This window comes from Passer montanus, unplaced genomic scaffold (genome assembly GCF_014805655.1).
Source record: "Passer montanus isolate IOZ18808 unplaced genomic scaffold, ASM1480565v1 scaffold112, whole genome shotgun sequence".
Classification (NCBI taxonomy): domain Eukaryota; kingdom Metazoa; phylum Chordata; class Aves; order Passeriformes; family Passeridae; genus Passer; species Passer montanus.
This window is the reverse complement of record NW_024357836.1, coordinates 740109-807139: the sequence shown is the minus strand read 5'-3', so window position 1 is coordinate 807139 and position 67031 is coordinate 740109. Positions and strand designations below refer to the sequence as shown.

Here is a 67031-nt window from a genome sequence, read left to right as displayed (position 1 = left end):
TTGGTGTGTAAATATGAGAGGATACCAGAAGGAAATGAAGTTGGATTGTTGGAGAGTGTGCTCATTCCTTTGGCAGCAGGCTGCATGGGAAGCTTGTCACAGCAGGCATCTGAGCAGACTGGGGGTGGTCGGACCTGTGGCCTGAAGTCTGGCAGGTCTCAACATTTTCTCTGCTGTCAATCCCTACTCCTTGTTTGTGACCCAGCAGTTAGCTGAGACCCACAACATGGCCCATCTCTCTAGCTGGGAAAAACAGACACTTTATATTCCCCAGTTTCTCCTGCAGCTCCTTCTCTGCTCCAAACTTTGGTCATGAAAGATCTCCTTCATCTCTCTCACACTGATTGAGCTCCAGCTCCTCATATACAAAGCTGCATGTATCAAGGCTAGAAGCAATTTAAAGCAGAAGAAAGAAGCTGTTGTCAACCCTTTACCAAATTCCTTCATTTTACTAACATAAGTTTCTCCCAACAATCCACTCTCTTGTAAATTTTCTGTTGTAGAAACTATACAATATGGTGTATCAGTAGAAAAGACTGAACATCAAACTCGTCTCTTCCTGACATTTCCTTTTAAATGACAAGATGTGTAAACCCTCACATCTCAGTGAGTTTTTGGCTCTGTGGGTTCTCCCTCCACCCTTCTCAGTGTGTGTGCCAGTACCAACCTGAAGCACATTCTCATTAAGTATCCATTACTGACCACAGATGAACACTGGGCTGAGCGTGGTGAAAATAGTAGATCTGCTTTTCCTGTGCCTCAATCCAAGGGAAATCTACCTCTTTTCTTTAATAATCCCAGTTACCTGCATTTCCCAGCAGGATCTTGGAACACCTGAGATAATGAATTTTACATTTTTTGAATAGGGATGGTAGAATTCACTCCATACCTGAAATACACACCTGCTTGGGAAGCCTGCATTAGAAGAACAGGGTACAGCAGAAGAAAGCAAATTCCACCCTGAATCCATGCTAATATTTCTGGCTAATACAAAATGGAGAGGATCCTAGAAAAGAAGGAATCGGCAGCCTCTACCAGAAGATTTTGGCTGCCCTGCTTTTCTCTGGACTGCTCTTCATCGCTGAGACCTTCCAGCTGCAGAGGCAGGGTTTGCATTTAGAGCGCAGGACTATCCCTGTGGGCCATCTCCTCCTCGTTTTTTACTGTTCCAGCCCCTTTCTGGTCCCCAGCCAATGCTCCAAGCTCTGCCTTGCCGTTAGATGGCAATGCAGATCCACAGATTCCCTCTCTTCCTTGAGCCTCTGGAAAATGATGGTGCTGCAGCTGGAATGGCTCATAGAGCCTCAAATCTTCTATTTCCGCCCATCTCACTTTTGGACACTGAGGCACCTGAGTTTGTTTTGCCAGAAAGAAAAGGAGCTGGCTGCCTGGGATGGCAGCTCCTCCGAGACCTCAGTGGCACAAGCATTCTCTCTCTCTCCATCCAGGCCCTCCATTGTGTGCAGAGCTTTGGAGGTTTTTTTTGCTCTTCCATCAGTTAACTCGTTTGTCTTTTGTTTTGCTGTTTCCACCACCATTTTGTTGTCTTGCTTTTTTCTCAGCTTATAGCCAACCCTCTGGGAGTGAGTCATGGGCTGCCTCAGGCCAAAGCCCAAGGATACAGACTTCTTCTGAGGGTCATGGATCTCCCATCTGGGAAGTTATAAAGAACTGAACTGAGAAATAGCTACCACCATAAAATGCTTTCCTTCATATCCATTTTTTCAGCTTTTCCATTGTCTGCACTTGACTGGTTCATTTAACATGTGCATTACCAGGGTTTTTTCCCTTCACATTGCCTTTTCCACCAGAAAATGTCACCAACACACATCCAACTTCTGCTCAGAAAACTTGCAGGTTCATTTGTGTTCCAAACCCAGGCAGGTTTTCTCCTTCAAAACTAAATATAAATACTTGTTTTTGGTTTGTTTTTTGTTTTTTTTTTTTTTTTTTTTTTCCTGGGGCCTGTTTGAAGTTCAAGTCCATGCCAAACAGTACACCAGCTCCCAGTAGTGCAATATTTTTGCTGGGCAGCTGGCCAGAGCAGTTGTGGGGCCTTTTGGAATCTGATTTGAATACTTGCAGCAGAATCTGCTTTACTTGGTGACTTCAGTTACTGGCAGAAACCCTCATTTGTAGCAGAAAGAATGGCAGTACCATCTTTTTGAAAAAAAAAATCGATTATCCTGGTGGAGCAGATGGAGAGCTCCTGAGTGTGGCTTAGAACCGGGCAGGAAGATGTTGACACTTTCCCCCGTGCCAGGCCAGGAAGGGAGGCTGGGGCTCTGCTTGACAGTCATACCTCACACATTAAAGCAAGCACCTTCCAGCTTTTCTGGATTTAAAATGTCTAAACAAAGAGGATTTTGTCTTAATCCCCAGGAGAAGTGCTCCTCTATCACAGAAAGGCTCTTTGCACAGAAGTTCCCAGTGTTCCTAAGCCCTCTTGCAGATGTGAGCAGTGTGCTGCAGATAATTTGTATCAGGAGGAAGCCTTATCACTCGGGCTTACATATTTTGTCCTTATCCGTTGGACTCTTAAAAAGCTGTTGCATTTAATTACTCATTTCTCAAAGCATTTATTAATCATTTATTATCTCTTTGTTCGTTTGCTGGAGATGGAACTTGACGTATAAAGTGAGCCCAGTCATTTCATAACCGAGCACATCTCAGGAGGATGGAAGCACTGAGTGGTAGGAAGGGCCTTACTCATCGTGGCACGTGGTGGTACAGCTCTAGCTGGGGCCTCTGGTACTTCAGAAATAGAAATACCACTGCCTTAAGCTGCCCCATCACCTGAGATATCTGAGGCACTGAATAATTAGGTGACAGCTGCATATTGGATTGAAGATTATAGCCTTGTTTTGGCACTGTTAAGCGCCTTACTCATCGTGGCACGTGGTGGTACAGCTCTAGCTGGGGCCTCTGGTACTTCAGAAATAGAAATACCACTGCCTTAAGCTGCCCCATCACCTGAGATATCTGAGGCACTGAATAATTAGGTGACAGCTGCATATTGGATTGAAGATTATAGCCTTGTTTTGGCAGTGTTAAGCCTGCTCAGCTGTTCACTATGAATGAACCTTTCCCAGCACCTGGTTTGGGTGTCAGAGCTCACAGTGCTGCAGCCTTCCCTCTGCACCTTTGGTTAACAGAGCAGGAGAACAGCTTTTGGGTTGAGAATGTTGAGAACTGAGTCTTTTTGGGAATCTGACAAAAATCTCCTCTTTAGTACCCGGTGTTGTAGAACTGCAGGTAAAGTCTGGTCAGCCTGAGCACGGTGGTCACTCTCATGCTTCATCCCCTGCTCTCTGTCTGCTTTCAACACAAAGTGTCCCCAAAGAGGCATCAGAGGAAATCCTCAGCGTTCAGCACTACTGGCCACAAGTCCTGGCATCAGAGGGCTCAGGGAACAGCACAGGGTCTGCCTTGGCAGAACGACAGCACTGGCTGAGTGATTTCCTCAAAGACTTACAGGTTCTGCCAGGGGAGTCAGCATCAGATTTCTCCCAGATGTTTCAGTTTCCTTGTGACTGCTACCAGAAGATAAAGAAACCTTTATTTCCTGGTAGCAAGAAAACTTCATTTCCATATTGAAACCTTTATTTCCTTATCAAAACCTTTATTTTGTTATTGAGCAGCATCCCACTTCTCTATTGCATTTCTCAAGGAGAGCAGTACAGCAAACAGCAAAACAGCCACTGTCAAGCAACCAACCTCACCAAAACCCCACCTGCCTAAGGAATGAATGTCTCTATTCTGTCATTATGAGAAGAAGTCATAAGGCCCAAGATCATCCCAACCATCTTGAGATATCTTAACAAAGCACCTGATTCAGGCAGGTGTTTCTCTTTTGCTCCAGTCAATGGAGTAAGGAAGCTCTGAGAACAGAAGAGGAGACATCTTATAAATGCTGTTGCTTTATTTCTTCTGTCCGTGAAAAAATCACAGCCCACCTGGGTTTTAAATTGCTTTTCAGGCTTTCCTAATGAATGTCTCTGAATATTTGCACGTCTTTTGTTTGCCCTCAATATGGGGAAAAGCTTAAGTCAACAAGTTTTTATTTGATTTGTAAATAATGCCAGAGTGACACTTTATTACGGATTCCCAGAACTCCGACTCCATGTCTTATCCTTCAGATATGACATACCAGAGACATCACCAGAGACAGGCTGCCAGGTGCAGAGTAGGGGACAAAAATTAAAATAATTTTGAGGAAAGACCATCTAGAACTTTACCCTATACCTCTGTGTAGCCTACAAACCATCAGGAGCTGGTGAAATAATTGCTTTGGACAGATAATAAAACATCCTCAAGCAAAACTAAGGTATTTAATATACTGCTCAAGTCAATTTCCCTTATTTCTGCTGTCCTTTTGCTTTTAATAGTGGTTTAATGAAAAATCCAGAATTAATTGAAACTGGCATTAGGCATTCATGTGTTCCGTGAGGATTTCATTGCTTCAATATTTCATAAGCTGACTTCACTGCTATGCTTCTCCTTATCCTGCTTTCATAGGCCAGGATATCATCCCTTTTCATAAAATGAAGGGTCCCAGTGTGGACAGATGGGGGTACGTGAGGAAAGTCTGCAACCACATCATAAGCAAAGAAATAAAAATAATAGCTGCTTTCTTCCTGCCACCATCCCCCCTTTCTCTGTAATGATTTGCATCTGAGCCTTGATGGGAAAGAGCTGTCCTAAAAATAAACAGGATCTGTCTGAAAGGTGTCTGAGGGAGGTATTTGGCAACTGTCAGGCTGTCACGTATGCTGGAGGGATGGAGCTGATGGACTCGCTGACACCAGACAGGCTCTGCTGAAGTGAGAATGCCTTATGCTCCCCTTGGCACTCACTGGGCAGAGTCTGCTGGCCAGAGCTGTCACACCACGGTGTGTCTGGGGCCTGTTCCAGGTCTGGCTGCCCTCAATGAGAGGCTGCCCTTGCATGGCTCTGGGAATTGGATCAGACCCTTGCTTTACCCCTGAGACTCTGGCTTTACTCCAGGGATGAAGTTTGGCTCCCTAAGGGAATGTCACCCCAGTGGGGAAGGAATCACCAGCCCTGGGCTTGAGGCTTTCTGCAGGTCTCTGAAAATGAGACCCCTCACTGAGGTACCTGGATATGGGGACCAGAGCCTGACCTTTTGCCTTTTCTGGGCTTTAACAGCTTTATCCCTCATTTTCTCCATCTCTAATAGGGGTAGAGTTGTTCTGTCTTCAAGGTTATTGGCATATTTGTAAATGCAGGCATCCTTAACTGCTCCCAAAGCATGACTGTGCTGAACGCAGTTCCTGTTTCCCACAAGGTGCTTGGAGAACATGTGTTACACCATACTGCAGTCATGAGGTGAGCAAACACAAACACCAAGACTGGCATGACTCATCTCACGCCTTTGCAGCAGCTCAGTGGCAGAGCAAGGACCCGAGAATCCCAGACCCCACCAAAACAATCATACCTTGGGAGTGACCCAAGCTGAAAGGAAATGCTGCAATTTCAGCAGCAGCATGAAGCTTCAGTTCTTCTCAGCTGCACAGGGAAATCTCCACTGCCCGTGGTTGTGGTGCAAGGGAAGATATTTTCTGCTGTTCTTGGCAGAGATAATGTGCTGGGGAGGGAAAAGGGAGGTGTGGAGGAAAGGTGGAAACCTCCTTGTTCCCCCACCATGGGAGTGGACACTTCTCTTATTCTCAATGGCAGCTGACTGCTGCCTTATCTGAAAATCAGACTGTTTTGTTATCTGCTGGGAAAGAGCAGCTCCTCTTTAGTTAAGAGCAGACCCTGAACTCAACAGTCTTGCAGTACTTTGAAAATACTGGTCTATGTTAAGAAGAATGGACGAGGGAATTAAAGTCTGTAATATGGGCTGCAGAAAAGTTACCTACAAGATAAGAGGGTGACTTGATCTTTTTGAGAAAAAGGGCAAAAAAGGCTTCCTTATCTTCGTGGTGTTTGCTCTGAAGTATCATCTTGTGACTGCCAGAGTCTGCCTTGCAGGATCAGTCAATTACAGCCTGTGGATGACATCAATTCCTTCCTTTCAGAGGTGGCATTGCATTTCCCAAAGTGTGGCTGGTTCCTCTCGGCACTTCAAGGCCTCTGTGCCACCTGTTTGTGCCTGCAGCCCTGTGGTTGAGGTATGGGGCTCCCTCTGACGTGCTGCACAGGATACCCAGCCCTGCAATTAGACAGGGTCTGAAAGGAAGAGCAAATCAAGACAACGAACCATGGAGGATTCCTGTGAGTCAGTGTCAGATGTGTGGGGGTAGGATGAGGAGTGAGTGAGTCCTACCCCTTCTGGAGGGTCCCGGATTGTTTGTGAGCAGTAACAGGGCAGATCTCCTGGGGGAATCTGCGCTGCAGTGATGAGAGTTGTTCACACAGCCAGGCTCTAGCTCATCAGGGTGGTGCGGCTCTCCTCCGTGAGGAATTTGTCACTATGCAGCTGTACTTCTCTTCATTAAAGTGGCCATGTGAAATAGCTGTGAGGTTGCTAAATGCCTGCTTTGCTAACTGATCTTCTCCCCAGCTGGCAGCTTTTTAGAGCAGGAGACATGAGGTTGCTAAACCCATTCATTTCTCACATGCACCCACGTTTCTAATGTCTGTGGAGATCTGGCTTTAAAAGTCCTCTGCCAGCCATTGGAATGAAGAGCACTTTGTGAAGACGCTGTAATTATGATGGGATTTAGGGGTGTGTGGAAATGATTCATGGAGACATTTCCCAGCCAGCAGGCTCATGGAGCCAGGTGAGCTCTTCCCTGGAATGTGAAGCACGCAGCGTGGCAACTGGGAGAAACAGGTTTGGCAGGACGTTTTTAAGCTGTTTGCAGCAGCCAGCCTCTTCAGAGCCACGTCCCTGCCTCGCTGCTCTCCCAGCTGGATGCTCTGCTCTGCCACGCCGGCCCTGCTGAGCTGGAGGGGATGGACACGCTGCGCAGGAGCCTGTCTCGGTGGAAGAGGTACCACATCAAGGTGCACCTGGCCGATGAGGACCTGATGATGCCCCTGACAGTCAGGCCCAGGGACACGGTGATGGACCTGAGGGCTCTCTTGGTCCGGGAGGGCATCACCTCCTGGAAGAAGACGTTTTATTACAACTCCAGGCAGCTCGAGGAGCATGAGACGCTCAAAGAAGCCAATATCCAGAATGGTTCTGTCCTCCTCCTTGTCAGCAATAAAAGGTAGGCAAGGAGCTCGTCTGCCGTGGGGGTGGTGCAGAGGAAGGGGAATACTCTGCTCCCTGTGTCTCAGCCCCTTGGGACACTTTCTTCTCGGGGTTTCTTGGAAGGCAGAGCAGGAACTCAAATCCTGCCATTTCCAGCAGGACTGAGGCTCTAGGCTCTTCAAATCCAGGCATGTGCTGTGAAATAAGCAGCTCAGAGGAGGTTGCTGGTTGCTGCTGCCTGTCTGTCTCTGGTCAGGTCTTGTTTTCCTGGTTATGTGGCCAAGCACAGAGAGAGAAACACGACAAGAAAAAGGGCAGAGGAGACTGTGCGACATGGGAGTGTTCTGGGAGCCTCTCTCTTGTCCTCTTGTGCCTGTCTCTCCCTGGTTCTTTGTGGTAAACACTTTCTGCAGGTATTTGGGGGTGGCACAGTCCTTGTGACACGAGAAGTGCTGCCAGCTTACAGCAGAGCACGAGCAGTGTGGACAGGGATGGCAGGAGGCTGCAGCTGCCCAAAACGTGTCTGAATCACAGCAGAAAGTACAGTGAGACTAGAGACTCCCAGGAGACCAGGGCACAGGAGATCAATCACGGCGAGCACTGTGTTCTGGTGGGGATGAAAGCTGAGATAATGGACCTTGGACTCACTGGCCCACAGGACAGTTTTGATTCAGTGTGCTGAATTTATGCCCACCTGCACTGTCTTTCCTAATGCCAGGTTGTTGCTGCCAGCATGATTAATTCTGTGAAGTGTTTTGGGGATACTGGGTAGAAGAGGTATGTTGTGGGTATGTGGTGTCTAATTCATCTTTCTAAATCCTGAGCCCTCTGAGTTATGTGTCTATGCTGATCAGAGTTTCCTCTGCAGAAAAGCCTGCACTAAAGACTTCAGTTCCTGATTATATCCCCCATACTGGAATGGTCCTATTTTCCAGTCCAGAGGCAGCTTGAAATCTCACACAAAGAAGATTTAATAAAGCGTTTCCTTTCAGAGCTCAGCCAGACACAGGAGATTTCACATCACTCAGCTAACTGCAAACCCCAAGTCACCCACGGCCCTTTTCTCCAACATCTCATTTCAGTTCTCTGATTAACTTGGCTCAGCTCCTCCTTTTCACCTGGTTTTTAATGGCAGAAGCACTTCTATTTGTTCTTGTTTCCAGTATTTATTTTTCCTAATTTTTACAGTCTGAATTTTTGAAGGTCAAAAAGGATTTGGAGGGTCTGAGTTGATGGAGTGCTGATGCTTGTTTGGCACATGCCTGGTTTCCATAGTGTGCTCTGCACCTTCCCACACGCTGCAGAAGCAGGGTGTAACTGCAGCAATGCAAAACTCACCAGGAGATCCTGCCCTGGTGTGCTGAGTTCAGAGGGCCCAGCTGAACTCACTGGCCATTTTTGAAAATCTAGAGCCTGTTGCTCAAAGTCCCAGCTCAGTTTTTGTGAGTACATTAAAAACGAAGTGGTATTTCTAATATTTTTCTCCATGGTTTTCCTGCAAACCTCCCTGGTTCCTAGACTAGCACCCTTGGCCAATCTCCTATTGCTTTTTCCAGGCCTGGGTGCAATGTGGGCAGTGCCCAGTCTCTACCTGAAGTCACGTCTCCTTGATTTTCTTTTGACATGAAGGATTATTGGGTTGTGCCTCACCCACTCCCAAAGGCATTTTTGTAAATGCCCAGATACTGGGGACACATTTCTCTGAAGGTTGATGGGGTGACTGAGCTATGGTCGGAGAGTTCCCTTAGATATTTCTGAGATGTGTGGCTTGGCAGTCCTGGGCTGAGGGCAGCTTGTGACTCAGCACCTTGCCAGGCCTTCAGCACAGAGAGCTTTTAGAGGATTTTAGATGCTTGTCTCTCGCTGCCACTGGGAGTTAGGAAATGTAGAGTGGGAGAAGGCTGCATTGTAGCTGAGATTACAGTACAATTTGAGTCTTAAGATCACTCAGGCAGATCTTTAGGTACTACAAATCCGTGTTGTAGCAGTAGAGTCTTTGGAAATACGCTGGTGTGTATCAGTTGGGCAACAGTGAATAACCATGGGGACTGTAAGAAGAGTAGCCCATGCACTTTTGGGACTGTCTGGGAGCCACAGGAGCAGAGAGAAAAGTGGAAACATGGTGCTGCATTTGGCCAGTAGTCCTGAGGATTTAACAGTTGGTTTTAGTGTTTTTTAGTGTTTTTTAGTGTTTCACTCACTTCAACTCAGTGAAGTATGGAGCCCACCCCATGCACTTCCTCAGTTCTCCCTGAAAATCTTAAAGTCTCCTACTTGCTCTTGTGTACTGAGGTACCAGCCAAACTATTAATTAATTAATTATTAGAGCACTATTAATTCCAAAAGTGGAGTTGCTGTGATTGCCAGGGTCTGCAGCTCAGTGTTGTGCCTGTAAATATTAATGGTCACTCTGCATGCTGTGTGTTCCTACAGTGGGCTCACGGGACAGTTTGCTTTGAACCAGAGAAAACATGAAAATGACCCTCTTTTTCATCCTCCCCTCCCCGCCTAATGCCTTTGTAGATAATTGGCATTTAGCAAAGGCCAAGTCAGCATTTCCACTTCTTGCTCGTACTTTCTGGGGTTTGTAACTTAGTCATAAAAATTCACTTAAGGCGGCAGCTTGGCAGGAAAGGGATCAGCATACCAGCTAATGCTGAAAATTTTTTTAGACCTTAATGTTTAAAAGTTCGAGCAAGCCATTTAGAGATCAGTCAACATGACCTCTCACCCTGGGAAAACACATGGGCTGGCCAGAGCTGCAAATATCACATCCACCTAGGATGCAATTCCCCTTTGTGCAGAGCCTGTTAATCACATCGCTGCTGTGCCGACTGAAATTGCAGCCCTGTTGCAGTAGAGGCTGAGAAAAGAACTTGCTCCAAACCAGTTTCTGCCCTAGAGAGTGACATCTTACAGCGACGTGGTTTGCCAGTGGGTAAAACAAGCAGAGCAAGAGCTGAGATGGGAATGAAGAAGCAGAGAAATGCCCCAGCTCAGTGGCCATGTGGTGCTGAAGCCATCAGTGCCTAACAGGAGACCAGCAGTGGGTCTTGGCATGGACAAACCACCCAGCGTGGATGCAAAAACATCCATGGGCATGCAATGGGCTGTCCCACAGGCCCAAGGCATGAGCAGTGCTGGGCCACACCACGGCAGAACCCGTTTGGCTCGCTCGGGAGGCAGAGCCAGGAGCTGCTCAGCTGGTCTGGCCCTGACGTGGGAGTTCTGAGACTGCCACGACTCCTCCTGAGTTTTGTCTGCTGCCTGGGGGTAGTGCCCCCTCATGACAGAGTGGCAAAACTGTCTTTTGTCCCCCAGAAAAGGAAAGAAGCCCAGAAGTTTCTCTCAACAATTAGGTGAAAAGCCACCTCATGGGACTGCAGGGACTTCACCAAAAACTTGAGGACAGCTAATTGCATAGAAGCCAAAAAGTCCCACCTGAACCATCAGGTAGAAAAAGAAGAGAACAAAAGAGCTAAGAGCTTTTGTGAGGTGTTTTTACCAGGAGCAGACCTCTGCACCTGGCTCGAGTTTTTCTGTTTGTTATTTTGCCTTTTATTAAACCTTTTTGTTTCTAACACTGCAGCAGAAGCCATCCTGCTTATTTTATGCCCCCAAAATAACAGCTGAGCTATCCTTGGGTGTATTATATTTCTTTTGAGAGCTTATGAGACATGGCTCAAGAAAAAGAAATCTAATACCTGGGAGCTCCCTGCTGGCTGCATTGGAGCACCAGTGAACAGGGCCACCCCTGGGATGTGGATGCAGCAGCCTGGTCAGAGAGAGAGAAAGCCAGATAAAGTTTTCCCAAGAATCAGCCTGGGAGACTTTAGGGAGCTGGAGAGAAAGAATTCTAAACAATCTGCACCTGGTGTTTTGTAATAAGCTGTTTTGCCCAAAAGGTTGTTTACAAATGGTGTCTTATTAATTAGCCAATCATGTGAAATGTATTGATTAAATGACCAGGCAGGTCCACCTGCGTTGACCAGGGTATAAAAGAAGCAGTTTCAGTAAAGTCAGGGCTTTGAGCCTCTCAGCCTTCTGGTCTGGAATCTGTGATAAGGGACACAGTCTGACCTGGGCAGTGGCACGTGGAATTAGCTGCTCCTTGCTGATCATTTTTTGGCTGTGTTTGGGTGTTCAGTGGGAGGTGGAGGAATATTGCCTTGACCTGGTGACTCCTCTGCTTAACCCATGGGCTGTTTCAAACAGAGGATGTCAGTGGCTGATCCAGAGTGATCCCCAGACATGCCCAGTGTGCCTGTCACTGCCTGTTCCTCGGGATGTGCAGCTCCAGCTGGATCTGTATGTGGTATAAGCACCAGCACACTGCCAGAGCCTTTGCTCTTGGTTCCAGGCTCCTCTCCTGCAGTCACCCAGGCAAGGTCTGTGCTGATAAATCAAGCAGTGCCTGGACTTGTCTCTGTTACAATGATGGAGTATTGCACTGTGAATTTTGGCTCAGTCCAGGTGCATTTCAGGAGCCAGCATGGGCCAGGCTCCTTATGGGATGCCTGGATTTATCCACACAGGTTTGGAGAGTGAGAATTCAATAGGAAAACCTTGGCCATTCTGTGCCAGCTGTCCTCTAAATGCAGGAGAATGTCCCAGGCACATCTGATTTACTGGCACAGACTCAGCCACAGGACATGGGTCCCCTCAGCCTTTTGGGAGCTGGGGCTCATTGAGGCCAGGCAGCTTTTCTCAGCATGTATGGCTTGCCTGGAGAATGGAGTTCAGGAAGTCATTGGTGAATAGGTTAAATAAAGTAGACGCCAGCACTGAGTTCAGCAGAAGTCTATTATCTGGAATCTATTGGTGTTGATTTTCTGGCCTGGAGCCACCTGAAGGCATCTATCTCAGGGCATTAGCTCAGTTACCATAACAACTCATCCAGGAAAAACTCCTGGCAGCTCCAAGAGCAGACCAAGGTCCCGTGTTGTATATCACAGCCACTCTTAGGTCAAAATAAGCATGTCCAGGTTCCTCCCTCTCCTGCAACCCAGCCTCAGTGTCCCCTGTGAGTGCCAGCCCTTATAGAAGCTTTGACATGCCTGGGAACCCATTTTATTCTCCAGAGGCTGCTCAGTCTGGTTTTCCAAAGGTCCATCCACTCAAGGATGGATATTTTACCTCCTGCCAGAGTAACAAACCCATCCATCCTCGGGGAGCCCATTGCATTCCCTTCTTGGCATTCAGTTTAGAGCGTCTGATTTTTTGGAGCTGTAAATGAAAACTGTGAGTGAGCCAGTTGCACAAGGTCCAGTTTAGCTGATGCTAAACTCCTGCCTATGTCTGACTCCGTGGTGACATAAGCAGCAATGCCAGCAGTGGCTCATTCCACACCTACATCAGCCCTATCAGCCCTGCCCCCTGTCACTGGAATTGCCTGGGATGCACTCACCAAGCACAGCAGGTGATGCTGGACCTCTAGAAACAACAACAACAAAAAAACCCTAATGGGATTTACACAGTTTGACCCTGAAGTAAGTTTTTACTCCGGGTTTCAGCGTGGCTTTGTGAAGCCTGCTCTTTGCACTGACCCTCCCGCTCCTGCGGCTGCTCAGCAATTACTCCTCAGCGTGGAGGGGAGGCTTTTCACCCCCATCCCACTTCTACAGCCTTGCCCTGCTAAGCTGAGGCCTAGCAGCAGGCTCTGAGGCATCTCCAGCAGGATAACGACCCTTTAAATAGCACTGGGAGTCTCTCTGCTCAGGGAGAACTAATTAAGTTCTTCAGTACATGCTTAGACATATGCTGACCTGGTATGGCCTTAACAGGTCTGCTTCCACCTACCAGATAAATAATACTGCCTTAAAAATATCCTCCTGGAGATGTGTTACTGAGGCAACAGCCAGGTGGGGGGCTGGCTGCATCTCAGTGGCTGAAGGTAGCATTTATGTGCATTATTCACGGGCCAAGCTCTCTTCTGGTGTCCTCAGTTAAGTGATTTTTAAGTTCTGAAAGCATTAGTGCAGTTACCTCTGCTGCCACCTCACAGCACACGGGTCAGACAGTCACACCTGTATTTAGCTCATTTACTTATTGTTCAGCCCAAGAAGCCTCATTTAACAAAACAACTCAGGGTGGCAGCGATGGAGAACATGGTGCACAGGGTTTGAATTCCTCCCTGTGCAGTTGCATGGGATTGCAGCAGATGAAACTGAGCTAATGTGTTCCCCAGGGCTCTGTCTTGGTTCTAGGCAAAGAATAAATGAATGGGAAGTACCATCTAATGTAGGTTTCTTTCTGGTGGGATGTGGCCCAGCTTAGTGGACTTCTCTGTAGTTGTGCTGATTTATATCAGGGGAGGATTTTGCCCAGTTGGGATAAATCCCCCCTCCTGTGTCATGGTGTTTTATGGGACAGATGTGCTACAGGGTGGGCTCGCAGCAAACCCTTGGCTATCAAAATCCCCTGCAATTTCAAGGGAAGAAAGTGCTGAAATATGAATCCTGCTCTGGGTTTTACAGAAAACCCCACCAGAGACTGATATCAGCCTTACTAGACTGATCCTTTGCTAGAACACAGCAAAAACTCTCACCCCACAGACTTTGAAATTCTCTAAGATCTGATGAAATATTTGCAGCACAGGCTCAGTTTCCTGTCATAAAATGAAAACATAATTGCAAACAGCAATTCACAGGAGTCAAAAGCCTCAGCCCTGCTCTTAGCTGCAGTGCAAGGTGGGATAATGAGCTCTCCAGGCCCTGAAGAGGTACCCCTCCAAAGTTTGAGCTTTAGGCTCTGTTTTGGAGACCCCAGGGGATAGCACTGGGTGATTTTTAAGGGTTTTCAGAAGAGTAACTTAGAAAAGAATTCTACTTTGCTAAGTTCAGGCCTTCTATGGAGGCTCTGGACCCCTGTCAGATGTTGCTAGACCCACAACCCCAGAAAGGCACCACTGAGTGCTAATGCCTCAGGGTGAGTGTGGTGAGAGCAGTTCAAGCTCTTACTGCAGACATTCTCAAAGTGCTCCTAAAGCTACAGACTGCCCTTGTTCTAAGATGAAAAATGGATTTCCAGGAGCAGGCACTAAAGAGGAAGAGCCTGGCTTATCAGAAAAAGGCTTCCAGACAGTTGTGGATTACCTGAAGGAGGGTGAAGGCATCTTCTGTGGAAGGATAAACAGGTTTGAAACGCTGCAAGTGGCTTATTCTGAGTTATGTAGTGTGATTGAAGAACAGAACCAGCCAGAGGATGAGCTTTACATTCTCCACATGTCAGGGTCCGTGCCTGCTTGGTCAAATGCCATTTTTGATTGCATCCAAGTATTTGCCTCTTTCTTATTCAGATAATGCCAAGGAGCACAGCCAAAGCCATGAGGGACGGGGAGTGTGACAAGGGCTGAAGGGAAGCAGATGGAAGAGAGCTGGCCCACGGAAAGGCAGCCTGGCCACCAGTGTTGGTAAGTCCCTCCCTGCAGGCCAGCTCGAGGACTGTTCACAAAAGCAGCTCCAAGTGTTTCCAGCATGGTGCCCATGAATAATTAACCCAAACAAAACAACAAATGAGTGTTTCCTCATCAGCGTGCCATGTGGACCCAGCTGCCAACGGAGGAGTGTGGTGAGGCTGACTCAGCTCCTGAGAGCCATGGACCAGTGAAATGCCCAGGAAAGGGGATTCCTGCCTGGGCAATGGAGCAACAAGGAGCTGAGGTGGACTTTGCTTAGGGCCCTAGATGGGCACATGGGACATCCGAGCCTCCTGATGGCTGCTCTCAGGATTCTGCAGTAAGTTGCTGGTCTTGGCTTTTGTTTTCCTACATGTAAGTGTGAGATGATTCTTTTTCCCTTTCAGCCTGGCCATCCAGGTGTGAATGGCTCAGGTTATGGACTGTCTGGGCTCCAGAGCACTTTCTGTTCAGGGGAGCCCCATTTCCAGGTTACAGGCTTTGCACAGCAAGAAGTGGTGGGGGCTGGAGGCAGCCCTGGAGCTTGGCAGCCTCTCTGTGTGCAAAGCACAGGAGCTGGTTCTGGTATAGCCACCACCTCACCTGATCTCAGGGACCCACAGGTACCCCAAAACTGCCTCATTTTGGAGCCAGGGTTTATACAGCAGTGAGCCTCCTTGTGTTCTTCTGTCTGCAGCTGGTCCTCCCCTTTCCCCTGCTCCAATAACTTCTGAACCAGCTGACCTGATTCAGCCCAATCTGATGGAAAAAGAGAGGTCTCACAGACCCAGGATTCCTGCAATTTTCATCAGCAAACAGCAGCTGGATAGAAGAGAGACATTTAAGTTAATATTCTATTGAAAGAAAGGCAATTACACCTCCTGCTCCCTGCCTGTTTTGGGATGCAGGTGACCACAGGCATTTAGATATGACTATTTAGATATTTAGATATGATTTAGATTTAGTCAGTGCCTGCCCAGCTCCAGACCAGCCCCTGCACTTGCTGCCCCTTCCCTGCAAAGCAAGAGGCTGCTGGAGCAGCCAAGGATTTTGCTGGGAAGCTCTGGAGGGCATCAGGTGCCCTGAGGATATTGCAGTAAGCTGGGAGCACCAAGAAAGGAAGAAATAAAAAGCAGCTGTAATACAAATCAGAGGAAGAACGGGTTTCACCAGTTTCTTACTCACAGAACAACTTGAGTTTTAGGTTCAAACTTATTTTCAGGAAAACAAAATGGATGTTTCACTAATCTCTACAGTACTTTCCCCAGAAAATTCCAATGACTGGCAACTCTTACCAACTGGCAACCAACCCAAACATCCTAAATCTGCATTTTCTGGGGTTTTTTTGGCCATGAGAAAACATTTGATTCTTTTTTTCCAACACAAGCATTTGACAAAATGCTATGGAAAATAGAATTTTTCATTTTCTTTTTCCCAAAGAACAAAAATATTCTCCCCAAGAACACACTTAGACTTTGCACAGAAAGAGATTCTAAGACAAAAACCTGAACACAGTCACAGCTGAACATTTTTTTAAGCCAATGGGATGGACAAAGAGTGGGACTGGACTAAGTGTGGCAAGAAGGAATGTGAGTTTTCCAAGGTCAACCAGCAAGGCAGGTGCTGCCTGTTGGGTCAGCAGTTCTGCCACTTGACCATGCAGTGCCTCTGCATGTCTGTCTATCCTGAAATAATGAATTTCTTGGAGCAGAGCCAGTACTTTCCTGAGTGCTTGCACCTCACACAGCCCTGGGTGTAGTCATAAATAATAATTAAAATTAGAATTATAATATTAAAGTGGATGTGTGCCACTGGAGATGGGACACACTGAGCAACAGAGTTCTAAATCTATGCCCTCATCTAGTAAAAGGTGCAGTTTGCTTCACAAAGCCTGGGAAACAGGATTTGCTTCCCTGGGCTTGATAATCACAGTTTTTTGCTCTGCAAAAGGCAAACTGACCTGAGCTGAATTAGGTCCAATATCTACTGTAACACTTCCTGCCTGTAGCTGGCAGCTCTGGTCAGCTCTGGGAGGCTTTTTGCAGTTCAGGGGGATATCTGGAAAGACTAAATTAACCGTGGTGGTGTGGGGAGCTGCCTGGACTAATGTTTTTTTTCAGAGATAGGCTTTGATTGACACTTCAAATCTGCCTGACAATCTTTTATTCCAAGTGCAGTTGCTGCCTTTCTCCAGAGCAGGAAGAGCTGGTTTGGTTGCTGTCCTTCAAATGATGCATCTCATCACGTGGGAAAGAGTAGGACAAAACCACCTAGAAAGAGCCACAGGACCAGCACAAAAAGAGGTAAAACCAACTGGATCTATTTGAGGTATTTCTGCTTTTTTCCTCTATGCCACAATCCAATGCAAGACACTTGGGAACAGGGGCTGTGCTCTGAGGAACAAGAACTGACTGGGTTTTTTTTTTCTTTGTTTGCCTGTTTATTGTTTGGTTTTTGCTGCAAGAGATTTATTTAATGCTTTAATGCTAACAGAACTGTGCAACTCTTCAGTGATGAATCCTGAAATTCCCTGAGCTGGGAGGGACCCTCAGGGATCATCAGTGCAGCCCCTGGCCCTGCACAGACCCCAAAATCCCACCCTGGGCATCCCTGGGAGCTCCTGGAGGACCATTCCCTGGGCAGCCTGGGCAGTGCCAGCACCCTGGGGGGAAGAACATTCCCAAAATCCAATCTAAACCCCCCAGACAGCTCCAGCTGTTCCCCAGCATTCCCAGTGGCAGTGTGTGAGGACAGAGGGATTATCTCTTTTACTCACTTGTTTTACACTGCCTCTTACTCCTGGTTGCTGGGTGGTGGGATCCCACCTCTCAGCTGCTCTCAGAATAGAATGGAATCCACTTTTTGTAGTGGAATTCAAACACTGGGGGCTTACCTGAGCCTGGCCAAGAAGGCTGGATCACCACATGGGCAGAGGGATGCTTCCAGTCCTCTTCTGCACACACACCTAGGGGAAAAATAAATCTTTTATTTGAGACGTCCTCTCTCTCCTTGCTTTCCTAGGTCCTTCAAAACCAGCCAGGCTCTTTGGAGTTTTGCCTTTCTACAAAAGGCAAACTGACCTGAGCTGGATTAGCTCCAGGATCTACTCTAACACCTCCTGCCTGTAGCTGGCAGCTCTGGCCAGCTCTGGAAGGCTTTCTGCAGCTCAGGGGGATCTCTGTAATGACTGAATTAACCGTGCTGCTGTGGGGAGCTGCCTGGATACCAGCAAAGATGCTGACAGTAAGAACTGCTGTGAAATGGGTGTTTCCCTTGTCTGTGAACACAGGTGGGGCCGAGCCCAAGGACCAGCACTGGAAGGTGTGGGAGGTCCTGAGTGGGCTGGAGATGGAGAAGTCTGAAAGCTCACAGAGCTGCTCTGTGCACGGGACTGCTGCTTGCTGGGACTGTTTACCTTTGGGATCCTGCTGCTGGTGGAGCATCACAGCACTGGAGCATCCAAAGCACTGCTGTTCACCTCCTCCTTGCAGCTGCAGCCAGGACTTTCCAGCAGCTCCTTCTCCAGAGCAGAAGGCAAGCCCAGGCAGGTCCTCTCCAGTCAGGCAGCTCAGGCTGGGGCACGTTCCAGTGGCTCCTCTGTGCTTCTCCTGTACCTGAGACAAGCATGCATCAAGTGTTGCAGTTTACAGGGCCATCAGCCTGGCAGCTTTCCTCGCTAAATTCGCTTTTTAAAGTTCCATCAGTGCTGTATCCAGGGGGAATGGAGGAACAGATGCAGCCTGTGAAGTCTGGCTTTAATTCACCCGCCTCATTTAATTTCCTGCCCTGCCTACTAATCAATGAGTCTGCACTAGCAGCTCTGGGAATACCATGGCTTTTCCACATCCAGGAGAGTTCAACCCAGTGGCTGAACTGCCAGGGTCTCAAGCAGGCTGTCACTGTCCTTTGAGGCCCCTTCATTGTGGATTTCCCTCCTCCAGAACCCTTGCAGACACCCTGCAGCCCACAGCAGCTGCTCCTCATTTCCTTGCAGGGCACAGGGGCAGCTCTGTCCCATTGTCCCCCTCAGCCTGTGTGGCATTCCCTCCTGGAAGTTCTCTCCTTCAAGGGTTTCAGCCCCAGGCTTTGCTTTTTGGGCCACACACTTCTTGCTGGGGCCATTTGTCACCTCCCAGCAGAGCCTCCAGGGGCTCCTGTGCCCCCACAGCCCCCGAGTGTGTCACCTCCTGTGGCAGCAGCTCCCTGGCCACAGAAACACAACTTGCCCACTCATCGTCCTGGGAAAATCTGTCAGAAGATCAGAGAAAAGAATGAGAAACAATTCTTGAATTGCTACACCTAGGATTGGAGAAACAGTTCTTAAATTGCTGCCCCTAGGATTGTGAACATGTAAAATGTGTTATAAAGATTTGTTTACCAAAAAGTAGTTTCTTAATTAACCAATATTAAGAGTGTTTTAAGTAAAAAAAAACAAAACAATTAAGTCAACCTGTAGTGAACTAATCTATGAAAGAGCAATGAGTTTCTTAATAAAAATATATGAATCAACTTTCTGTAATACATAAAGTCTACAGCAATGATGACCTGGCTGGCTTCATCTGCTGTGGTGACCCCAGGTGTCCCTTCTCCCAGGACAGTGGCCCCACCTCAGCTCAGTGCTGCTGTCAGGCACTGCCTCAGACCCTCAGGGCTGCAGGAAGCAGCAGTGAAAGGGTTTCTGGCACTTCTGCTGTGTGTAAGCAGACCTCCTCAATACTGGGGTTTTTTGGGGCTCCTGTTAAGCTGCTCTGTTGTTGAATCAGCCGTGTCAAGGCTGCCTTTGCCTGGTAGTACCCATTGTGTGACATCTCTTGTTATAACCTGTACCAGATTGCTCTTTGCCTGCTAAAATGGACAAGTAGGATCCAGTTGTGATGCAAATCACACAGTGGAATAAAATCCCCCATAAGTAGTTATGTCAGCCTTTGTTATGGCAGGGTGGCTTCAACTCTGCTTCTGCTCTGGAGGATCAGGAGGAGAGAGTCTGTTGTGTTTTATAGGCACAAACTCGATGTAAAGCTGCCTTTAGGCACTGGCAGCCCTGGCAGTGAGTGTGTGTGTGCAAACCCAACAGACAGATTCCACCCACACTGGAAATTTGATGATTGCCTTGTTTTGTCAAGGCTCTGTTTTATACACCACAGGCCAAGCCCGTGGGGTGATTGCCAGTCTCTGCACAGGGGCTGAGATGAGAGAGAAGCACAGAGATGCTGGAATTTCAGTCTGCCACAAAATGTGCTCCTAATCCTGATGGCCTTGTAATTGTGATGCTGTCACTGGTGTCATTGCAGTTGTTCTTGTCACTGTTTTCCTGTGGTTGGTGCTAAATATTGTAAACAAAGAGAAATATTTAGATTTGTAATGGAAATCTAAATTTACGGTGGAATTAAAAACACAGGAGCCTGAAAAGTCAAATGGAAGAGGTATGTTTTCATTTCAAATGGCAAGTCATAGCCATGTAAAGTGATATTTTGTTGATACAGCTGCTTTTACTGCAGATCTGCTTTGCATTTCCCCAGGCCATGGGTAGCAAAGAATGACGCTGAACGTTTCCTCACCCTGGAGAACTGAGGTGGAATATCTGTGTTGATAAAGTGCTACAGCTGGAGGTCAGTGTTGTGAGGGTTACCTGAGCTTGTGCCCTACCTGTGAGACCCAGAGTGGGAGCAATGCCTGTCCATAATGGAAATTCTGCCTTCCAGAGGACAGCAGGAACCAGGGTGAGGCTGGTGGAGCCAGATGGATGAGCTGAGCTCAAAGTCCTCCAAGGAGCTATGGCAACAGAACTTGTATATCTACTCAGAAAAGCCTTTGCAACCACCATAAATGACTTTAAATGGCCTTATTTTCCTGCTAGCAGTGGAATAAGCAGCTTCAATGGGGAGGAGTAAATCCACTTGATTACACATGTTGCTGGGAATAGCACTCTTATTGGTTATTACTAATAACCCAATCTGTTACTGGTGCTGTGGCTGCTGACACAGGCACTCTGATCTGCCAGAAAATAACTGTACAGCTCCTAAAATTCCAATTACAGTGGAACAAGGGGACTCAGAAGGGCCCCAGGGGAGGAAACTCAGTGGGAAGCAAAGTCAACATGGAGCACTTGGGTTATAAATAAGGGGTGTGACAAATGAAATCTATCTTTGGAGGAGGATTTCTGCCAGGCAAGGCTGAGCTCTTTCCATCCTGATGCTTTGCTCAGGCCATCCATGGTGTTGGTGTGTCAGGTCATGAGGTGATGGAGGTGTTGGTTTATTGGCTGATTTGGAGGAAAGAGGGAATTCCAGCCCTTGGTGTGCAAAGCAGCTCGAGCTCAGGGCTTCAGTCCAGGATTTAGATGAAATTTCTCCATTGAAATCAATGGCAAAGCACCTGATCACCACAGCAGGAGTGTTCTCACACAGCAACGCCCTGGGAAATTCTCTCTTGGAATAGATCACATTCTGCCCTTATTTATGCAATTATAAATTCAGGGTAGCTCCATTTGAAACAACTGTTTTCATCTGATGCAAATAAAATCAAGATCTGGCCCAGGCTGCTTTTGTACACAATGGAAACTGACTGAATTATGGAAAACAGGAAACAAATCTAATGTAAATCTGAATGGAAATATCATGCTCTCTGTTACATCAGAATAAATTGGAAGGAAGTCTGTTGATTCCAGTGGAATTCATCTGGATTTACACCAGACTGTGGCTCAGCATTTGTCAGTTGGCTGCACACTGACATCAAAACTCAAACCATGGCACCTCATCTGAATAGCTTTGAATATTTTCTCCCTTTTCCTTTATATTTAAGCAGTTGGCTGATTAGCCTTTTCAAACAAACAAACCCCTGCAAAGAGGCATCAACAAATGAGCCTTGCTCTCACCAGCATTTGCAGAATCTAGATGATGAATATGAAGTCCTGAGCTTGGGTTTAGTCACTTAAACTTGCTCCTGCTCCTCTATGTTCCCACTTTAGAGCAGCAGGATTGAGCTCATGGGGGGTCAGATCTTGACAAATCCACTTTGATTTCCCCAAAGGAGGGAAATCCCAAAGGCAAATTCATTGCCCTCTCTCCAGCACTGGGAAGGGCCAGCAGTTTCCTGGGATACACGGGATTCACCCCTTCAGTAGATCAGCAAAATATTGTCATTCTTTCCCTCTTTCTGCCTCCAGGCAGATGGCGAGGATGGAGCCAAACCCCTCCCTAATGGATCTAATAGGGAACCTAATGAATTTCCTAGGGAATTGTGTCACACTGTTTCCACAGGCAAGGGGAACACGGGAACCTGTGGCTACTTTTCATGGCAAAACAAGGGGGTTAATTAATGCCTGAGCAACAAATTTGACTCCCTGGGTGAAAGTCACTGGAAAAACACAATATCTGAGCAAGAGCATAGCCACATCAGCCCTTCCCTTAATTCTCATATACCCCAGCTTCTTACTTAATGCAGTGTTTAATCTGTGCTCATGTTTCTCTTCAGATAATTAGTGAAATGCATCTTAATTAAAACAAGAGGAGAAGAAGACAAACAAAGGAAAGCCCTGAGTCAATGGGATTCAGGGAGGGGCAAAGCCAGAATTCAAATAGAAATCTTGAGGCAAACGTGGTAATAGCAGCTGTGGAGAGTGTATCAAAGGTAAAGAGTTGTCTGAAAGTTGGGTAACTTTTGGCCTGTCCATCTTTCTGAAAAAAGGGACTGGCTAGAGCCTGATGTGATACCACAGAGCTGAAATCAGTCTCATGGGGAGGAGAGCTGGGGGAGCTCCGTGGTCAGCACTCTCTCTTTTCCTGTTTCTCTGTCCCTGATTTTCTGTGGGATCCTCAGGAAATCAGCTGGGCAGGGTTTTCACAAGGGGCCCCTGTCTGGGGTCGCTCTGGTGTGTGGATGTTCACCCTGAGCTGTGCCAACCACCCTTTGCTGCCCATGTGGATCTCAGCCACAGGACCTGAGCGTGCCAGCCACTCCCTCTCAGAGTCCTTGTTTTCCCGTCTGGACATTGATAAAATAAATACTTGCCTGATTTTATGAACCTATTAAATGCTCTCTAGTGAAAGAGGCTTTTGAAAGACCTGTGATTGTTATGGTTTACTTTTCTTAGCCTTGTTCCTAAGGCTGCGTTCAGGGCCAGGCTGGATGGGGCCCTGAGCAGCCTGGTCTGGTGAGTGCCATTCCTGCCCATGGCACTGAATGATCTTTAAGTTCCCTTCAAACCCAAACCATTCTGGCATTCTGTGATTCCTGCAGGTGAGCTCTGCCTAATTTGAGAGATCTTTCTCACTGCTGCAGACCTGTGTGGAGTGCTGTAGCCATGATATTTTATGAAAAATCCTCTGCTAGGATTTTTCCAGTGATGCTGGCATGGCTGAGCTTGGAAGCAAAGAAAGATTCAATGAGAGGGAGCTGGGTCTCAGAATGGAATCAGGGAAGTCAGAATGGAACCAGGGAAGTCAGAATGGAATCAGGGAATGTCCTGAGCTGGGAGGGACCCTCAGGGATCATCAGTGCAGCCCCTGGCTCTGTACAGACCCCAAAATCCCACCCTGAGCATCCCTGGGAGCTCCTGGAGCTCTGGCAGCCTCAGGACCATTCCCTGGGCAGCCTGGGCAGTGCCAGCACCCTCGGGGGCAGGAACCTTGCCCTGAGCTCCATGCCAAGCACAGCTCCAGCCCTTGGTGGGCTCCTGTCCCTGGCCCAGAGCAGAGCTCAGCCCCTGCCCCTCTGCCCCATCTCTGCTCCACAGGGCTTGCACTGGGCTGCAAATATCCACAGTCCTGGGGAACCACCGAAGTCAATTTTCCAGCCTCCTTGGAGGGTCTCAGCTGCATCGCTGGTCTTTACTCACTGCCTGCAAATGATCCAAGTGCCCACGAGAATGAAGCTGATATTGAGGTGGATGTAATGGGGCCACCAAACAGAGCCAAGAGAGAATCACAACTGCAGAGACATTTTCTGCTCCAGCAATACAAGAAGATGGGGGGCAGTTTTTTGCGTTTATAGGAGTAAAACTCTTTAGGCAAGGACCTTAAAAGTGGGAATAATTATAATTTACTGTTCACACTATGCAATGGGGAATCAGGCCCAAGCTTGTAGCTACAAGATTTAGCTATAAATGCTGTGGACTGACTGTGCTGTACAGAGATTTACTGAGTCACATTGATTTCAGAACTGCTTTCCCCAGGGAATGGCACTGTTTTATTCCAGCAGGGTTGTGAGACCCTACACTTGATTCTGATCTTATGTTCTGGAAAATGGAGTGATTTTCAGTGGGTATCTGCCTGACCCACTTGCATATGCATGTAACGTGCCTTCAAGAGCTGATACAACCTTGATAAGATTCTTATTTAAGTCGTTATTCTAATTAAACCCCATTATGTTGGGAAGAATTCTGTCCATTTCCTCACAGAGACTCTGAGCTCTGAGCTGGGTCTCACAGCAGGAGTCAGGGCTGCCCATGATGGCAATAGAACAGGTTAGCCTGTAAACCCAGAGCAAATTTGCAAACTCCATTTGTTAAAAAGAAATGCATTAATGGATCCTGCGACTGATCTCCTGAAATGTCATTTGAATAGTTTTGACTGTGCTTTTGTTTTTTTTTTTTTTCCTGGGAAATTTCACAGTACAAAAAGGCTTTTATTTTCCCTTTTTCATTTGCCAAGAATCTCTTTGAACGTTATTTGTAATATAGGCTGAGGGTTGGGCCAGATCTTTAGCTCACATAAGCAGATGCATCTCTATTGACTTCTGTAAACAGCTTCTGATATACCTGAGCTGAGGATCAGGGGCAAGAAAATGAAAGAAAGAAGCTGCTAGGAATGAAGCTTTTTGACCAGGGGAGTAGTTACTGCAGGAAAGATATTATTTCCTAAAAAAACAAAAAAAAAAACCCAAAACCAAACCAAAACAAAACCAAAAACAACAACAAAAAAAACCACCCCAGAAAAACAACAACAAAAAAACCCCACCAAAATAAAAGCAAACAAAAATTTAAAAATATTTTTCTGAAATTACAAGCTTATTCTTTGGGATATGGATGCCTAGGACAAGTCTTCCTGACCCAATGCTGTTCTTCTGTCAATCCCTTTTGATGCTGTTAATTTGAGGCCTTTCCCACTGTTTTCCTGCTCTGCCTCCCAGGGTGTGTGCAGGAAACACTGGGTGGTTTGAATTAAAATATTCCACTGTGAAAAAAAGTTTAAAAAATGTAAGTAGAAAGTCTTTGCTGACAGCAAATTGGAGACTGTGGTGCTCTGGAAGAGCCTGGATTATTTTAAATTATTTTAGCACTTCTAAAAGCAAATGCCAAATGCTGGGAATGCAGCAGGTGATGTTTTTGGATTGGTGTGTGCAGATGTGCTCGGATCCAGAAGAGACAGGGACACAGGGCAGGTGTGGGAGTAAGGAGAACAAGCCATAGACTAATGAGACACCAACAAGGGGAATAAAAGGAGAAAAAAGGGGGAAAAAAGGTTAACTGCAGCCTTGGTCTAGCCCTGAGCTCATTAGCAGGGGCTCAGAGTCCAGGAGCACTCTGGGCATAAAGTCCTGAGCGAGGCAGTGTGACAGTGAAGAGCTCAGGAAAAATCACAATTCAGGTTAAAACAGGGTCTGAGCTCTGGGCGGGTTTGGCTGCATCTGCTCAGAGCTGGCTGCTCACATCTTCCTCTGCAGATTTCAGTTCAGGGAGAGGGGGCTGGCAGAGAGGAGTCCCCTGCTGCCAGCCCCACCATCACTGGGGGTGACTTTTGTGTTCTTTAACAGAGGCTGTCACTGCTCAGACCGTCAGTGCAGCGCCTTTCTCCACAGCCAGGAGCTCATTCCGTGGGGATAAAACAGGACACAGCTGCTTTTCTCTTTCAGGGAGAGAAGAAATTCTCCTCCTGACAGGATCCCAGTGAAGGCGCCGGGCTGTCAAACGCTGGGGGGAATTCCCTGTGAGCATTGATTGTGAAAATGCCAAAAACTGCACTGAGATGACACATCCCTTGGTGGGATGCTGGGCCAGGCATGGAAAAGCTGCAGGTGCTTGAGGAGGGAACACGAGACCAGGAGACACAAGTGGCCTTTCTATTCCGGCTTCTGGAAGCTCTTGCTCTCCCCAGCATTTCTTCCTGTTGCTCTTGACTGAATTATTGTTTCTATTTTCTGTCACTTTGAGCGAGGGGAAAGGAGAGGAAGCTGGTCTACAAAGCAATTTCCAGTGTGCTTCCCTGTCTGTCTGCTCCCTACAAATAATTGTTTTTTTTTTCTCAGGGATAAAGGCAGAAGATAATTCCTTTAAGTGGCAATTAAGCTCCAGGTGGCTGTAGAAAGCTGCAGCTTTCTCCAGCTCCTGCGAAGACACAGCTTGAGTCCTAGGTTTCCCTACTTCCCTAAACCAGGAGATTTTTTTTCCCTGGCTTTCTTTTGTGTTTGGTGGTGATTGTACTTCTTCAGGGTAGCCCAAAATGATTGGAGCAGCAGGGAAAATGACAAGCTGAGGATGCTCCATAAACTGGCTGTGCCCTTTTCCCAAAATGCACTAATTTCATGGAGTAGGGAACAGTTTCATCTCAATCCTGATTTGAACTCCTCGTGCTTCACCTGCAAAAATCTCTGTTTTCCAAGCAGCGAGCCCAGTCCAATTTCCTTTCACCCCTGCTGTGCTGGCAAGCCTTAGGAAGAGCCTTTTGATGGTGTTGGATGGAGCACTGAGGGCTGGTGGAGCAACACTCGTGTTCCAGGACTCCAAGGGAGTCTCATCTGCAGACTCGTGTGATGGCTTTGGCTCATTAGCTAACGAGGTTAATGAGAACACCTGTATGAGCCGTCTGATAGGACGGGGCTGTGTCTAGCCCTGGTGATTGCTCAGGGTGGCACAGCAGCCCTGGCAGCCAGCAGAGCCCAGCAGGGCAGAGCCCAGCTCCAGCCCTGAGCCATCCTTTGAGCGAGGGGCTGGACGTGGGCACAGTGAGACTGGAGGAGAAGTCACACTCAGCCTGGTGTGTGTGATTTTTTAAGATTTTCTAAGCCTTCTGATGTCTGCATTCTTGTATCAAACTTTCTCACACACTTTCTGTAAACAACTTATTGTTTTGCATTCTTTTATGGAGGAGGAGAAACTTGATGGGCTGTTGGTTTGTCCAGTGTCCCTGGAGAGGTGGCACTGTCACCCTCCAATCCTCTGTCACCTTTGGAAATCTATAAATGTAGGAGCCAGAAAATAAACGCTCTCTTTTCCTGCCCTGAGAGCAGCAGTGTGTCTGTGTGGTGTTGTCTTGTGTCCTGTAGTGACATCTGGGCTTGTGCAGGGGCTGGAAATGTTCCCCACTCTCAGTGGGGCTTGTGAACCTCCAGAGCTTCAGAGGCAGCCCAGGGCTCCAGCTGCAAAGGAATGGGAGCCACTCACTGAGAATCTTGCTTCCTCAGCCAGGCTTACTATCAATGGCATCTCACAGCAGAATGTTCCCTTTTCTACCTGGTTTTAATGATTTGTCACCCCTGAATTATGCACCATGGGTGACAGTAACGTCCTCTGGTGTGGACAGGTGGATGGAATTACATCTCTCTCTGTTTGGTGTGCTAACAGAATCAGAATTAATATTTTGTCTTGCCTGACTTATCTTAGCTATTATTTCACCTACTCTGTTTCTCTTCCCCCTCTCTGTCACAACTGAAATAATTTGAATTTGAGCTGCACTTGAAGCAGGACTCACCTCAAATCAGATTTCCCATTGCTTGGCCTCAGTCTGATCCCAACACCATCAATCCCCCCTGAGGCCAGGCAAAGTCAGAGATGGATCTGGATGGCTCCAGCAGGGAGAACACATTTTGTGGCTGACTGCAGACACTTGCACGCAAACACGTTTGACTTGGACATGCTAGTCAGCTTGGGGAAGAGAAGAGGAAGTGAGAACCTGCTCCCCAGCAGCCAGCACAGCCCAGGGTCCTGTGCCCCGAGCCATGGGTGTGCAATGCCTCACTGGGATCCTGGAAATACCCCTGGAATTGTGACTGGGCACACACAGGGTCCTGTGCCCCGAGCCATGGGTGTGCAATCCCTCAGTGGGATCCTGGAAATACCCCTGGAATTGTGACTGGGCACACACAGGGTCCTGGACATACACAGGGTGTGCAATCCCTCAGTGGGATCCTGGAAATACCCCTGGAAGTGTGTCTGGGCACACACAGGGTCCTGGACATACACAGGGTGTGCAATGCCTCACTGGGACACCCCTGGAAGTGTGTCACTGCACACACAGGGTCCTGTGCCCCGAGCCATGGGTGTGCAGTCCCTCACTGGGACACCCCTGGAAGTGTGTCTGGGCACACACACGGTGCTGGCATGGCTCAGAGTGTGTCACTGCACACCTGTGGGTGAAAGCAAAGAGCATTTCATTGCTCACAACGTTCTTTTCCTCTGTGCTGTCCCCTCTAGTGCTGAATTACAGTCACCACGACCCATTCCTGCCTCCCAGTGTGGGATTCCATGTTCTGTTAGATTCCATACATATTGCATTGTTTGCTTGCTTTATTTCCCTTTCTCCTCCCTGCTCGTGGTTGTTTGTTTTCTCTTCATGTGTGGCATAAAAAGGCTGTTTGAAGAGAAACTACCCAAGCCAAATGAAAGGGGAATGTTGCTTTTGGATGATCCAGCTGAAGCCTGAGCAGAGCTGATAGTAAATTATGAATTAGCTGGAGATTTTTATCACTTTTTTTTTTATCCTTACTTTTACTCATCTTTTTTTCCCCTCCCTGTGTATTTTCTTAACCCTAATTAAAACGTGCTGGGCAAAAAAAAAGTGTAATGAAGAGCTGGACTCATTACTTTTCTTTATGGCAAAATCCAAGTGGAACAGAACTCTAAATGGGCTCTGGTTGAGTCCCATCTCCCTCCATAAAGGGTGCAATAAATATCAGGCACATTGATTTTCCTTCTCCTGAACCCTTCCTATTTGTTCTGGTCTAAGTGCACTATGTTTTCCTCTGAGGTTCTTTTGCTCTAACTGTTCTATTATCTGCTGTTGTTGTTAATCTGTGTTGAGTGTGTAATTGAGATCCTGAGAGGGAGGTTAAGAGAAACCCCCTCAGGAAGACATCTGACCTACATGAAGAAAGAGAAAAAATAAAATAAATAACCCAAGCCATTGAGGCCAACTGCTCCATTTACCTGGTTGAGCCGTTTCCTTCTGCAAGGACTTTCATCCACTCAGCTCAGCTCTCTGTAATTAGTTGTGTGTATGTGTTTTTAACTTCAGCTTGATTTTTGCATTGATTTCCTTGCCTTGGGGGGACATTTACCTTTTCCTTACATCTGATTTTCAGTTATCTGCCGAACTGGTGTTACAGGCAGAGGGAGGATGCGGCCCCTTTTCCCCTCCCTTTTCCCTGCTGGGATTTAACCTGGCCCCAGTGGCGCAGGTACGTGTTTGGGGTGGTGTGGAGGATGTCTCAAAGCACCAACGACAGCCTCTTAATTCCCCTTGGGTTTCCCAGGGGGTGAGGAGCTGAAAACCTCCCGAGAGGCTGGGAAAGCACCCAGCCCAGCACTGCCTGCCATCCTCCTGCAGCTCCTCGTCTGGGCACTCTCTGTCCTGAGCTTCTTGTCCCCCTTGTTCAGCCACTGCCTCTGGGTGCATTGCAAATCCACGGAACCCATCACTGCCTGCCTGCTGTACCAGTTCCCAAATCTCAGCAGATAAAGAGTTCTTAGTGTTTTCTTAATGTCTCTTTGTAGCTTATTAAAGGCCTAGGAGGCACGAGGGGGGAAATGAGAATGTGGCTCAGAAATCCCTGCTCCCAGCCACGTGCTTCCCTCACAATCTCATCTGTAACCAGACTATTAAAAGTGAATTATCTGAGCCAGGAAGGGCTGGGGGAGGGAAGCAGCCTGTCGTGGTTTGGCCCGGAAATGTGTTTTTGGAAAGGTCTAAGTCGGGCCAATCAGTGGCCAAATTCAAAATTGGCATCTAATGTTTTAGATTTAGATCTAGGTTTTAATTGTGCTTCCGGGGGAGGCCTATGAGGCAAGGGAACACTCCTCTCTCTCCCTGATGGATTTGAGAGTTGATTATTTGAGGGGTGGTGAATCTGTGGAGAAAAGGGAGGAGGAATGTATTTGGAAAGTTTTCATTCTTAGCTTTGTATGTGTTCCTTTCTAGATTTGTAATGAATAAAGTGTTGTGTTTTTCCCTCCATCCCCGAATGGGAGCCTGCTTTGTTCTGTTCTCAGGTCACACCTCACAGCAACCATTTAGGAAATATACCCTTCATGGGGGCCCTGGCATTGTGCCAGGGTCGAACCATGACACAGCCCTTCCCCCTGGAGCCTCTGGATGTGAGCAGCTCCCCCAGCCTGCTCCGTCTGCCCACGCTGGGTGTGCTGCCCGTGCAGGAGGGCTGCTGGCACTGCCAGCTGCAGACCTGGCTGCTTTTGCCTCCAGCCCTGGTGAGATGTGATGCCCTCCTCTGAGAGCCCCTGAGCTGGCAGCTCCATCATGTGCCACTTGCCGCCACGTGTCTGTGGCATTGCCACCCTGGCATTGCCACCCTGGCTTTGCCACTCTGTGTCCTGGCATTGCCACCCTGGCTTTGCCACCCTGGCTTTGCCACTCTGTGTCCTGGCATTGCCACCATGGCTTTGCCACCATGGCTTTGCTACCATGGCATTGCCACCCTGTGTTCCTGGAATTGCCACCATGGAATTGCCACCTCGTGTCCTGGCATTGACCCCCTGTGTCCTGGCATTGCCACCCTGGCATTGCCACCATGGAATTGCCACCTTGGCATTGCCACCATGGCATTGCCACCATGGCATTGCCACCCTGTGTCCCTGGCATTGCCACCATGGCATTTGCCACCCTGTGTCCTGGCATTGCCACCATGGCATTGCCACCCTGTGTCCCTGGCATTGCCACCCTGTGCCCTGGCATTGCCACCTTGGCATTGACACCATGGCACTGCCACCCTGTGTCCTGGCATTGCCACCCTGTGTCCTGGCATTGACACCATGGCACTGCCACCCTGTGTCCTGGCATTGCCACCCTGTGTCCTGGCATTGCCACCACGGCGTTTCCCCCGTGCCTGCCTCTAGGGCTGTCTGCCAAACCAGGGCGCTGGCATGAGGGGTTTCTAGAGAAATTTCCTGTTCCTCTGAGCAATTTCCTATTTCTCAGCAGGGGCTGGATCGAGCCTTTCAGGAATTAGATTCTGTTTCAGTTCACAGCTCAACCTCTCAAAAATTCCCTTTCAATCTCTCCTGTTCTGTTCAGGAATTGCTCTGAGTGTATCTATTGACTTTCCATGGAAAGTGGACATGGCCAAGTAAAAAACCTTGCTGCTGCTGATTTTACAGGAGTAATATTGACCTTCCCATAGATACTGAAGAGAATAGAAAGTCCTGATTCTCTGTAAAATGAAACTAAAATTGTATTTGATGAGTTCTATAAAACGCTTATAGATTTTTATTTTTTTCCTACTTGGGCTGAAACATCTTTTTTTTTTTATTCTCACAAAGGCCAGATGCAGAATATTTACAGAGAAGTGGGAAAACCTTTCTCTTTGAAAAATATTTGTACTGGTAAATCACTGCAAATGGGTAAACTCCTAGATGAATCTAAAGAAATAATAGCAGAACTTTGGTTGCATTTGCAAAAAGCCAATTCAAAAAAACAAACAAACAAACAAACAAAACAAAACAAAACAAAACAAAAAACACACCTTGATTTATGGGCTTCATGTATAATTGAGATCTAAGTTAGACTTCCTGAATATTTACAGATTTTCTATAGTTTCCAGTGGAAGCAGCAGCTGTGCAATCTTTTGGGGAGTGAATCCAGGTCACAGCCACTCCAAAAGCTGCTCCACTCCTGTTTTTATTGGCAAGGCTCTGAGTGCTGCAGAGTGCCCTGCTGTGGCCACAGGCTCACAGATCCTCCCGGAGATGTCACAGATTTTCCAGTGGTGACATCAGTTCCTTCCTTGGGTGAAAAGCTGAGTTTCTGCACACTGGGAGAAAACAAATGGTTCAGGGTTAGGTTGGAGTTAGAGGGGTGGGAGCTCCCAGGGTCAGACTTCCCCTGGTGCTGGGAAAGAGCCTCCTGTGTCTGGTGCCCAGAGGGATCCCATGGCCTCAAAGCACTTATAAAAAGTGCAGGAAAATGGTAATTTTTCCTGAGAGCAGCTCAGATCTCCTGTTCTTGCTGCTCCTTGTCCCCTGAGCTCACCAGCAGTGCTTGAGCCATCGCTCAGAGCTCTTCCCCCTCCAGCACAGGAGCGTCCCCAGCAAGCACAGAGCATCCTAAAACAACAGCCAGGCCTTTATTTGCTTTTTAAAAATCTTCGTATTTTCCAGGTTTTGTGCTGTGGACAGAGTACAGAAATATTGCTGTCATTTTAAAAGAAAACTGGGATAATCCGTGCACAGGAGACAGAGCACTGCTAAAAGTTCCCAAAGAATTTAAAGAGCTCCCACCCAAGATGCAGTGGCCACAGCAACATGTTGTCTGACCCAACTGATTATTACAATGTACTTAAATAACCATTAATTAAAAATGTGTAGACTCTCTCTGTGTGTAAGCTTCACAAAGCACATGATCCCTGCTTTCCTCTGAAACCTCCTTCTTTCCACTGAGTCTTTTATTTCCCTATCAGCTCTCCAAGTCTTCTTTCTCTCTTTTCTCAGCCTCTGATGGCTTTGCTCAGTTCATCCTCTGTCATTTGTGTCTGGATCTGGAAACATGTCTCAGGACGTTTGACTCATCCATCATTTAGATAATCACAAGGAAAAAAAACCCAGTTTCCAGCTATGAACATCCGTAAAAAGCACAAAGGAAAAAAAAACCCCTCACCTTGAACTTCCCTTCCTGCTTTGCTTTTCATTTAATTTGAGAATCTGACTTGACAGTCTTTGCTCTGGCAAAAGTCCCACTGAAGTTATTAAGGGCAAGAGCTTGTCAGGATTAAGAGGAAGGATTTGAAATATCTGTGAGTGATAGCAATATCCCCAGTCCTATTAGGCCAGATAAGTGTTCACAAAGGACATTAACCCTGGAGCCTTGAGCCAGCTGCTGGCTGCCCTGTGGGGGAAAGGAGATGAGGATTCCAGGGGGAAAAGTGCCTCAGAGCTGCTGTAATGGGGTTTTACACCCCTGCCCTGCAGAACCCTGCCCGTTTCCTCTGGGATGTCACTGGAATCAGACACAGGGTGCTGGGAGAGGTGAACGGGCACCTGGATGGGAATTGAGAGTTAAAAGTTGTGTCTGGCAGAGCCTGGGTGTGCTGGGGTCCCTCAGGGGGGTGGCACAGGGTGCAGCCCCCGGGCAGCTTTGGGCTGGGTTTGGGACGTGCACTGCAGCCTGTGGGTGAGATTTGGGATGGGGGGCAGAGGCAGCACTGGCGGCTCTAGGCTGGGCTTTGATATCTCCCTGCACCTCAACACCCCTTCCTGCTGATGGGAGCTCCTGCTGCTTCTCTGCTCCCATGTCTCAGGAGTGATTGTTACACAGAACAAACGCTCATTTTGCCCTTTGAAGGGCAAATGTGACTTCAGGGGCAAATGTGACTTCAGAGGCAAAGAATAATGGAATGGTTTGTGTTGGGAGGGACCTTAAATCCCACCCAGTGCCACCCCTGCCATGGCAGGGACACCTCCCACTGTCCCAGGTGCTCCCAGCCCTGTCCAGCCTGGTCCTGGGCACTGCCAGGGATCCAGGGGCAGCCCCAGCTGCTCTGGGCACCCTGTGCCAGCCCTGCCCACCCTGCCAGGGAGGAATTCCTTCCTGGTATCCAATCTAACCCTGCCCTCTGGCCCTGTAAAGCCATGAGGGCAAAGGTGAGTGGATCAGGAAAGGAGAGGTCAGTGAAAAAAGCTTTCCTCACACATTTTTATGCTTTCTTGGTGGATTCAGGGATGTATTCCCAGCTGGGCACAGTGGAGGGCAGTTCACAGAGCAGCAGCCCCTGCCCTGTGCAGTGAGCTGAAGAGCTGATCCCGCTTTTGGCACGTTCTCTGCTGCAGTTCCTGCCCTGACACCCATGGCATCCGTGTGCGCACGTGGCTCTGCATCCCTCCAGCCAGGGGAGATCACATTAATGCCCGTGTTAAAAACAAACAAACACTGAAATGAATTTAAAACAAAAATAACATTTCCAAGGCTGTTCCATCCCCACCACCCACCACCATTTATAACTAATTGGGGTTTTGTTATATTCCCTCACCCAGTGACAGATAAATACTAAACTCCACTGGTTAACAATAATCACCCTAATTATGCCAAGATGACATTTACAATACAGGCAATTGCTAATCCATTACCTCACTCTGCTGAATACTAGAACACTCAAATTAAAAGTTATTCACCCACAAAGAACAATGTTTTAGTAGCTGACACAGCTTAGTAAAGGAATTTATTAAGGTAATTTGCAGTTTTCCCATAAATAAAACATTCTAGTGTTCCCCCGTCCTTCTCCCTCCCTTCCCCAAGTAATCTTTTGTGATAAATCTTTTTTTTTTTTTCGTTTCTTGTAGCACCCTTAAAAAATAATAATTGAAACTGTCAGGCAGACTTACATATTTAAATTTGCACACCTGAAAGACAGCAGAGAGCTGCTCATCCATCTCTCCAGGCTCTTTTTGGAGAGCGGGGTGGCAGTTTGGGGTTTGTGCTGCTGTAGGAGGTCCCTGTGATAAAACCCTCAGCAGGTGGGGACTCAGTGAGACCTGGGGACGGCTCTGGGTGTGTCAGGAGCAGCGTGGCTGAGGGTCTGCTGTGCCCACCAGGACCCTCTGCCCTCCTCAGGGGGATGCTGAGGAGCAGAAAGGGCTCTGAGCCTCCCCAGGGTGAGCTGCAGCTCTGCTTCTCTGCCATCCACACAAAGCCAGGCAAGAACCCTCTGAAAACAGACAAGAACCCTCTGAAAACAGGCAAGAACCCTCTGAAAACAGACAAGAACCTGGTGAAAACAGACAAGAACCCTCTGAAAACAGACAAGAACCTGGTGAAAACAGACAAGAACCCTCTGAAAACAGACAAGAACCCTCTGAAAGCAGACAAGAACCCTCTGAAAACAGACAAGAACCCGGTGAAAATAGACAAGAACCCTCTGAAAAGAGACAAGAACCCTCTGAAAACAGGCAAGAACGCTGTGAGAACAGACAAGAACCCTCTGAAAACAGACAAGAACCCTCTGAAAACAGGCAAGAACCCTGTGAAAAGCACCTCCACTCTCCTGTGAAAACATAAAAAGTTTAATAAAGGACAACAGGAGACAAGGACCCCAGAGCCAAGGTTATTATGGCATCAGCCAAGAGCACCCTGCTACCTTCGGAGGGACCCCTTAAATACCTTTAATTACATCAGCCTGTTGCATATTCATGACCCTTCTGCACAGTAAACGTTTCCCCAAAGCAGTTTCCACGTTCCAAGGACTGTTTAGCATGGCTCCTCCTCGGTTCCACCTTTTTAGAGCGTGTGGATTCCTTGGTTGTGGTTTTAGTCCTTTTTTATCCCCTCCAGTTTTTGGGGCCTGTGTTCAGTCAGTGAGTGCTGATGTTGGCAGATGTGTCCAGGTGTGCTCACCCTGTGTTCATGGGGTGTTATATCCCATCCCAGCAGGCATTTTAACACAAGCATATACATCAAATATCAGCTATTTCACTGCTATGTCCAAGCTTAATTAACAATAGAAATAAAAGCAACGTCTTTATAACAGAGTTACTTCAACATCACACATATAAAACCCATTTTAATATTTGTGAAAAGCCAATATTGCAGTATGTACCTCTAACAAACCCAGAGGAAGCTGCCTGGGTGCCCCAGCCTGCAGCAAGCAGCATCAGTGTGGGGAGAAGGGAGGCACCTGCAGCTTTATTCCAGTGCCTGGAGGCTTTTTTTTCCCAGTGATCTCCTGAATCCCATCATTAAAACACAAAAGGGACTAGGAAGAGAAAAATTTCCTGCTGACAAATATGAACAGAGCAAGGAAAGGGTGAAACAGCCACAAAAAAATGAAATCAAAGCTGTGTTTCATTGCACCCTGTGGGCAGCCCCTTGCACCTGGTGCTGGCAAAACCCCTGTCCAGTAAAGGATGGAGCAGGAAGGAATTTTGGGGGTTTGGTTTTTTGCTGTTTTAGCACAGCAGCGCTGCCCAAAGCTGTTTGCAGTAAATCAGGGAGTCCCAGGCAGGCAGGAATCCCTGCTAGCACATCCAGCCCTCTGCTGCTCCCTGTGTTCTCCTGCTCCTGTGGAGTTTTTCCAGCCCTGTGCAGGCACAGGAAAACTTCCAGAACTGCTCCTGGGAAAATGGGAGGGTTTTTTTTTCCAAGGAAAGACCTCACTGTAAAGGAAATTGAGTGAGGAAAAGGGGTGCCACGAAAGGCAAGGCTTTAAACCACACACTGAACTTCGTGTGGGGATGCTCCTGTTTGGAGATAAAGCGGTGTTAATTTGAATGAGCTTTATTTCTTCGCAAGGAAGGTAAGTGCAGCCTGATTAAAGGCACTTGAATGCTGAATCAGAGTCTGCCTGGGGAGTTAATGGCCAATAACAGGCAGAAAACAAAGCCGGGGAATGCTTGTCACAGCAGGGTTCAAACTTCAGCACATAACTTCCTATGACCTGAGAACTGTATTTCATCTCAAGACACAAACTGACAAGCATATCAAATGCTATGTGCCATTCTACCTGCACACAGAGCACACAAGTGTGGGGAATCACAGGTCAGAAAGATGAATTTCTGCCCTGGGAGGGAGGCAGTGACACCAGCCCCTCAGCCCAGCTCTGGACCACACCACACTGCCACTATTAAAGTAAATGCAGAAGTTTGCTGAGCCCACTCATGCCAGTTAATGACAACTGCCCCAATTATCACTCTAATTCCCCATCCATTTTCTTCTTATTTGCCAACTTGTTGCCATTAATCTGATTTTTTTCATTTTCCCCTCTACCAAATTCCTGCCTAAATGGATCCGGGAACTCTGACTCATTTATTTCTCTTCTGATGGGAGCTCAGCCACACTGAGGCTGTTCAGCTATGCCTCTTGTCATCCTGCCCAGGCAAGGTCCCAGCACAGGCCCTTGGCTCTGAAAACAATCTGGGTGCTTCAGCACTGGAATTAGAGGAACAATTCCGCACAAACTGTGGCAGAGGGAGGCAGTGCAGTGCCTGGAGAGAGCTGAAGAGTTTCTCCTAGAATCCAGCATCTATTTATAAGGAAAAGAGAATTACAGGCTGCACAAGCTTGGAATAGTTACTTATTTTCTCTGACTGGAAATGAGAGTTTTGATGGTGAAATGCATCCATGACTGTGTGTTTGACCCCCACTCACCCTCTGCCATCAGCACTGCAGAAAATTCACTATCCCACCAAACTTGGGAAAACTGTAATTGATCTCCTGGCTGGGGGACTGTGAGGAGCAACAGAGATTTCCTGCTCTCTCCTCTTAAAGTCATGGAAAGATGGAGCTCCCTTGTTTCCCATCAGTCACAATTATTGCAATTTTTCCATTTCTGAGCTACATATTTCTTCCATGCCAAGCTCCCACACTCATCAGACAATGCCTGGTCCTTACACTGAGAGTGCACAGAAGTGATGGAAAAGAAAGAAGCAATGAAAGAAGGAGGGAGGGAGGGAAGGAGACTAACACTAAAATCAACAGTTTCTCTTCCTCTCATTTTAGGTCAGAAAAACTCTTCCCAACTTTATGAAAGGCATATTGGAAAAAAAATCAGTAAATTCATGAACATGCAGTTATTACTTAGGAGACAAATTGCATTTCTCCCAAAATGTTCCAAAATGCATTCATTTTCAGAGTACATTACTTTCATAATACTGTGTGGAACATTAAATGAGAATTTCCCTGACTTGGCTACAGAACAGATTTTTATATTTCAGTGTCTGACACAGAGCCCAGGGTAACTAATGAAAATCTTTTCGAAAAGTGACAATCTTGTCTAGCAGCCTTGCCTGTTGAAGAGATTGCAACATAAAACAGATGAGTGCCCTGCTTGACAGCTAATTGTGTCGGGCTTAATTACAACAAGCAGAATTTAATCGGCTGTGCAGTGCAGTTTTTTAGGATGGGGGAACCATCTGGAATATACCTTGCTCCTGGGCTGATGGAGGGGTGGGCGTCGCTGGGTTTCAAAGGCAGGGGAGCAACCGTGTGCAGATTTAAATGCAGAAGTGGTTCCTTCCTTCGTGCATTTCATTTGAGCTGTTTGATGAATTTTAGAGGTATTTATGCAAACCTTGCTTCACGAAGAGAAGGTTTTGGAAACATTCCCAGTCTGTTTGATGAGCTCCCTTCCCCTCTGTGGCCAGAGCTGACACAGAGCTGCCAGGCTGCCCCCCTGCTCCTCCTGCCCTCCATCCTCTGCGTGGCTCTGCCAGGGGTGGCACAGAGCTCTGGCGTGGCCAGGGGGGTGCTGCAGACCCAGCCCTTCAGGGACAGCTCTGTGTCACTGCCTGTCCTGCTCTGCAGCCTGCCACGGGGCTCCTGCACTCAGCAGCACCAGCAGAGCTCTGTGTGTACCAGATCAGCCCGAGAAGTCACGCAGGAGCTCCAAGCTCCTGCCATTTTCGAGCCTGCACCCATCTCAGAGGCTGCTTTGGGTTTAAATGGAAGGAAGCTGAGAGAAGAATTTAGCCCAGGCTCTACATTCCTTGGGCTCACATGGGATGTGCAGAAACAGAGCAACTGCGCCCTCGTTTCTCCCCTTCCAGTGTGCCCTGGGTCTGCTCTGGATCTGCTGTTCTGGATCAGCTCTTCTGGATCAGCTCTTCTGGATCTGCTGCTCTGGAACTGCTGTTCTGTATCTGCTGTTCTGGATCAGCTGCTCTGGAACTGCTGTTCTGGATCTGCTGCTCTGGATCAGCTCTTCTGGATCTGCTGCTCTGGATCTGCTGTTCTGGATCAGCTGCCCTGGAACTGCTGTTCTGGATCAGCTCTTCTGGATCTGCTGCTCTGGAACTGCTGCCCTGGAACTGCTGCCCTGGAACTGCTGTTCTGGATCAGCTGCTCTGGATCAGCTGCTCTGGATCAGCTGCTCTGGAACTGCTGTTCTGGATCTGCTGCTCTGGATCTGCTGCTCTGGAACTGCTGCTCTGGATCTGCTGCCTTGGATCTGCCCTGAATCAGCTCTTCTGGAACTGCTGCCCCGGATCTGCTGCTCTGGATCTGCTGCCCTGGTCCCAGCTCTGCCCAGTTCACCCCAGTTTGGGAGGGTTTTTGTGTGTGCTGGCAGCCTTTGCAGCCTGTCTGTGAACAGCCAGCACAACCCAGCACCTGCAGCACTTGGGTCCATCCCACATTTCCCACATCACCTTGAGCAAATCGCTTGACCTCACATTTTTGTCCCTTGGTTCAAACGAGAGGAATGAGAACATATGTGGGAAACAGCTCTGGGATCTCCAGAGAAGCAGTTCCTCCATCCCACACTCACTGCAAAACCCTGCTTCTGTTTCTTTTCCACTCTTCTCTGTAATTTTCAAGCCAATAATCATTAGCCATCCCCTAACGAGTTCCCCACCCTGGCAATTAGTATCTTTTATGCCCATTTTACAACTGCAAAAACCGAGAGGCAAGGTCAGGCACCGGCAGACTGGAAGTTGGAGGCAGGAGGAGTGTGAGAACAGCCCATTTTCCACACCAGCATCCCTGCTTTGACCACTAGACCTTGCTACTCTCAGAAACCATATCAGGGAGAGGCAGACGACGAGCATTGTCCACAGAGCTAATCTTCAGAGGAGCACATTAGTGCAATTTGATGTCAAGACGCCTTATCTATCACCAAGCAAAGAGTGAGATTAAAGGACTGGAGCTACAAGTGCCTTTTTGTTTGCACTAACTGGCTGAGTGTCTGTCTGGAAAACAGAGGCTTTCCATCTAAATTGCTGTCACGTTTGCCATACAGGAGTAGATTGGTCTCAGCACCCTTATTAAAAATACTCCTGGCATTTTACAGCAGCTGCTCAGAAGGATGCAGCTCTCAGGAACGGGTTGGGAAGTGGATGTTGAACACCACGTACAGATCACTGCTTTCCTGGTGTAAACCTGAAGCAGCTTTCCCAAAGTCAGTGGAATAATTCCTGGATTTACAGCGGAACCCTGTGCCTGGGACCTGCCTGTGCTCCCCAGCCTCCTTGCACCAACTCAGCTGCAGTGGAGCTGGACACAGCTGCACGGGTGGTGCTGCCTCCAGTTTGTCACACTGGAACCAATACCCCCACTGGTGCAAGAACAGCCAGAATCAGTTCTTTCCCCTGCATTTGGCGAGGTGCTACTCCAGATCATTCGTTAAATGACTGGGAAGAGAAATGAAGGAAGGTAGAAAAAGACTAAATTAATTAAAAAAAAAAAAAAAGAGAGAGAGGGAGAGAGGAAAAGGAAAAAAAAAAAAAAGAAAGCGGATGGGGCAGGACAAATGCAAAAAGGAAAGACAAGGAGGAGCACAGGGCAGAGTGTTATCAAAGGCTTTCCTTGTGTGCTAATGACGCTTTAATCCCGTAATGACATGGAGGCGCACGAACATGAATATGGAAGGCAGGTACATCCAGGATCAAACAGGCTCGGGGTTTTTTGTGTTTTCACCTGAAATGCATCCAAAGCACGCTGTCAAACAGCATTTGCTGCTCTTGTCTCTTGCTGCTGCACTGACACTGCTCAGCAGCAGGGCAAGGGAGGGGAAAGGGACTGCAAACTTCCTCGAGGAAGGGAATGACAACCACGACGAGCTCAGCATCCTCCCGAGGCTGCCGGGCTCTGCTGCTGGCAGCCACAGCCCCGCAGGTGGCAGTGGCAGGTTAAAATCCAGCTGGGCTCGGAGCTGTGCTGCAGCCTGCAGAGCTCCTCCGGTCCCCACCACACCAGCAGCTTCACCTGGCCCACGCTGGGTCTCATCCTTCCTCCAGGGAAGGCTTCTCCTGCTTTTCCCTGGGCTGCAGAGGAGCCGGGGCCACGCTCAGAGCAGGGCTGGGAGAGGCAGGGTGCTGATGGAAGGCAGTGACATGGGGAAAACTGGAGATGTAAAGGCAAAACTGTGGATAAGGGGCAGTGCCAGATTATGCAGAGGATCCCTTGTGGCAGTGGAGGGACAGGGCTCACCTGCATGGACAGAGAGTTTTGTTTGTGGAGTCTTACAGCCACCAATGGGTCCCGTGGCTCCCTCAAAACCAGCCCTGGTTTCTTTGGCTGGATGTAGACACGGCCTGGGGAGTGGCTTTATTTTTCATCTTTATATTCATCTTTATTCTGCATCTCCCAGCTGGCCTGCTTGATCTTCTCCTGTCTAATCTGGCAGCATTAAGAACAGAATTAGCAGAAGAACTCATGCCCAAGTAGGAGTTCAAGGGGTCTTTGAGCAGGAGTTGGTCTGGGTGGGTTGGTGCCCCAAAAACCCCGAGCAACAAAAGTAATGATGTCCCTAGGCACCAGCTGAAGAGATGATGGCCTGGAGCAAACAACTCCACATGACTTAAAGGGTAACAATTTATGCATTTAATATTTCAGGCCATCAAATATATTTCCTCCAGATGAAACCTCTGGGCATTAAGTACCCGAGTTCCTCTCTGGAAGTGATTCTAAGGCACCCCAGTCTTTAAACACCCAAATTTCTCTGGGGCCTTTGTTCTGCCTCTCACCAAACCACGCTCCCTGCCCGTGAAGGGTTTACATCCCAGTGATAAGGCAGGAGCCAATAGCTTGATGCCAACAGATGGAAGCAATAAGCAAGAACAGGGAGTGTAACAGAAATAATAAACAACCACACGTAGAACATTTTCTCCTACGCTAGCCAAGGAAAGTCCATTAATTCTCATCTGGAAATCCCTGTAACATTGGCAGCGAGGATCTGCCATGGCTGCACACATTTGCCTTGGTAATGTGAGCCATCACCCAGGACATTCTGCGCTTTTCTCCTACCAGCTCCTTTCCCCATAGCCAGGGAAGAAGAAGATGCTGCCTGGTAAGAGCTGAGCGAGCGCAAGAAAGAAGGATTTGCAGGCGGTAAACCAGCAGGGTAAAACCCAGAGCCAAACCTGCTCTGCCCCAAGAAAAGGGAGGGGCAGCAGGTGAAACTTTGCTGAGGAGCAGCTCCAGAGAGTGAGGACCAAAGACCCAGCACCTCTTACCACGGCAGCCCTGCCTGGATCCAGCCCCAGTGGGCACTGCAGCCACAGACTGCTTGTTCTGAGGGATGGGCAGACACCTCAGCCTGACTGGTGAGTCAGTGCCAGCACCAAGGACCACCAAACCCAAACTACAGCCTCACCTTGACAGCTCTGAACGCCTTCTGGGAGCTCCTAAACTTGCATTCCTTCCCCCAGGACTGACCTTCTCCTCACGTGCCTTTCCCAGTGCTGAGCCTCACCTCCATGGGCTGCTGCACTGGGGTCACTGGGATGTCTCCCAGTGTCCCCTCAGGCACCTACACACACACTCAACCTTTGCCTCTCACCTTGGTCACGCTGTAAATGAGCAGGAAGCTGATGCACAGTCATCAGTGGAACAGCAACTTCTTTCTCCTTGACATTCAGGAGGCTGAAAAGCTCCTTGTGGGGTCAAGCACAGCAGCTTTTAAATAATGCATCTTGTTTGTTAGTGTGGTGGCATTTAAATGCTGGCTGGGAGGAAAAAAGCAACTGGGGCTCCAGTATAATGGGGCCACTGGAAGCCCTTGTGCAGCCACAACACTCACACATCACCCGGGCCTCCTCTCAGCTCCTTCCTCTCCACACCCTGTTCTGGCTCCTCGTGCATGCTCAGGGACATGGGACATGCTTCCACCCTCACTTGCACACCCCACCCTTCTCCCCATCCCCGTGACCTCACTCAGAGCTCACGCCACTGGGAGGATGTGCAGAAAATACACCTGGTCCTGGAGTGCATCCGTGTCCCTCCTGGCACCCTCAGAAACTCAGGCTGCCAAACAGCCTGAACGCAGTGGCTGTGGTCAGCTGGGTGTCTCATTGCTCTGGAGATGGGGAGGAGGAGGTGGTTTGTGCACAAATCTGGGCTATGGCATGGGTTCTGTCAGAGGAACAGCCCTGAGCTGTGATGGACAGACCTCCCCCAGCCCCACAGCCATGGCCACGCTCCCTGCTAGAGCAAGAGCACTCCGAGGGGGCTGTGCTCTGTCCTCCTCCATCATCGTGCTGTGGATGAGGAGAGAGGGGCAGCAGCCAGAATTCACCTTTCTAACAACCAGCTGAACATTTTGGAGGAGCTGGGTTGAATTTTCAGGCTTGTGGTGTGTTGCCAAGAGCTGTCACTTCTACTTGGATCAGTCATTTGAGCAGTGTGTTAGCAGGTGGTGTCACACCTCTGCTGGGATCAGTGAGCAGAGATGGGGAAAGGAGCTGGAAACACGAGTGACCTTCTGGCAGTGCCTCTCCTGTGCTGTTTGTCACTGCAAGCATTACTGCAGCCACCCTCCACTGCCTTGTTTCAAAGCTGCTGGCAGCCGAAGGCAGTGGGGATGGAGTCACATCCAGCACCCTGCTCTGGGCCAGTGTGTTGCTCCCTCCCCACGTCCAGCTGATGCCTCTGGTTTGAGCTTTTCTATTTTTCACGTTCTGTGCTGCTTCAGTGTGTGGGTCTGGGCTTCAAATCAGGGGATGGTGAGCTCTCTGCACAGAGCAGGGAGACAAAACAATTTCTGCTCTAGCTGGGGACCAAGGACAAAGGATCCAAATTTCAGCCCCAAGAGCACAAATAACGTGGGCTGGAGAGAGAAAAACCATTTTGGTTCATCTTGGGTCCATTTTGTGACCATATTGGTTCATCTTGGGTGTAGCCCTGGCTGGGCTCTTGTGCTGCCCAAGGTGGATCCATGGAGGAGATCCTTTTAATAAATCCCTGCTTTATTCTGTAGCTCCATCCAGCCTCTGCTCCAGGTCAGCCTTCTCAGGGCATCCCAGCAGCCTGGGATGCTGTGCCAGGGCTGTGCCCATTTCCCCAGTGCTTCCTGAGGTCCACACAAGATGTGTTTGTGGGGAGTCTGAGCTCTTTGAGAGCAGGTGGGCTGTCCCAGGGGTGTGCAGAGGCAGAACCTGGGTGTCCTGTCTCCTGCTCCACTCTGCCAACCAGCAGTTCATCCCAGCCCAGGAAAAGAGTCCTTGCCCCCCATACTGAACCTCCTTCCACCCTTGAGATCACTCCCAGCTCTTTCAGCCCTGTTTGCATTGACCCAACCCTGCACTGAACTGCAGTGGCATCCAAGGGTTGAACAGCACGGCTCAGAGGAGCAGGGAAAAAAAATCAAAATGCCAAAAAGCAAGAGGAGAAAACATGGAGAGGATTTTTCACATCCTGACACACTTGGGCTGAAAGCCCTGTGACACCTGAAGGCAGCCCAGTCCTCTTGGGCTGCACATCTCCCTTCCAGGGGAGAGGAACACCACTGACCCTGAGGTGTGCCTCTGCAATTGGACTGTGCAGCCATCATTTGTATTTTGCATTTTGAGGAAACTGCTGCTCTGTGCTACCCACCTTTGCATCCAATACCATCCTCAGGGTGCTTGAAAGGGCTTTGTCATACACAGCAGATAACCATCAGGGGATCTGCTCCACATTTACACCTTGGCAGGAAGAGAATTGTTGCCCAAATCATACGTGTGGGGTTTTTCTTTTTTCCCCTTCCTCTCCCTCCCACCCCACCAAGCCTGGCAATTAATTAACCCTGGGGGTTTACAGCAAATTGCCTTCCAGCAAAAATCGGGCCTGCTATGTGATAGCAGTCCTAATTGCCATGTCAGATATTTCCTAGCCCCATTCATTCCCCAGCACCATCAGCTATTGTTATAAATTAATAAAGCCTGGACACATCCCATATTTAAGGATGAAAGCACAGAGAGAGAGAGAGTGATGGAGCATTAAAGACACAGGACATCTGAAGGCTCCTGACAGGACCCCAAGATTCTGATCTCGTTGCCTGCTTTCCAAAAACAGCAACAAAATATGAGCCTGGAGGTATTTCTAAATGCAGCTCCCTAAAAACTCACCCATCTGCCTAAAAACACACCCATTCAGAATTACAGTGTATTTTTAGACTGTAAAAGAGAGCAGATATAAATATGTCTTCATTCCTGCTGCAATCCCATTGGCTTAATCAATTACATCACTGATAGGTTTGATCCATGACATCCAAACAGAGATTCTATTACAGAGTGAGCATGCAGAGCATACACATATGTGTGTGCCTGGGGGATATATCTGTTTTTATATATTTGTACATGTTATATATGTGTACAAATTTATATACAGGCATGAACACACGTACCATTTCCTTTTATATTTAAAAAAACAAACAAAAAAACACTGCTTGAATAATTTTCACAAATAAGACAAACCCCATATTTTGCTGGCAAAACGATTACGGCTGTCAGGTCTGATGGATGCAGTGTCTCCCATGAATTATTCATAGAGCCTAATTATAAGCTGGCAGATTTCTGGCACAAATGTGCTGGAGATCCCAGTTATCTGTGCCTGATCTGCTCCTCCCAAAGTTCCTGAGGCACCAGAGGAGAGCAACACATGGGTCCAAAGGGACTCAGCCCTGCTCCCTGGGAGCTGTGCCAGGGCCAGCAGGACCCCACAAGTGACCCCCAAGGCACAAAGGTTGTGTGCCTCACACTGCCATCCCTGGGGATGTGATGAGGGCAGTTGCTGTGTGGAGCAGCCATGCTGCTGCTGCAGGGATGTGCTGCCATGCATCCTGCATGCATTACTGCAGGAAAAGCACCAAACAGGTGATAATGATTGAAAGGCAGAGCCTCTTCTAATCAGCACTACTTCCTTCTTCTCTTGTGCCTTTCCCTCTTGTGATTTCCAATAGAAGAAATCATGTGGCTCCTCCTCGCTCCTCAGCTGGTTCCAGCACAGCCCCAGCAGCTGGTGGTGAGGAGTCTCTAATGGAAGGCAGTGAAAAGTGGATTTTCCAGGCTGGGAAAAGTAGATTTTCCAGGCTGGCAGTGGATGAGCTCGGAGGGTTTGCGAGCCCTGGCTAACCCAGCCTGTTTGGGAGGTGTGAGGGGCACTCCCAGCCTCTGCCAGGGCACACAAACCCTGCCCTGGAGCAGGTCTGAGCCGTGAGGATGAAGAAGAGGGGGGCTGCAGGGCTGGGAGATGCAGTGCCCAGTGCCCCTGGCCTGGCTGAGCGGTGTGGCCAGGCTGGACGTGGCACACAGTGTCACCTGCTCCCAGGCTGGACGTGGCACACAGTGTCACCTGCTCCCAGGCAGAGGCTCAGGTGTCCCTCCCTCCCTCAGCCCTTTCCTGCTGTGGGTCTGTAGCTCTGGTTTAAAGCTCCTTGCTTTCTTTGAGGCTTTGGCCACTTTGCAGGAGTTTTATTCACCCATCAGTCACAGTCTGGAGAACAAAGCTTCAGTGGCAGAACCAAAGGTCAAAAGAAGTTCCCTGTTCAAAGTCTTCTCCTCAGCAGGAGTTAAATACAGCATCAAACTCCCCTGGAAGCACAATGCCTCTCCAGAGCTCTGTTTCCATGGCTGGAGCTCACCTCTGTGCAAACCAGAGGACAAAACTCCCAGGCTTTGACTGGAAATTTAAGAGAAAGTCCCAGGTCCTGCCCCACACCAGGAAACCTGGCATAAGGACAGCAGATAGCAAAGACCAGCAAATCCATGACCACAAGTTCCATGCCTGAGAGAAAGGGACAAGGCAGATTTCTTGAGGCTTCTCCAGCCCATTAATCTCCTGCCCAGTAATATAAGGCTTAATTCTGTTAGCTGTGGACAGCTTAAGGGGGAAGTTCAGGGCTTATTGGTTCAAATAGTCCACTGGTTTCCAGCCTCAGTGAATATTTAATTGCTGCCCAATGGGGCCAGTTACTAATTGTGTCTTTGGGGCACACCTACAGAACATGATCCCCATGGATGAGCCCTTCCTTTTGTTGGTCCCTGCAGTTCCCACTGAAATCAGTGCTCCTCTAGGGGACTGTCAGTGTCTGGGACACAGCTTTGGTTCCAGCTATTCACAGAATCACAGAATCACAGAATCACAGAATAATTCTGGCTCTGTGTGCAGCCACCAGCCCTGTGCAGGTGCACCAAGAGCAGATCCCCAAATCCCTGGGCTGGGAACACCTGAGGCAGAGTAAATAATCTCACCACTCCGTGCTCCCTTCAAAATAAAAGGGCAGGCTGTGAGCAAGAGAATGAATGTCCCTAATAAGGCCAGGGCTGGTAAATAACATTATGCCTTCATTTGCTCTGAACCACTGATATCCTTCCAAGCAGAAAGGTAACAGGAATTGGGCAGCAATAACAGATCATCAGCTGTTGGGAGCCTGCAAACTTTGTCTCTTCTCTCAATGCATGCTATAAAAATTACCCCTCAGAGAGCTTTCTTTCTCTTTCCTTTTCCTCTTGACATACTGTAGATATAAACTCTCTCCCTGCAAGGAAATTTCTTCTTCCATGCGTTCCAAGCTCAGTGACATTCTTCCCAGTGCCCTGGAGCACAGGGCCTCTGTGTGCATCTGTCTCCTTGGTGTGAACTTAGAGAGCAGGAATCATTCCTTTACAAAAACTGTGAGGACATTTTTTTTCTTCCTCGTAAATCTAAAGAGAGAAGGAGCTTCCCAGATGCTGAGGAAGCAGCAGGCCTGCCCAGGTCCACTCAGGATAATTGGGATGCAGAGGAGACAGACCTGGCTGATGATGTGCATAAATCTCCTTTGTCTATTCACTGCCCTCCCCACCCTACGCTTCCTCCGCAGTTTTAATGTTTTGTTTCAACCTCTGGATTGTATTAAAATATTAATGCTAAGGTTTTATTATAATTTTATATTCTGCAGTTAATATTTTAATACAATAAAAGCCCAAATGAAATCTTTCAACGTTATTGGGCGAAATGATTATGCACAATTGAAACAAAACAATCCATTAGGGCCAGGAAGATGTTTGATTGGAATTTTCTTTTCCTGAGTGTTAACCAAATGTCATTCTTTTGTTCTGAGGGAAGGACAGCCCTCCCTGCTTTCAAAATATGAAGGATTCAATTGAATAGTGTCTTCAGGTGCCTCAAATTGAAACAAACACCCAAATGTGGCTCAAGCTTTTACCTTGCTATGCGATGTAGCTCTGAGGCCTGAGAAGAAAGGGCATGGCCCAGAGTGACAAGGCGAGACATGAGGGTGCCCAGCCCTGCCCTGTGCCATCCCAGCCCTGTCCCCTGCTCTCAGTTTGCTGCTCTGCCCCCAAAAGGGCTGCAGTCACCCGGCGAAGAGCACCTTGCTGTGCTGCAGCAGGGCAGGTGAGCACAGTGCCTCTCCAGAGCTTGTTTCCATGGCTGGAGCTCACCTCTGAGCAAACCAGAGGACAAAACTCCCAGGCTTTGACTGGAATTTAAGAGAGCTCAGCTGCTCTGTGCTGAGACCCCACACTCTCAAAACTTTGGGTGCCTGTGATACCCCCCCCATTTTATGGCACAAGACAACTGTTAACACTTCCAAACAATTTTTTTTTCAATTTAAGGCAGATTAAGAGAAAAATTCTAGTGGGACTAATAGTGTGTAATCTCCTTTCCATAGCTGCTCCTGCATTATGAAGAAGAGCTCTCTGCAATGGCGTATTTCACAGCCCGATGCTGATATTTCAATTTCCTGCTTAAGTTACAATAAAAACTGCCCACCCTGCTGATGCTCCCTTGAAGAATAACTTATGTTGATTGACATTCTTTAATTCCCCTTGGATGCAGCTAATGATTAAGAGATGCCAGGAAATTTAAAAGCATGACCTACCTGCGGACTCCTCTAAGCTCCTTTGGAAGGCTTTGAAAAGCTTCCAGTTTCAAGCACAAAATACAGCTACTGGTCTTTAAGCACCTTCCTTGTCTTCCCTTTCTTCCTCCCCTATTTTTTTGGCCACCCCACAGGAGGACAGAATTAAATTCCTGATATCAATGAAAGGGAATTGAATTCATGGCAACAGGGCAACACTGGGAGGAGGCAACACTCACCTTCCCAAAGCTCAGGGCAGGGCAGCAGGTTGCAGGACACCCTTCCTGCATTCCCAAACAGTCTGTAGGACAGCCAACAGTTTGATGAAGCTGAAGAACCCATGAGTGGGGTTTGGATTGATTGTGGGGTCCACTGGGACCGGTTTCAAGACCGTGATGGGCATCTTTGTGTACTGGACTGAGTGCCACCAGTCAGGTGTTGGCAGAAGGGAGCAGAAGCACCCAGCCTCAGGTGTCAGCAGCTCAAAGACCTGCCCTGGAGTCGTCCCCACTCCCCCAGCTCTGCCAGACAACCCCAGCCACAGGGGGGAACTGCTGCAGAGGAAACTCTACAGAATCAGGCACCTGGCCATGAAATCAGGCTGCAGCCAGGCTGAAACTGCTCCAAAACCTGCACAGAAACTCTCAAGCCAGCTTTGCTGGAAACCTTGTGTTGATCAGACCTGAGAAAACATGACCTTCTTCCCCTCCTCACACCCACCCACACCTTGCCCTCACACACCTTTGCCCCTGCAATGAGGGAATAATTTATATCGTGGCCTTTTGCCAAGACAGTGAAGGTTTTCCTTGTATTTGGCAAAGCAGCTTTCTTCCTATCTTCTGTGGTCAGGAAGTGTTTCTCCACGAGGATTTGCCTGTATGGCAAGGATTTACTATTCCAATCAAAATTCAGCTCTACAGGCCCCTAATCCCACATATCTACAGCAGAATAATCCATCCAGCACAAGCACATGAGGGAGTTTGGGTGGACAAAGTCTTGTAGGCCCTTTGCAGTGTGAAGAGGAAAAGGGAATTGGTCACTGGAGCTCCCCAAAATTCAGCAGGTTCCCTCAGGAGCTGCCACAGGGTTGCTGAAGCTCAGGGAGTTTAAAAGCAACCCCAAGCAAGGGAAGACTGAGCAGCATTTCAAAATGCTGAAGAATCTTCTCATCAAAATAATGTCAGAGCCTGTCACGGCGGAGGGAAAACAAACGCTCTGAACACGATGGTTCTGCCTGAAATGTAAAATGCTGTTTAGTTAAAACAAAGCTCTTTCAAAGCACTCAGTGGGGAAGCAGAGGGAGGGAAGAGTAAAGGCAAAAAGCACCTCGTTTTGTAAATTTAAAAGGTATTTAAAGAGAGGAACCTGTTGAGTGGTGCCTGTGCTTCCAGCCAGAGGCAATTGCTGTCACTCAGGGAGATGGGATCCCCTTGCCCTGGAGCTCGTGGGGCTCCTGCCCACCTCAGAGCACCCCCTTCCCCAGCTCCAGTCACGCTGGGGTGATGGGAGTGGAGGAAAAACCTCTTTTAAATAATCAGGAGAAAGTGAGAGGAGGAAGTGTCACTTGGAACCTTGAAGAACAGTTGCCAAGAGATGCTGGATCCCTGCAAATTTAGTTCCTGCACAAAGGCATTCCACTCCTTCCCTGGGCCTTGCTTCCCATGACAGAAAACAAAATGCCATTTCCAGGGATGATGCACGGACATTGCTGCAGAAATCCAGGGTGTGGAGCAGGGATTTCAGTGTGCCAAGGCCCTGTGGTGCCCTCAGCACAGCACTGCTCTGACTTCTTCCTGCTCTCCAGGAATCTTTTGGCAGAACTGGCTCCGAAGCCCAAGAGGATTCCACAGAAGAGATGCAGGCAATGGGATTGCAGTCAGTAGAAAGGCTGTTGCAAACTTTTTGGGGTTCCATCAACTCCTCCATTTTGCTGCTGTGAAAGAGAGCAGGAGTCTTGCACGTGCCTGTTCTACCTATAGAGTCAAATCAATTTAATCTCCCTCTTCCCTGCACACCTATGAGACAGATCCTTTTAACTGGCACTAGTTAATAATAACAGCCCCAAAGGATAACCCTCAGACAATGAGAGAAATCACAGCAAAGGAAAGAAAAAAAAAATCCATCTAGAATTGTGGAAGATCAGCATACCTGAGGAAAGAGACTTTCATGGACATGTCTTTAATCTTTCCTGCTTCCAGCCCTTAATAGCAGAACCTGATTCCAAGACTTGGTGATTGATTTCCAGCCCAGACGCAAAGTGACAGGCTCATTTTCAAGTATTGCACAGCTATAATTCCGTGTTTTATTTGTTATTATTGTAACCTGCTGATGGAGTGGGGCTGTGTTCAAGGTACTGGGTAACAACTCTGGCTCGAGGCATTATTTAGAGTTGGGATTTTAATGCCAGAGCCTCGTGCCTCTTGATATTTATGAAGAAGATGTGCCTGTAGCTCCAGTGCTCATATCTTATTTGTTTGTTGTTCAAACAAAGGCTCAGGAAATTGGATGCTGTTTCTGGTGGGTGATATCATCTCAACAGTAAAGGGAAGGCCACTGGTCTTTACACATTTCTCCAGCACAGCAGGGAGAAGAGCTGCCTCCAATTCAAGGTGAGTGAGTCACCTTGGAAGTGCTTCATGTCTGTGGAGAGGACAAGGCTCTGCTCCAAAAACCCAGGGGCAGAGCAGCCTCTCAGGGCTGAGCAGCACCCCAAGTTCTGGGGCAGCCCTGCTGCCTGTCACTGAAACTTCTGATTTGCCAGAGTTTGCCCCATTTCTTGCCTTAATTTCTCCCTCTTCTAATTAAAATCAAATTAAGAAATCTTGCCTTGGCGTTTTTCTCACTCAGAATAAGGTTCTTGGAAGAAAAACCTTCCAGGCAGGTTCAGTGAGAGCATTCATCCCGCTGGAGACCGGCTTGGAAAATCCTGCTGGGTTTGTCGGGGCTTTTGTGGGATTAGGGCATGTTTATGGAGCCAGAGCAAAGGGTCATGCTGGGTGTCCCTTTTCCAGCCACAAGCACTTCAGCTCAGAGTTTCTTGCAGTCACTTTCCTTCTGTTCCCTTCCCCAGGCTGTGGCAGCCTCTTTTCTCCACCAAACGTGGCCCTCTGGTGTTCACAAGCGAAATTCAGAGAAACCAGTAACAACTGCTCGTGAATATGAGAGGATTGTTGGAAAAGTGGCTTTTGCACACCTTAAGCTCCGTGTGGATGGCTCACGAGCAGCATCCTCCAGGTTCCTGCCCGAACCCCACAAGAGCGAGCTGAACATCAGCTCGAGCATCCCGAAGATTTCTGCCTTCCCTCTCACTGCCACCTCCCCCTGGTTTGGAAACAAAGATTCCCTGGGGGTTTGCAGATCTAAAATGTGCCGGGCTTGGAAGAAATAAACGCCGAGCACTGTTATGTGAAGGGTGGAGAGGAAGAGCAGTGGGAGAGGGGTGGGCACGCACCCAGGGATGTGTGGCCACACAGGGGAGGCTGCAGCACAGCTCAGGGCTCTGGAAGGAAACCAGCCCTCGTTTATTGCAGGGTTTCCATAGAGACCAAGTTGTGAAAGACTTAAGGTGGAATGATTATGTACGTTCTGAGGGGCTTGAGATAAAAATAGCCTTGCTAAGCGTTGCATGGGCTAATTAGATGATGATCCTTGACTTGGAGCTGTCCTTGGTGGGGCAGGCCCCTGGGCTTGCCCACATGTTCCTGCTGGTGCAGTGGGGACTGCAGCACCTCCAGCAGCAGCAGTGATCCCTGTTGAGGGCTCCCCTGATGCTTTTCAAAGCCTTGTCTTTGCGAGCACTCTGCCAGCTCCAGCAGAAACAGGGTGTGCTCCAACCCTTCTGCTGCCCCCCACACCCAGGCAGAGCCCCCCGGGTCACACAGCATCCTTTGGCTGTGGGTTTGCAAAAGAAAGAAAAGCAGAAAGGTGAGGAGGAGCCCAGCAATGAGCACTGATGGGTTTCCACCTACCATGGCAACAAATTCACTGAAACCAGCCCAAAAACATCTCTTGGGTGGCAGCCTCAGACAGGGGCTCCAACATCCTGGGATTTGCAGAAGAAAAAAGAGCAGAAAGGTGAGGAGGAGCCCAGCAATGAGCACTGATGGATTTCCATCTGCCATGGCAACACATTCACTGAAACCAGCCCAAAAACATCTCTTGGGTGGCAGCCTCAGACAGGGGCTCCGACCTCCTGGGATTTCCAGAGCTCCAGGGAGTGTCACACCCAGGCAGGGAGGGATGGTGGGGACATGGGCAGTTTGCTCCTTGACTGTTTGAAAGCCTGACCCTGCTGTGCCTGCCACTGCTTCCACCCAGGCACAGACAAAAAACAAAATACAAAAGGGAAAGCCCTCAGCCAAAGCAAAGGGAGCTTCTCTGACAGCACCTCCCACCCCATGTTTTGATGGAACAATTACTCAGTCATGGCCAAACCTTTAATCCCCCAGAGGCTGCCTGGGTTTTTTCCCCACTTTCTGAAAATAAAATGCACTTTGGGTTGCAGGTCAGCAAGAACTGTTCTTGCACTTAGGTCAAAATGGCAGCGTGGGAAAATTCCTTTTTTGAAGGAACCAGAACAAAACCTTCTCAATACTTTGCTTTGAAAAAAGGGCATTTTGTTTGGAACTGCAATAACATGGTAAATGCATCCAAGAAAGCATCAGAATCTTTTGTTTTGATGGGGAACAAACACAATTCTTTGAGTCCAATTACTTCTACTTGCACAAGGTATGATGGAAAAACTTTGTTCCAGGTGGCCCCCCCATACCCATCACTCTTCAGTTTCCTCCAGTTAAAGCCACAAAACAAATTAGAGATTTCTCACTCAGCTGCAGTCCTTAGCCAGAAGAGCAATTTCCATGCTGCCCTCAGCCCAGCTGTCTCACAGTCTGGCTATCTAACAAGCCACACTGACTCTCAGTACATTTTTCCTAAAGCAAATTCCTAATGATGGTTATGAAAACCTCCTTATGGTTTCCCAGCTGATGCAAAAGTTGCACACAGTGAGAGGCCCTGATTCACACGTGAACGTTTCTAAAAGCAGCCTCTGACTTTTGGGGCTGTGTGTGGGTCACAGGATCATGGAATTAACCCTAATGGAATACCCTGAGCTGGGAGGGACCCTCAGGGATCATCAGTGCAGCCCCTGACCCTGTACAGACCCCAAAATCCCACCTTGAGCATCCCTGGGAGCTCCTGGAGCTCTGGCAGCCTCAGGACCATTCCCTGAGCAGCCTGGGCAGTGCCAGCACCCTCGGGGGCAAGAGCCTTGCCCTGAGCTCCATGCCAAGCCCTGGCACAGCTCCAGCCCTTCCTGGGCTCCTGGCCCTGGCCCAGAGCAGAGCTCAGCCCCTGCCCCTCTGCCTGCCCTGGGCAGGAGCTGCAGCCCCCAGGAGCCTCCCCTCAGTCTCCTGTGCTCCAGCTGAACGAGCCAAGGGCCCTCAGCCGCTCCTCAGAGCCTTCCCCAGCTCCGTGTCCCTCCTCTGGGCACTCTCCAACAGCTTTGGGTCCTTCTGATCTCGTGGTGCCCAAAGTGCCCCAGCCCTGGAGGTGAGGCTGCCCCGGAGCAGAGCAGAGTGGGACAGTCCCTCCCTCCCTCCCCTGTGACCCCAGGTGCTCTGCAGGGACTGAGAACGAAACCTTCACCACCAGATCCTGCTTCACACCTGACCCAGCTTCAACCTGCTCACCAAGCAAGTGCTGACAACTTTTGTGTCACTGACTCTGCCTCGTTTGCTTTCTGGTGGCTCTCACCCAAAGACTGAGGGGAGGGAAATGAAATCTCTTTTGTCTTCAACGTCTGAAGCCTGGCAGAAAGTGGCAGGTGATAGCAGAGCTGAAGGGATGCAGCCCTGCTGTAGTTTAGGAAAAGGGTAGCAAAGACCATTTTTGATTCACAGGATGGCTCCTCCAGGAACTCCTCAGGCAGGATGGAGATTTCTGTCCCTGCATCCACTCAGGATGTAAATTATTAGGGGGACCTTTCCCCCTCAGTGCCCCGCAGCCTCTCTCTGCTGAAGGACTGCAGCATCCTTCAGGAGTGCCTTTGACAGAGGCAGTTCCTGGCCATGGCAGTGGCAGCTGGATGTAGCACTGCTGGTTTCTGACTGTGCCTTGTGCTCTCCTCAGGTGCAAATGCCAGGAGACTCCAGCATCCACTTCTGCCTGCCGTGGTACCCCATGAAGATCAGTCCTGCCTGAGCACAAGGGAGGATTAACTCAGGCAGACAGCATGTTCCTCTCTGCAGACAGTGCCACAGCTCTGGCATCTGCAAAGGTTCCCTGTGACGCAGGAGCCCTGAGTCAGGGCACAGGCACGAGCAGGGCAGGCTGCAGACAGCCCCAGTGTCCCCTGCTGTCCTCGTGCCAGCACGAGAAGGGGGATGTGATGTGGTCTGGCATGAGCAGCAGCAATACAGCTCTCCCCCCTCCTAAAACAGAGAGCTTCCAACTCGTCACCTGCTCTCAACAGAGCCAACAAATTGCCAAATAGATTTAATTTCAGCCTGGTCTCCTATCAGGCCAGGTTTAAGTGATCACTGTGTGTGCACACTTGTGTGTGCATTTATATCTTTTCCCTTTTTCCTTATCCCCCATAATTTTGAACTCACTGGCCAATTCACCTCTAATCTGACAGAGGCAGAGGTCTCAAATAGGCTTTATCCCAAGGGAAATGGCAAAAATCCATATTTGATCAGGATTGGCAGACACTGTAATGAAGGGAATATCTGAAATGTCATCTCAAACCTTAGTGCACACCACCCCAGAAGGGGCTGAGCCAGAGAGGTCCTTGCAGCAGCTTTTCCCTGAGCCTCAGCATTCTCCAAGTTCTGCTTTGGCTTTCCCTTCCAAGTTGCCTCTTTCCCAGCACCTGGATGTCTCCAGAGCTGCCAGGGAAAACTGCTCACCAGGTGAGGGGGTTGTGGCTCCCCAGTCCCAAAAAAGCACCTTTAACCTTGAGAGAAGCACAGATTTTGTCACTGTGTCCTTCAAAGACCCAGTGCCTCCTAACACGGCTGTACCCATTTACTGTCCCACGTAAATTTGGATTGACTTTTATTACACCCGAGCCTCAGATCACAAATCTGCAGTAGAACTATCACTGAGTTTCTGGTGGCTCTCAGCCCCACCTTATCATCACCTCTGGCTGCCTGTGGTGCCCCTGAGCCAGGGCAGAGGCAGCTCCTGTGCCAGGCACTGCAGAGACACAGCCCTGGCTCTGTCTGGCAGCTCTGTCCTGACAGGAACTGCAGCAGGAATTTTCCTGGCCCTCCCCACTGTGCCAGGACTTGATTATCCCCTGCACAGGGAAAAGCAGCTCGGTGTTCAGCTGTCAGTGCCCTGAAGGTGCCTTGAACCCCCTGGTTTCCTTCCCCCCTCCAGGAAGATCAGCACCAGCTGCTGCAGGTGCTGCCAGGGCTCCTGGGGAAAGAGAACACCAGAAATCCTCTGCTGAAGGTCAGCAGCACACCAAAGACTGATGGCACTTCAGGGTTTAGGTCTGTCTGTGCTGGGAGGGTCTGTGGAGACAGCCAATAAAGGCTAATGTAATTTTACATACAAATGAATCCTTTTAAGGAGAGCTGAATGCCCTGAACAAGCCTGGATGTGGCCATGCTCCTGTCCTGAGGAGCAGAGCAGCTATTCCCTGATCTGCAGAGAACATAATTACAGAACAGAAATCCTGGCTTTGGCAGCTGGACCTGTGGGTTTGCAGTGCTTTGCTCAGGGAATAAGGCTGCTGGTCAGGGCAGCATGGCCCTGGGGCAGAGCAAGGCTGGGCACCCCTGCTCTGACACTGCAGGCTGTGTGGCCTTGCAGAATTTATGCCCCTCTTAAAACAAGGATCCTGACACTGTCCTCCTTTGTAAAGCACCCTGGGAGCTCGCAGAGAGGAGCACTGCATCACGGGGAGTTATTGCTCCAGCTGATCCTTTTCTTGCCCTCCTCAAGTGAATTTCTGAGCAGAAATTCAGAGCTGACCCAGCAGTAGGACTCCCATCTGTCACAGGCAACTCCTCCATCATCCCCAAGGGGAAAATGAGGTGTGTGGTGGTGTGTTTTGTCTTGGCAGGGCTGTTTCATGTCTGGGCTCTGCTCCTGGAGAAGGGCTCCCTGTGTATTGTGTTTTACAGGGCCTGTCTGTGTGCAAGGGAAGGGAGGGAGAGAAGCTGCTCAGAAACCAGGCAGCTTTTTACACTGGGGGGTCGTCCAGACCTGACATTTGGAGGCAAAATCCACTTGGAAGAGGAGGATTTCCAACCCCAAGGGCACCAGGCTTGGGAAAGCTTGGTTAGGGCTGAGTCTTGGTCCAGTAAAATCCACTGGGACCTTTATTTCTCCACCTTGTCCTAACCCTGAGATCTGGGAGAGAGGGAATTAAAAATCATTGAAAGCTTTTGTCTCCTCTGCCCCCACTGCCCTCTTTCCCCTGGGAGCAGAGGTGCTGTGGCAGGTGAGGGATCCCCATCCTGCTGAAGGCTCCATCTCTGGGGCACTGGAGAATGTGAGGTTCCTCCTGCCCACAGGGCTGAGCACCAGGGCTTTGGTCTCTGGGAGGATCCAAGGTGGGCATGGCCTTCACCACTCCTGCATCTGATTTCTGGAGTGTGGTCAGCCCTGCCTCCCCTGCTCTCTGTCAGCAGAAAAGGAGAACATGGAACATTCTCCTCGAAAAAAAAACCCTAAACCCTGGGACTTGTAAATTGTTTTTCCAAAGAAATAATGTCTTTATTTTCTTTGCAAAAAAAAAAAAAAAAAAAAGGTCCCCATGAAAGGACAAGTTTTTAATTTCAGGAACATTTGATTTTAGGATCTTTCTGAAAGCCTCAAACAGAAGTTGAAGGGGTGTTCTGGACACTACTTTAAAATGAGAATTCTCACCATCCTTCATTCCCCTTGTCATAAAAGATCTATTTCATGGTCCATTTGGAAAGTGCTGCTTTTTAGTGTTGTTTTTTTTCTTTCAGACTCAGACCAAAGCCCACCTTTCACAACTTCAGCATGCCCTGCCTGTGCTGAGACCTCCTCACCTGGTGGGGCACCTCCTCTGCAGCACCAGGCAGGGCTGGAGCCTGCAGGGCAGCAGTCAACGTGGAAATTCTCCAAGGATTCTGTTTAGAGTTTTATAGCATTACACACCAGCCTTATTGGATTTGAATGGCTTAAATTAACTGGGTTATTTAATGGATTGTCCAGATTAGGGAGGAATCTGCACAGGCTGTTACTTCAAGAAGAGCAGCTGCATGGGAAGAAAAGATCTCCAGGTAACATTAATATCCTGGAGGCTCACAAGTCCTGACAGGCCACTCCTGTCCTTTATTGACATTCTCTCATACGCATTTAGCCAGGTTTGTGTTTAGTTTAATAATCTCCTGAAAGTTTAATTGTTGCTTTATTCATCCATGACCTTTCCTTCTCATCTGGAGACATATTATTGCTAATCTACAAATTTCAAGAACCAGATTTATTTGCAAAACCAATTATTCTACTATGCAAATCTCTTCTCTTCCTGCAGCCTGCCTGAACAGGGCTTTTTTACCTCCACCATAATATATAGACACTATTCAAATATTTGAATGTAAAATTTATCTATATTTCTTTTCAAGCATGCCCAGGTTCTATGTGGTGCAAAGTTAATTAAAATCTTTAGAATCAAAAGCAAGGTCCCCTGACCTTGATCCAGACCTGACAGACTTTAACCTCCAAAGTCCTCACTTAACCACAGGGGACCTGGAGCTGCAGGAACTCTTTTTCCTGGGTACCTGCAGACCTCAGAGGTGTCTTTGGAACAGATCCCTGGCCAGGTAATCAGTTACAAAGACTCCCTCTATTACAGAAGGTTGATTAATAATAATTAATAAGAAACCCATTGCTGTTTTATATCTTAGTTCACTACAGGTGGACTTAATTGGTCCTCCAATGGAAACACTATCACTATTGGTTAATTAAGAAACCACCCTTTGCTAAGCAAATCTCTGTAACACATTCTAGGTGCAGCGAGTTAAGATAATAATTGGTTTTTATTCTTTTTTCTGATCTTCTCACAGACTTTTCTGATGAGAGTGATGTCTGGGAAAGTTGTGTTTTGCTCTGTGGCCAGAGAGCTGCTGCCACAGCTGGTCCTGTCCTGCAGCCAGACCCCTGCTTCAGTCACCCACACCCACTGCCTTCAGTGAGAGCTGGCTCAAGCTTTCTGTATTTCAGATCTGAGTGGCTTTAAGCTGTTTTTCACAGTCTGTGGATTGTTTCTCTTGCTCAAATAATTTAGCTTTAACCTGAGGCTGTGGGCTCAATCCTTGCTGTCAAAACCCAGTGTGTAGCTTTGCATGCAGCTCCTGAGGGTGTGGGGGGATGCAACATGAATCTCCCTGGCTCCTTCAAAGTCTTGCAGAGCTGCTTTATGTGTGTAGAAATCAACATAAATAAAAACAAATCTGACAGGCCTTAGTCTGTGCTCCTCTGGTATATGCTTGTCTGCACTGGATTTACCCGGGTTGGTTTTTATCTAACAGCATCAGCAGGGGATGTTGACAGAGGGACAGACTCCAGTAAATTCTAGCAGGGATAAGGCTCTCCTCACAAATATTTCCTGGCCAAGTAACAAATAATGTGCAGCCCATGGACGAGGGAGTCACCAGCAATGCCTGGCTGGGTGCTCCACCAGCCCCAGCTCATTTTTGGGCTGTGCACACACGATCTGCTTGGGGTACCCAGCCAAGGAGCACAGCAGAGCAGGCAGCTTCAGCTGCCTCTGGAAATGGAATTTTCATGCAAATTGCTCTGTTTTCACTGCTAGTTTCACTTGGGCTAAGAATTCCTTTTTGTTCTTCTGTGTAGAGGCAAACAGGACTCACAAAACCCTGCAACAGTGTCCAATTACACTTGGAGCTGGAAACAGCAGAGTTTCTTGTGGGAAACCAGGCCACATTGCCCTGCTGCTGCCTGTGCCTGGTGTGGGCAGAAATGAAACGTGAATGAATGACACCACTCTTACCAGTGCAAATGATTACAGGGCAGCTGCAATCCAAGGTGAAGCCGAGCCTTTGGTAGGTTTATTTTAAGCTCAGACACCATTAAATATACCAGAAACATGAAATAAACTTTCCCTCTGTGACATTTGGATGAAAATGTGACTGATTCTAGATGATTCTAGGGTTTCCTGCAGCTGGACTCTGGCACCTGCTCTGGGCTGGCCACAGGCACCGTGTGCTGGGACAAATGAAGGTTTGCTGTAACTGGCCAGCCTCGTTTTGCCAGAATTGTTTGATATTTTAGCTTTTCATCACAAACTACTCTCATCTTGTCTCACAAAGCTGCTGAGGCAGAACTCCACTGAAATCCCACTTCTAACCCAAGTTCAGTCTCACCCACTGACACTGAGCCCTCTGGAAAGCAGTGGGTGGCATCACTTTGGGAACAAAGCATCACAAAGGGTAGCAGCACTTTGCTCTGATGCAGATTCAGGCCACCAGAGAACTGAGCTGAGCCTTTGGCTGATGGAACTTCAGTGGCAAATCCATCCAGTTGCAGCCAGGCTCTTCCCTTCATCCCTGTGCCCTCGTGATCCTGCACTGGGCTGACCCACCCAGGAGCTGAGAGAAGGGCTGGGAAAGTGGAGCAGCTGAGAAGGAGAACAAACTCTTTTTGGGGTGGATTTTCAGCCAGAGCAGCTGCACAACCCTCTCCACACACACAGAGCCTGCCAGGGCAGGGCAGAGTGCCCGTGGGGAGGAGATGGAGCAGCAGGGAGCTGCAAGGGACACCTCAGCCTGCTTTTGCCATCATGGCCCTGCATGACCCCAGACCTGTCTTCCCAAAACTGCTGTCACTCCCCTCACCTCCCAATGGCACCAGCGCTCAGCTCCTCTGCCAAAAACCTGGGACACGAGGTCCTTTGTCTCCAGAACACACTCCACTTCTTTTTCCACTTCTTCAAATTATATGATTCTTATAATTTGTCACATAGCTGGTGGTTTCCAAACATCGTTTAGCCAGGGGAGGCTGAGGGGGGAAAGCTATTCTTCAGGTCAGCTGGTGAGTCATTTGGCTTGCCAGTCACCCAAGTCTCACTCACTTGGAGACAATATATCTGAGCTATAAAGCCTCAACTGGAAACATAACTCACCAAATTTAGTGAGTAGCCTGTCATCACTGAGAGCAATGATCCTTAACCCCTTATCTAGCTCCAGGGAATCATTATCTGCAGTTGTTAATTTAAGCTTGTTTTAAGTAATAAAAAAGCATTTCTCTCTGCTAAAAATGTCTGATTCTACTACTGCTTTACTATTCAGTTTCATACTAAGAATTTTTTTTAATTTATTCAAATTGACATTCAAATAAATACCCAACATACTAGCCAATTAACACAGTTACTGGCCAGATTCCCAAGCGTTTTTGCCAGCCAGGCAAGGCCTGCAGAAGCCTTTGAAAATGAAGCTGAGTTTAATCCGCCCTTGTTGAGCTGTGCACATTTGAAATGTCACCCCAGCCCTTGCAGGGGTACCAGGCAGGGATTTCCAGGCTGCACAGGGCACAGGTGAGCCCTGGGTTCACTGGCCTCACCTCAGCTGCACTCACCAGCCCCTTTCAGCACAGCCTCCCAAGCATAATCCTTCACATTCTCTTTGGGTTGCGCTGTTCTCTGTACATTTATGTACAAAAATAAAAACAATCAAGTGCAATGGTGCAGTGCCTTGCAGGTTTCAGCTCCTGTTCAGGAATCCATTCCTCACTGAGCTGCAGTGAAGGTTGGGGCAGCTTCTCACACTAATATCAGCCAGGAAAGGGGCTCAAAAGTGCAGCTCAGCTCACAGGTAACAGCAAAATTCCCTCAGGGCAGGATGAGAAGGGCCGGGTGGAAGGCTGGACATCAGTCACTAATACAGAGAGTGGGGAAAAAAAAAAAGTGCCAGAAAACAACAAAAGCAAGTTGGCGAGGTTGGGAACACAATCACCCCAAACTTCTGAGGCTGGCACAATTACCACAAAGCCTCGAGCAATCCATCTGTCAGCTGGGAAGATGTGATTCAGACAGTGAAGGGAGCCACGCTGGTGGACAGCTCTGTGGGAACCAATTTACTTGAAGAAGGAAGAAACTTTAATCAGTCAGGGTTCAAAAGGCCTGTAACTCATGTCAGAGCAGAGAAAATCTGATTGTACACTCATCACAGGTGAACAAAAGATCAGAGAAGACAAAACAATTACAAGCAGATAATGAACTGGATAGGCAGCAGCACAGACAGGGTGAATCCAGAGTGAATCAAGGTAACCATGCCCAGGACAGCAAGAAGAGCAGGAGGAAGGAGAGCCAGCAGGACTGGCCTCATCTGCCGTGTGCTGGAGTCTCTGGAAGAGGGAACAGCCCAAATCTAACCCTGAGGATGCTGTGCCTTGGGAGTCAGTGCTTTTCCAACCCTTCTCCTTCGTGGCTTGTGTTGCTGTCTCCAGAATGTGAAGGAAACCTTGAACCCATTTCCAGCTCCTCAGTTCCAAGCCACCAGCTGTTTTAGGATGGCACTTGTGCCCTTCCTGCTCTGCTGGAGACCTGACACTTGCTTTGCGGGGTATGAACGATTCCTCTCCACAGCATCAGCTCTGAGGAAATAATTGCCCCGGGGAGCCCTGAGCTGCAGTCGTGGGGAGAGGCAGATTGCAGGAATCAGACTCATTTTCCACTGGAGCAGCTGGGAATGTGCAGGCACTGTGGGTGACTGTCTCACATCAGACAGGTCCTGAGCAGCTGACAGAAAGGAATGTCTCAGACTGCTCCGAGTGCCGAGGCACAGGCACCCAGCAGGATGTTTGCTCTGCTCCTCCAGCCCTCTGTGGAGCAGGGAAAAGCAAAAATCCACCTCTGCCAGAGGGGCTGACGATGCCCCACACAAGGAGGGTGATCTGCAGCCACACAGGGAGCCAGGAGGGGCTGAGAAGGAGGCTGTGGGCTGCTCACGCTCAGCCAGCACCATCTCCACAGGCACCAAGCCCCCCGTGGCTCTGCTGTGCCCCATCACAGGCTGGGGGAGCCAGGGGAGCCCTCTGGGGTGGGGTCTGTGTGAGAAGAGCCTTGCAGAGAGCAGGAGATGGTTATTCCACAAGAAACCCTACTGGCTTCTTAGAGAACAGTGCTTATCTTTCCGTCTCCCCTGAGGATCCCTCATCATTGCCCAGTCCTCCTGGGCTTCACAGACATTAGCTAATCTTGTGATAAGAGATTAAGAGAAAAGCCAAGACAAGTTCCCAGCCGTTTATGGCTGAGTGTGTGATGCAGACACCCCCAGATGTCTCACAGGCACTGCTCTGTGTGAAAGACAAAGGCAGAAACCTGATTGCTCCCAACTGACCTGCTGGCTGCTTAGTCGTGGTTGTTTGAGCTGTTTTAAGATGAGAAAAATATTATCATTAGGAGGAGCTGTGCTAGGTGGTAGAGCAGCAATAGCTGGAGCTTTGGTTATGCCCATGGAGAGATAAATGTGCCAGAGAGTAATGCAGCATTCTGGGAATATTTCCTCCATCCAAACAGAACCATCTCTAACGGGAAGTTCAGGCTTTCACTCCAGGCTGGGATAAACCACACTGAAACTGGGAGGCTGCACCGGGCCCTGGACACGAACGATGGCCTTTGCCCTGAGAAACAAAAGTCACCAGGCCAGGTTCCTGATGTCAGTTTGCAGGAGGCACTTGGCACTCTCAAACCAGACACAGTTGCCTGTGGGGGCACCTTGCATCTGGGAGCTATCCCAGGATATCCCAGGGAGATATCCCAGGAGCTGCAGATAAGTGCATACACTCACTGAAAATAAGAAGGAAATGCAGAACTGATCTGAGTGGAATGCTTTGAGGAGAATTCCTTGCTTAATTTGGAGAGGGAGTGATAAGAGGAGTAGCAGAGGAAAGCCAAACATAGCCACGTGTGTGTTGTGGGGAGGCAGACACACAGAACGTTTCTGAGTTGTGTTTATCTATGAAATGTTGCTTTAGGCTGTGGGGTTTCTCCCCTGATCTAAAATCCAGACCTTTGCACATCTATGTAAGGAAAATTGCCTCAAGGATTCTTGACTTCAGCATTAGCTTCCTCCTAAGAGGAGCAGTGTACAGGATCTCCATCTCAGTCTCCAGTGTCTCCTACTGTAGTCAAAAAGCCAAAGCACTGAGAGGCAAAAAGCAGAATTGCCCACCCTGGGACATCACCCCAGTCACTCTGTGGAGGATGGAGATCAGGTTTCACAGCATGGCTCTGTCTTGGAACCACCTTTAGGAAACTGCCCTATATCCAGAACTTGTTGCTCTACAGCAGCACAACTCCAGGATAAATCCCCACCACAGCTGCATTTTCCTGTGCTCCCAGTGCTGTGCACTCTCTCCTGCCCGCTGACAGCAAGTTCCATTAGCCCAAATTGCTTTTGCTCTCACAAAGACGCACACCAAAGAAGAAAGAAAGAACAAAAATAACATCCCTTGCCCAGGACAACACAATGTGTGTATTTTCTGGCTCACTTTCTGCAATGGCAACAGTTTTTGAAGACAAAAATATCCCAGAGGTGGTCTATGGTGATAGAGCAACACTTGATACGAGGACCACAAAGGAACTGATGTCTTTGCTGCAGGAGCAGCGGGCACTGGGGAGAGCAACTTTCTGAGACACATACTTCTCCACCAAGAGCAAAAATAGCACAGAAAACCTCTCTCCTCGAACACATTTCATTCTGCATTAAACGTTATGGTTTCTGAGAGCTGCTCCTGTGCAAAACCAGCACTGTTACTTATGAAACAATGCATCAAACCCACAGATGGGAACTGGCTCTCCTGGCAGCACAGCCAAAAAAATCCCTACATTCTCTCTTTTCCCTCCTGTAACAAATGGCCTCTTTCCCCAGTCATCTGCGTAACATTTAATGATTAATGTCTTATGTGGCACAGAGTCTTTTGCTTCCTTCTAAGAGAGCTTAAAGCTCTTTGGAGTCTGGGTTCCACTTTCAGAGTTGTCTCTCTACAGAGAAAACACATCTCAGAGGTTCAGCCAGATTCTTTAAAGAGCAGGCTAAATGGAGAGTTACCAAGGATGCTCTTAATGGACTTTGCTCAGTTTCTGATTGGCTTTCATCTAGTTTATTGTCTCTTCTTCAGTTTTGCAAATGGCTTGGACTGTAAGCAGAGCCTCGGACTGGATTTGAGCAATCTGCATGCAGCAAGGAGGGCTGTGCTGTCTAAGGGACAAGGAACAGGGATTCAGGAAGCTTGAAATGCAGTGAGATGTTGCACTCCCAAATCCACTGCTTGTCACCTCTCTAATTGCCCTACATCCATGAACTGAGGGTAAAGTTACAGTTCTCAGGAACTTGGGATAAGTAGCACCAACCTTTTGTCCTCATCAGGTCCAGCAATCCACTTGCTCTCAGGTCCCCAAACTACTTTCCACCCTCACAGAACAGGACATCTGCACTCTGGGAGTTTGTATTTCTCAGCTTTGCTGACAAGGAAAACCTAAACAAGTATTTTAGGTTAAAATTCTGAACTTCCAGCTCACTTCTGGCTGCCTTCAGCCCCTGCCACTCCTTGGGCTCCTTGTCTTCCCCATTTGGTGCAGCTGCCAATAGCACAGGTGAAACACCTGCAGGGGCCCCAGGCACAGGTTACTTCTGGGAAATATTAAGGATTACTCTGATTATTCCATCAGAACAACAGGATGGGCAGAGTGACAAAGGCAGGCCACACGTTGCCTGTTAGAGTCGCTCTGTGGAGACCTGTGGTGAAGCACAGCAAATTGTACCAGCAAATTCCTTGGAGACTTCTGAATGTTAAACAAGAAAGAAAAAGAATGGAGGAGGCTGCCAGACTCTGGCTGGTTTTGAATGAAGCAGTCTGATTGCTTCTAAGCATTTTTCTGGTTGGGGCTGGTATTTTCCCTTCCATGGGATGTTTTGAAATGTACACCTTTGTTTTGAAAAAGACCACAGCTCTGCCCCTTGGGATTTCCCACAGAGCAGAGGTTCCTGGGGCAGCCCAAGGCTTTGTGCCAGCCCTGTGTGTGCCAGGAGCTCTCCTGGGCAGGAGAAGCTGCCAGGGGACTTTTCCCAATCCTTTCAAGACCTTTGTAGGCTGCCAGAGTGAGGCAGAGGAGTGTAATGGAAACCCTGTCCCCAGAGAGGAAATGTGAACAGAATCCTGCCCTTTCTTGAGGCCCTGGGCTTTTATTTTGGGGAAAAAGTGACTTATTCTGTGTATTCAGTTGCACTTACAGAAAGCACTCAGCGACAGAATAAAATAAAAGCAAAGACACTTCCCCTCAGAGCTCCACCTTTGTCTTGCAAGTCGTATTTGCTGACCCAGAGGACTTGAACTGCAGCTGCTGGAGGGGTGGAAGGGCTCTGCTCTGGTTTCAGAGGGGACAAAGAGCCCCTGGTGTGCACAGCACAGCACAGCACAGCAGAACCCGCCTGGGCTGCCCCTCACCTCCCCAGGGCTGTGTCCCTGTTAACCCCACTGATTGCAGAGGGGTTTCTCCTGATCAGCATCATCAGGGGGGCTGAGCCTGGCCCTTCTGCCACAGCTTTGGCACCTCCTAGGGCAGGGGCAGCTCAGGCTCTGAACAGGAGCAGAATCTGACCTCCAAAGCTCTGAGGGAAGGCTGCAGGGTTTGCCCTCTTTGCCACCAGTGGTGTAGGTGCTTTGTGGGTTTTCCCCCACTGCCTCTTGCCATCTGGGAAAACAACACTGCGGCGAGCCCAGATAGAATGGTTTAATGTAATAAACATGAATCTGCCAGACTCAAGTGCCCTAAAACATTCCAGGCTGCAAATGCAGGACCAACAGCGAGCTTGTTGATACAGCCTCAAGCCAGAACTAATCAGACATAGACACCATTTGCTTTCAATAGAAATTATATTCAAGAGGGCTGCTTCCTGCTTGCAGGGAAAGATGGGAACAAACCAGAGCGATGTGGCACTCTGAAAGGAAAGAGCCCTCTCCCATCAGGCAGAACATCACAGGGGCTCAGTGTCCTGCAGGGACAGAAGCTCTCAGTTTGTCTAGAGCTTCTGCTGACTCAGCTCGTGGCTGAGGATCTTCCCAGGAAGCAAAAACATACAAATGAATACAGCAGAGCTTGTTGCATGCAGGGCTGTAAATAACAGGTAGTGAAAGCAGAATCAGCAGGCTGGGGCTGTAAAACTGCACGTGTTGGTGCTGCAGCAGGACAAGGAAACAGTCCTTTGATCTGGCACAGAAATAACATTAATTTGCCTTTCAAGCAGCCCCTCTGATGCCCAGGAAAGCCCATATCACTCGCTCTGGGGTCTCTGCTGGGAGACTCGGGAAAGAGCTGGCAGGAATTCAGTGCAGAACTTCCCAACCTCTGTTCCACTGGGTGTAAATCCAACCCAGCTCACTGACAGGAGAGAGGTGACTTACACCGGTGAAAATGAGAGCAAAACTCACTGGAATGAGCCCTGTGAGATGCTTTGATCTGATCATTAGGGACGGATAACTAGAAGCACAAGAGCCTGGAGCTTCCCCAGCTCCGCTCCAGGAGCTGTCCCTGAGTTAAGCAGAGCTCTCACTTTAGCTCACCAGTTCCACAGCACCATTATTCCCCAGTTCTGCTTTGCTGTGCTCCTTCCAGGACCCCAGTCCTCCCACTCCGAGCAGCACACACATGATGGCACTTTTCCTTTGAGGACTGTAGGTCCTGGGAGCATTCAACTCCAGGACCTGTTCTTACCAGATCAGCAGCTTTGCTTTGCAAGCTCAGGGACTTCAGGA

At 48.6% G+C, this 67031-nt stretch overlaps 1 protein-coding gene across 2 annotated transcripts; it reads left to right on the top strand.

The window, feature by feature from the left end:
- Positions 1 to 6716: 6716 nt before the first annotated feature.
- On the top strand, positions 6717 to 19248 carry LOC120495686 (putative ubiquitin domain-containing protein TINCR). 2 transcript variants are annotated; one of them, XR_005626116.1, is made up of 4 exons: positions 7071 to 7184; positions 14466 to 14904; positions 16737 to 16867; positions 17586 to 19248. XR_005626116.1 is itself a non-coding variant. In XM_039695466.1 (3 exons), exons 1-2 carry the CDS (start codon positions 6925 to 6927, stop codon positions 14467 to 14469), a joined length of 264 nt encoding a protein of 87 aa, XP_039551400.1. In that variant the 5' UTR covers positions 6717 to 6924; the 3' UTR covers positions 14470 to 14904; positions 16737 to 16900. The 2 variants fall into 2 exon arrangements, 1 of the variants encoding a protein (XP_039551400.1); XM_039695466.1 differs by lacking the exon at positions 17586 to 19248 and having other exon boundaries at positions 6717 to 7184; positions 16737 to 16900.
- The last annotated feature ends 47783 nt before the right edge of the window (positions 19249 to 67031 follow it).

Excerpts from the sequence above, each read along its gene's own strand:
- LOC120495686 (XM_039695466.1), top strand. The coding sequence starts at position 6,925 with ATGGACACGCTGCGCAGGAGCCTGTCTCGGTGGAAGAGGTACCACATC.